A 72089-nucleotide genomic window follows, 5' to 3' on the forward strand; every position below is an offset into this window, starting at 1 on the left:
TTATGGAGGGATTTTCTCGAATCGCTCAACCTCTCACCAACCTCACTAAAAAGAATGTGAAATTTGTATGGGGTGATGATTGTGAGCAAAGTTTTCAAGAGTTAAAAAGAAGATTGACTAGTGCCCTTATTCTCACTATTCCAAGTGGTAGTGAGGGATTTGTTGTTTATACTGACGCTTCAAGAAAGGGCCTTGGATGTGTTTTGATGTAGGAAGGGAGAGTGATTGCTTATGCTTCTAGGTAACTAAAAGGTTATGAATTGAATTATCCAACTCATGATTTGGAATTGGCAGCAATTGTTTTGGCTCTAAAGATTTGGAGACATTATTTGTATGGTCGACAATTTGAAATCTTTACTGATCACAAGAGTTTAAAATATATTTTCACTCAGAAAGAGTTAAACATGAGGCAGCGAAGATGGATAGAACTTCTAAAGGATTATGATTGTGCCATCCGTTATCACCCGGGCAAAGCCAATGTTGTAGCTGATGCACTTAGTAGAAAATCTACAAGTTTTATGGTTAGTCTAGTCGTGAAGCAATGGAAGTTATTAGAAGAAAATTTTGATTTGAAAGCTTTGAGGAAAGAGCAAGACTCGATGATATTGATGGCCTCCATTCAAATGCAATCTGATCTTATTCAACAAATTAAGGAAGGATAATTACGAGATCCATGTTTAATCTGCTTGAGGAATGAAGTAGAAAAGGAATTGAAGCCAAAATTTCAAGTTTCAAAGGATGGCCTATTGAGATTTGGGGAGAGAGTATGTGTACCAAATGAACCAGATATCAAGAATCAAATCCTAAAGGAAAGTCATACTTCAAAAATACTATGCATCTTGGGAGCACTAAGATGTATAGAGATCTCCAAAGTCATTATTGGTGGGAAGGCATGAAGAAGGAAATTGCAATGTATGTTTCAAAATGTTTGACTTGTCAGCAAATCAAAGTAGAACACCAAAGACCTGGAGGGTTGTTGCAACCTTTAGATATTCCTAAATGGAAATGGGAATGTGTTACCATGAATTTTGTTTCAGGACTACCCAGAACCTCTAGAAAGCCTGATGCCATTTGGGTTATCATTGATAGGTTAACAAAATCTGCACATTTCCTACCGATTAATATGACTTATTCGCTTGATAGACTTGCATATTTATATGTCAATGAAATAGTAAGACTTCATGGTATTCCAAAGGAGATCATCTCTAATAGAGACTCCAGATTTCTCTCTAGATTCTGGAGAAGATTACAGGAATCTATGGGCACTAAAGTCAAGTTTAGTATTGCATATCATCCTCAGACTGATGGTCAGTCAGAAAGAACAATTCAAACACTTGAGGATTTGCTTAGAGCCTATGTTATGGATTTGAAAGATGAATGGGATAAAGATATTTCACTTATTGAGTTCACTTATAATAATAGTTATCATTCAAGTATTCAGATGGCTCCTTATGAAGCTTTATATGAGCGAAAGTGCATAACACCTATATGTTGGGAGGAAGTTGGTGACAGAAAGTTGTTAGCACCGGACAAAGTACAAGAAACTACTGAGAAAATTCAAGTTATAAGGAAAACGTTAAAAACTACTCAGAGTCATCAAAAGAGTTATGCTGACAATAGAAGATGAGATATTGAGTTTGAAATCGGAGATTTTGTATTCTTAAAGGTCTCCCCTTCCAAATGCATTATAAGTTTTGGGAATAAAGGAAAGTTAAGCCCAAGATTTATTGGACCTTTTGAGGTTCTTGAGAGGGTTGGTTCTGTCGCTTACAGGATTGTCTTGCCACCATCGTTGTGCCATATCCATAATATATTCCATGTTTCGATGATTAGAAAGTATATATCTGATCCTTCTCATATCATGAAGTATGAGCTGATGGAGATCGATAAAGATTTATCTTATGTGGAAGAGCCCATTCAGATTGTTGATAAGAAAGAAAAGATCCTAAGGAATCGGGTCATCCCTCTGGTTCAAGTAATTTGGAGACATCATTCTGGAGAGGAAACAACCTGGGAGCTAGAGGAGGAAATGAAAAAGGTTTATCCCCATCTTTTCATCGATAGAGGTATGATAAATTTAGAGGACTAAATTTTTCTTTTAAGAGGGGGAGAGTGTAACATCCCTCATTTCTGAATTTTCATATAAGTTTCTAGTTGTAATGTAAGTATCTATTTTAAATTTGATAAAAGAGCCAAAGTATGAATCTGAGAACTTATTCATAAGATTTTGGGGATTTGTTCAAAAAAAAAATCTAAGGACCTATATGTAAACTCTGAGGACCTAATCATAAATATAATAATACAAGGACTAAACTACAAAATACACAAAATTACAAATCCCACCATTTAATGGGGGGAAGAAAAGAAGAAAAAAATTTGGGGCTTTGAGGTTTCTTACTCAAATCTTCTCAATTGGGGTCATAATTCTTAAAGGCAAGTGTTCTAACTCCATTTTACAGAAATATTAGTCTTTGTTTTTATATTGATTCTAAATAATCTGGAAGATTTTTGCTTAGAACCTGATATTTCTCTCTTTGGACATAAAACCATGGATCTGAAATTTTTCGGTAAACTGACCCCTATATACTTTTTCAGCTATAATTTTTAGCACCAAATGTGGATTTGGGTAGGAACTAGTTCGTTTGAAATTAGACTCTTATATCTTTCTTTTGATACTAATTTTGAAGATTTTGGACACCAAATACTTACCTAAACGTCCGTTTCAAATAAGCCTATAGATGCTGCAAAATAGGGATCAAAATTTTTGACCTTTTGATACTAAAATGCCTATAAGTCCTTGTTGGAAATTCTGATTTATACCAAAATGACTTCATTCGAAACTAGACTTATAGACCTTTCTTTTAACATATAGATTGAAAATTTTGGAATTCAAACGCCTATCTTGTTATCTGTTGAATCCGACCCTATGTATTCTGCAAAACAGTGATTTTATTTTTGACCTTGGGTTACTAAATCAATGGTAACTCCTTGTTGGAAACCTTGATTCATACGAAATTTATTTCATCAGAAAATAGATTGATATATCTTTTGACAATAGCCTTCTTGAGGGTATTAGAGCATAATTGACAATCTGAAGTATTTATCTAATGTGCCTCTCGAATTCTGTAAGAAATTGATCTTTGATCGATTTCGCATCTTCTGTTTTTATTCGTTTGGAAATAGATTTTATTCAGTTCCCTTCACTCAATTGAGACTTATATTAATGCTTGAATTCTCATTTGCTCTTGTCTATAAATTATTTCCATTCTTGAACATATTGTGTAACATTTATGCTATATCACATTGACTCATATAGGCACATGTATATCCCATTATTCTGCATTTGCTTTCGATATGTGCCTATTCTAGTTTCATTCCTATGGATATCGAATTCATCTAACCTTCTTATTTGAATTGAGTTGTATGTGATTGCTTGGATTCCGTGTGTGCCCTTGCTTTCATTTCCTTTCAAGTCTGAATACAATGGTGAAAGATATTTGCTTACTTCGTATTGACTCGTAAAGGCACATGTACGTTTTGATGTTCCGCGTGTGCTTCTGATTTGTGCTATTTATTGTTCATACTATCCTTTTGTACTCTGGTGTTTGTGGGATATTATGAACCTTTGCCAAAAATGGTGAAGGGAGTTATGCATAGAGCCTGTGATGCTTTGTCGCCCCTTATGACTTCACTCAGATGTAGGTGGATGGAGCTCCCAGACGTGGGAGACTTATGTTTGGTGGTCATTCAGAAATAAATGTACCATATTATGTTATGGTCCCACTTCACCTTCTATATGTTTGATATGGTATCCAGAGCTTTGGTTATGTGTTTCTATACATGCATTGGATAAGAATGATATGAATGCAACGTCAAATTCGACGTTTGACCTTCTGTTTCGTATTCATCTTTGAAATGCTCTGAAATAGTCCATACGCCATTGATATATTCCGAAATGTTTCATTTATCATTGATATGCTCCGAAACATTTCGTACGCCTTTGATATGCTCCAAAACGTTTCATTTGCTATTGTTATGCTTCAAAATGTTCCATATGTTGTTGATATGCTCCGGAACATTTCATATACTATTGATATGCTCCAATTACTCTATACTCCATCTGTTATGAACCAAATATGTTTGATTGAAATGATATTTGTGATTCTACACCTAATGAGATTATGTTTATGGATTCTTATATTCTGCCTTGTATTATGAAACCTTATTTGTTTGGAAATTTCTCTCTTTTACCATGAATATGTTAGTCACTTGCTGAGCTTTATACGCTCACCCCATTGCTGTATAATTTTTTTAGGATAGCTTGTCGCTCGCTTAAATGTTAAGATTGGGCTGAGGTAGTGGAAAGCTAAAAGATTTTGGGCAGATCTTTATTAGTATATATATTTTTGTTGTATAAGCACACTCTGCATCTAATGAAATGTTGACGATGAATCGAAACTTGTGGATTTTGTATAAGTTTAAAGGATCTCTCATGTTTTGGATTATGGAATATTAAGTTTAATTTGTGTAATGATATGAACTTATGGTAAACATTGGTTTTGTGACTATATAGACTCCCACACTTGTGAATTTATGTTGTGGTTATTGTTTTGGTGAGTTGGGTTCAGATTTTATGAATCATCGAGCAATGTGTTGTATGTTTATAAACTGCACAGGGTTTATAAATTTGTAGATTATAGAGGTGAAATTTTTATCTGAATGTTTTCTTAGTGACCTCAAATGTATTGTTGGATCCTAGATGGATTTGTGTTGAAATTTTTTTTAATATTATCGATATTTTGAGGGGTGTGACAGTGAGAAGGAGGTTAATCTTCACCTATTAAAGGAAGATCAATAGTGGATGCCGGTGGCCTTGACGGAAGAGGAATCGGTGGAGTAGATGTAGGTCACGATGACCTAACCACTATAAAATTGGCGTGTTCTCTGGTTTGCATTTACTTCCTGAAATTTACAGTAACTGCAAACTGCCTTCAATACGCTCTCACTTCGCTTTTAAAGTTAAGCATTTCCAAGTTCGATTTTATGGTACAAAAGAATTTTTTGAAACCGATGTTTTTATCCGCTGCACTAATTCCCCACCCCCCCCCCCCCCCCCTTCTTAGTGCCGACCCCTTTCCTAACAATTGGTATCAGAACCTAGTTTTCTCATTTGGTTTAACACCCAACGAGAAATGACTCTTTTCGACTCTCAAGAGGGTCACTCTCTCATTCATCCTCTCTTGTTCAATGAGATGGACTACACTTATTGGAAAACTCGAATGAGAGTTTTCTTGCTTTCATTGAATCTTGATTTATGGCATATAGTCGAATCCGATTTTCAAATATCTTCTCTTCCAATGAACCATTGGAATGATTTGGAGAAGAAGGTTTTTTCTCTAAATACAAAGGCTATGAATGTCTTATTTTGTGCCTTAGACAAAAAGAAATTTAATCAGGTTTCTACATGCAAAACGACGTTCGATATATGGCACCCTCTTGAAATTACACACGAAGGCACAAGTAGTGTTAAGGATTCTAAAGTTAATTTTTAAATGCACGATTTTGAATTGTTTCATATGAAACCAAGCGAAACCATTAGAGTACACCCATCTTACGGATGTCGTCAATGGTTTAAAAGCTCTTGGTAAAAGTTTTATGAATCTTGAACTTGTGAATAAAATTTTGCACTCACTTTCTAAAACTTGGGATTCAAAAGTAACCGCTATTCAAGAATAAAAAAACTTGAACCATTTCCCACTCGAAGAACTAATAGGGTCTTTGATGACCTATGAAATGACATGCAATGCACGTGAAGAACTCAAAAACAACCTTCCAAAGAACATGAAGGATTTAGCACTTAGAGCACATGAAGACCACTCGAGCATAAGCTCAAGTGATGGTAAACTTGAACTACTCATGAAATTTAAAAAGTTAATGAAACAAAAATTAAAGAACAAAAAGAACACAACTAGTTGTTATGAACACAAGAAGAAGGAAGCAATTTTGGACAAATCAAGCTCATCCGAAGACGAGAAGAAAATCAACAAAGGCGAGGTGGCAAACTACGCCTCAACGACTTTCAACGATGAGATAATCAAAATACCATTAATTTATTTTGAAATTACATGATGTTTTTCATGAGTTATTTTTAATTTAGTTTAGAATAATTATTTTTCTTGAAAATTACATGTTTAAAAATGAAATGAAAATGCAAAAATTATAATCATGCTAGTTATTTTGAAAATGATAATAAAAATTACATATTTTATGTTAAAGGAATAAAATGTTAGATTTAAATCTAATGATGATCCTATGTATGTTTTTCAAAAAGAAATAATGTGTATCTTGATGATTTCCAATTTTGATTGAAATCATGCTTGATGTCTTAATGAAAATATTAAGAGGTTTGATATCATGCTTAATGATGATGCATGGCTTTTGTATGGAAAACTAAGCTTTGTTTGGAAAACTAAGCATGAAAAGTTAGATTCACCTAAAAAGAAAAATGCATGACTACAACAAACAAAATGATCTTGATGGAAAATGCTTTATGTTTGATGAAATCAATTTCGATGTTGCATAATGATGTAATTATATAATGAAAATATTAAATATTTTGAAACCATGTTTTGATGTCATGCATAATGATCATGCTTAATAAATTTCAAAATTATGCATGATGATTGTTGAGATTTATAGATTATCGATTTTTACGGTAATGAAAGTGGCTTTTTCGGTTTTTAAACATTGATGCATATTTTTATTTAGCATAAATGAAATAAATCACATGAATTAAAACATCTAAAAGGAGAAAAATATTTTTCTTGAAATTTTTTTTCTCTATCTTATCAATTTTTCACTAAGAGATTGATAAAGTTGTTTATGTCATTTTGAATCTGTTAAAAGTGATTTTGATGATTTGAATGAGTTTCATCTAACCATGATTTTTATCTTGATTTCTCGGAATTATAACTTGAAAATTCTTTTTATAAATCAAGATTATCTACTATGATTCTTTCTTTTCACTATTTGAGTTATTAAAAAAGGAATCATAATATGTCTCTTGATACTCACAATTTATCTTCATTATTTATGCATCTCATCACCAAAATTCTCTTAATATTTTTCATATGATGATATAAAATAATGCATGAAATACTCTTGATATTATTTTGATGCATATAAATGTGAAGTTATGATCATGCATGGTAGGATGTAATGTAATTTGATTTTTTGATACTATCATGATTTGAAATATTTATGATTTGTATATCATATGATATGATTGAATCATTATTGTAAAAGAAAAAGGTGATTGTTAGCTTACACAATGCAAAAGAGAACAAAAAAAAATATATGGTAGCTTGAATGATAAACTCGATATTATATTTATAATGCAAATTTATTATTCTCATAATGTAAAAATTGATGTAAAGGGAAAAGAACTATAAAATTGTATTCTTCCCCTCTTTTTGCCAATGACAAAGGAGGAGAAAGAGTTGCTAATGTGCACATCTCAAAGAGAAAGAGTAGCTTGCATAATTCAAGAATGAAGCAAAATTTGCTAACTTATGCATCACAAAGAAAAGCAACAGTTGCTAGTTTGCATATCATAAAGAGAAGCAAAAAGCTTGCTTATCTCAAAAGATGCAAAACTTTGCCAACTTTCATATGTGTAAAATTTGCTAGCTCACAAATTGTAAGGAGAAAAACTTGCAACTTGCATATTGCAAAAGAAAAGCAAACATGCTAAACTTGCACATCTCTAATTACTGCTAGCTTGCATGATGTAGAATTTCCTATCTTGAACACACAAAAACTGCTAGCTTGTATGTTCTAAAATGTTATAAAATTTGCTAGCTTGTACGTTGTAGAACTTGCTATCTTACTACCTTGCATATCTATGATGATAGCAAAATTGCATGATGATAAAACTAGAGATTATGTTAATTATGCAATGATTTGAACTTCTATATCCAAACACTTGATAGTTGGAACTTCTTCTTTTTGTTGATGATAAAGGGGGAGAAGTATGATCATGTAATATATGATGACGTGTTGCAAATATTTATGATGAAATTTGCAATGACTTGAATTCAGCTTGAATTCAAGGTTCTATCAATATGGCATATTGATAGGGGGAGTTTGTTTAAACTCCGGGAGTTAAGGTTAACTCCGTCATCAATTGGTTGTCATCATCAAAAAGGGAGAAATTATTGAATCTCGGATTTTGATGATGAAACCAATTGATAAGTATTTATGATTTGATCTGCATTTTGAGTGATTCAGGATGCTTCGATCAGGATGAGATAATTAAAGTAGGAAGAATCATGTTAGGACAAAGGAAAACATGTTAGAAGATTGGACATCGGGCCAGAAGATCGGTCGATGTATCGATAGAAGGCTTCGAGCCATGGATTCAGGCATCGGGCCAAGAAGAGCGGATATTACGCCAAGGATATCGGAGTTGCGAAGTCAACTGGCCGATTGGGCAATAGGCCGCAAGAGAGGATGATGCGCCAAAGAATCGGACGAAGCGTCGAGGGACCAATGACATGCCGGACAACATAATTAATGCTTAGTATTAATTGTCTAGATCGAAATGTGTTTTTATATGTGCAGGATTAACTATGATAGCAAGGCATAAAGCAAAATGAAGTCCCGGAGTCAATGATGCGATTCCGTTGGGAGTTCGAGAGTTCGTCGGAAGTCTGGACGTTCATCAGAAGTTCTATCGAAACTAGTTGAGAAGTCTCGGAGCTTGCTAGAGAAGCTCATCCGAACTCACCAAGAAGATCGTCGTGAAGTCCAGGAGCTTACTGGGAGTCCGCTGGAACATTGCCGAGAGATCGCCGGAAGTTCGTTAGAAGTTCGTCGGAAGCTCGCTAGAAGAAACTAGACTTATGGACTTGTTTAGCTTAGAATATGTCTTAGAAATCGTAGTTAGCACGTAATTGGGTTTGGATTTGGGCCAACCCAATTAGGGGCCAATTGGGCCCATGTAAGGACTGTGTTGGGCCTAATGAAAGGCCCAAACAGTGACCCAAGAGGTGGCACCATCGTGGTACAATCTCCAAGACTGTGTCAGGCGGTGGTACCGTCGGTCTAGGCGGTGGTACCGCCCAGTGCAGTGTTAGTGTCAGACTGACACTAGCGGTGGTACCGCCCAGCATAGGTAGTGGTACCGCCCAGACCAGGATGAGAGGTTTTTAGGCTCCAAGTTTGAATCAACTTGAAGCCTATAAATACCCCTCTCATCCCTGGTTAAAAGATATAAGCACAGAGAATTTAAAAAGGAAAAAACACTGTAGAAATATCTTGTGAGAATCCTCCTCTAGTATAAGTGTTAGAATAATTTGAGAGAGGAGTGAGTGCTTGTAAGGGTTGTCTCCTAAACCCTGTAAAAGGAGAAGAGGGGTGTAAGAAGGAGGTTGATCTTCGCCTATTAAAGGAAGATCAATAGTGGATGTCGGTGGCCTCGACGGAAGAGGAATCGACGGAGTGGATGTAGGTCACGATGACCGAACCACTATAAAATTAGTGTGTTCTCTGGTTTACATTTACTTCATGCAATTTACATTAACTGCAAACTGCCTTCAATATGCTCTTACTTCGCTTTTAAAGTTAAGCATTTCCAAGTTCGATTTTATCGTATGAAAGAATTTTTCGAAACCGACGTTTTTATCTGATGCACTAATTCACCCCCCTCTTAGTGCCAACCCCTTTCCTAACACATATCATCACAAAATTATACATAATCAAAATTTCAATACATCATTCCTTGTATGATCATTATTATAACTTTTCCCCCTTTGTAATCAACAAAAAAGAGAAGTGCAACTATTAAGTGTTTGAGATATGCAAGCTTTACAACATATATGCTAGTAGCTTTTGAATTGTACAAGATAGTATGTTTTTGCATCTTCTTGAAATGTGTAACTTGGTAAACATTGCTTCTCTTGATATTTGCAAGATAGCACTTCTTGCTTCTCTTTTGAGATAAGAAAGCTTGTAGGTTTGGAATTTTAGCAAGTTTTACATCATGCCAACTAGCAAATTTTACATCATGTAAGCTAGCAAAATTTGATTTTCTTTGTGATGTGCATGCTAGCAAATCTATCTTTTGAGATGTGCACACTAGCAATTCTTTCTCCCCATTTATCATTGGCAAAAAGAGGGGAATAACAATACAGTAATTCATTTCCCTTTACATCAATTTTCAAATTATGACAAAGATAAAGTGTCATTCTTATTTCAATATGCTATAATTGAAATAAACCTTGAATTCAAATTGAATTCAAGTCAAAGCAATTTTAATCATGATTCACATCACATGCAATACATCATATACATCATCATAATGAAATCATAAGTATTGCATGCATCATTCCAAATCATAAATATTTCACATCATGATGGTATCAATTTATCAAATTACATTACATCCTACCATGCATGATCATAACTTTTTTGTATGTATCAACATAATATCATGAGTATTGCATAATTTTATATCATCACATGAAGGATAACAAGAAAATTTGGTGATGAGATATACTTCATGAATACAAGGAATTATATAAATTGTATCATGAAATATAAGATCATGTGAATACCAAAAGACATGATTCATTTTGATAAATATTCTCTTTAGTGAATAGCAAAAAGAAACAAGGAAAAAATGATCTCAATTCAAAGAAAGATTTCAAGTATCAAATATCAAGAAATCAAGATCGTGATTTGGATTAATAACTCATTCAAATCTAAGTCATCAAAATCACTTTAATAGTTCAAGAGATTTATAAAATAACATAAATAGATTCATTAATCTTCTTTTTGAAAAATCGATAAAGTAAAAAAAAAGAAATTTTTCAAGGAGAAACCTTTCCTTTTTTTAGTGTTTCAATTCACATGATTGATTTCATATAAGCATGCCCAAATTTTTATACCAAATAAAAACATGCATCAACGTTTAAAACCGAAAAAGAACTTTCATTACAACAAAGATCAATAATCCATAAATCACAAGAATCATCATACATAATTTCGAAATATAAACTCATTAAACATGATCATTATGTATTATTAGATCATCAAGCATGGTTTCATTGAACATAAGACATTTTTAATCAAAATCGAAAAGTTATACCAAAATCATCAAAATATACATAATTGCTTCTTAAGAACATACATAAGATTAATTTTATTTGGTGCACAAGTATTAGATTTATATCTAACATTTTGTTGTATTTTTATAAAACATGAAATTGTCATTATTATTTTTAAAATTACTAGCATTATCCTTTTTTTTTATTTACTAACTAATTAAAAATAACTCATGAAAAACATTAAGTAATTTCAAAATAAAGTAAAGGGATTTTAATCAAAATCGAAAAGTTATACCAAAATCATCAAAATATACATAATTGGTTCTTAAGAACATACATAAGATTAATTTTATTTTGTGCACAAGTATTAGATTTATATCTAACATTTTGTTGTATTTTTATAAAACATGAAATTGTCATTATTATTTTTAAAATTACTAGCATGATCCTTTTTTTTTATTTACTAACTAATTAAAAATAACTCATGAAAAACATCAAGTAATTTCAAAATAAAGTAAAGGGGTTTTGGTTACCTCATCGTCGAAAGTTGTTAAGGCGTAGTTTACCCCCCTCGCCTTTATTGGTTTGTTCTTCAGCTTTGGATGAACTCGATTCATCCCAAGCCGCCTTGAATACTTTCTTCTTCTTTGGTAGCTCATTCTTTTTAAGTTCATTTATATTCTTAATTTCATATTTTATAAATTTTATAAATTTACTTGTAAGGAGTTCTATGTCATCATCACTTGAGCTTTCGCTTGAGTGGTCTTCTTTTATTCTAAGTGCAAAGTCCTTTTTGTTCTTTGGAAGGTTGTTCTCATGTTCATCAAGTTCATCATGTACCTTGTATGTCATTTCATAGGTCATTAATGACCCGATAAGTTCTTCAATAGAAAAATAGTTCAAATTCTTTGATTCTTGTATTGTCATTACTTTCGAATCCCAATTTTTAGAAAGAGATCGTAAAACTTTATTAATAAGTTCAAGATTCAAAAAACTTCTACCAAATGCTTTCAAACTATTGACGATATTCGTAAAATGAGTGTATATGTTAATAATAGTTTCGCTTGGTTTCATACGAAACAATTCAAAATCATGCATTAAATGATTAACTTTAGAATCTTTAACTCTACTAGTGCATTCGTGTGTGATTTCAAGAGTATACCAAATGTCATAAGCTATTTCGCAAATAGAAACCCGATTAAATTTATTTTTGTCTAAAGCACAAAATTGAGCATTTATAGCTCTAGCATTCAAAAAAAAAAAATTCTTATCTAAATCATTATATTCATTCATTGGATTATAAGACTTTTGAAAACCATTTTCAATGATATTTTATATATTGAAATCTAAATAAATCAATAAAACTCTCATTCGAGTTTTTCAATATGTGTAGTCCGTCCCATTGAACATGGGAAGACGAATGATAGAGTGACCCTATTGAAAGAGCCATTCTCTTAGTTTTTAAACCAAATAAGAAAAACTGTGACTGTGATGCCAACTGTTAGGATCGAGTCGGCACTAAGAGGGGGGGGGTGAATTAGTGCAACGGATAAAATTATTAGTTTTGAAAATATTTTCGTTCGATGAAAACCGATATCGGAAATGCTTAACTTGAAAGCATACGAAAGCGTAGTGAAAATAAGAATTCAATTTGCAATAAAGGTAAATAGCAAGAAGTAAATGCAAACCAGATTTTTATAGTGGTTCAGTCATCGTGACCTATATCTACTCTGTCGATTCCTCTTCCGTCGAGACCACCAGCATCCACTAACGCTCTTCTTTCAATGGACAAAGATCAACTACCTTTTTACACCTCTCTTCTCCTTTTTATAGGTTTAGGAGACAACCTTTTACAAGCGCTCACTCCTTTCTAAATAGAATTCTAAACTTAGAACTAGAGGAGGGGATCTCTCAAGTGATTGCTATAGCGTTTTCCCACTTTTAAGCTCTCTGTGCTTGTATATGCTAACCAGGGATGAGAGAGGTATTTATAAGTCTTAAGTGGATTCAAACTTAGAGCTTAAAAGTGGGAAAACGCTATAACAAGCACAGAGAGCTTAAAAGTGGGAAAACGCTATAGCAATCACTTGAGAGATCCCCTCCTCTAGTTATAAGTTTAGAATTCTATTTAGAAAGGAGTGAGCGCTTGTAAAAGGTATTTATAAGCCTTAAGTGGATTCAAACTTAGAGCCTAAAAGTGTCTCATCCCCGATTTTCGGGGTGCTAGCGGTACCAACGCTTGTGCTGGTGGTACCACTGCTTGCAACACTGACATTGGACAGTACCATAGCCCAACCTGGCGGTACCACCGCTTGGGAGACAATGTCTAGGCGGTACCATAGCTTGATAGTCTCTCGGAGATTGAGTTTGAGCGGTACCACTGCCTGACACAGTCTCGAAGACTATGCCACAGATGGTTCCACTAGTTTGAGTCATTGTTTGGGCCTTTCACTTAGCCCAACACAACCCAAACTTGTTGAATCTCGGATTTTAATGATGAAATCAATTGTCAATTGTATGTCTAATCTGTGTGTTGAGATAAGTGTGCAGGATTAACTACGATGAAAGTAAGACATGCAGCAGGAGTTGCGCCGGAGTCATGACAATGATCACGTTGAGAGTTCAAGAGCTCGACGGAAGTTCGGACAGTCGTCGGAGGTTCTACAGGAACAAATCCGAGAAGTCTAGAAGCTTGCCAAAGGAGCTCGTCGGAACTTGCCAAGTGGATCATCGCAAGTCCAGGAGTTTCCCGGAAGTCCGCAGGAGGATCACCGAGGGTTCGTCGGATGATCGACGGAAGTTCGCCGGAAACTTGACGGAAGTTCGCCGGAAACTTGCCGGAAGAAGCAATTGACGCACCGGAGCAAGCTGCAAAATATGTCTTAGGAAATAATCATAGTTAGCACATTGATTAAGTTAGAAATGGGAGGTAATCCCATTAGCTTAATCTTGCGGCAATTGGGCCCCTGAAAGAATCAAATTGGGCCGAATGGATTAACCCATTCGGACCCTGATTGCTGTGGGAGGTGCAACCGCCCCAGCCAAGAGGTGGCACCGCCCCAGGCTCAGTCTCCGAGCGAGACTGGGCGGTGCAACCTCTTCTGTCAAGAGGTAGCACCGCTAGAGCTCAAGTTTCGAGCTCTGCCAGGCGGTGCAACCTCCCCAATCAAGCGGTGCAACCGCCTGAGCTCGGTCTTCGAGCTCTGGCAAAGAGGTGCAACCGCCCATGACAGATGTGGCACCGCCCAGAGGCTCAGTCTTCGAGCTCTGCCAGGCGGTGCAACTGCCCCAGTCAGGAGGTGCAACCGCCTGATCCCGAAATTCCGGGAATTGACAGAATTGAGCTCCAAATTTGAACTGGGTTGGGGCCTATAAATACCCCACCCATTCAGCACTGAAAGCACAGAACACACACTCGAAATCTTGCTGTCTTTCTGTGTTTCTTAGAGCTCAAAACTGCTAGTTCTCCTCTTTTTATTCTTCAAGTTTGAGTTGTAAAGAGAGGAGAGAAAACTTCTGTAAGGGTTGTCTCCTAAGCCCGTCAAAAGGAGTGAATCTGTAAGAGGGTGGTTGGCCTTCGCCTATTGAAGGAAGGCCTCTAGTTGACGTCGGTGACCTCATCGGTGGAGAAAGCCAAAAGTGGAGTAGGTCAAGATTGACCGAACCACTCTAAATCTCGGTTTGCATTTCCTTTGAGTATTTTACCTTCACTGCAAACTTCTCAATAGCTTACTGCCCTCTGCAATTTTACGAACGAGTTTCAAGGTTCAGACGTAAATCTGCGTTTAGACGTAAATCGGCTTTCCTCGTACAATCATCATATTTCAGTTCACGTTTACGTTTTGATTTCAATCATAACTGTTTACTGCCTTCTGCGATCTTACGAATAAGTTTCTAAGTTCAGAATTTTCCGAATCTGCGTTTAGACGTAAATCGGCTTTTCTCGTACGATCATCATATTTCAGTTTACGTTTACGTTTTGATTTCAATCATAACTGCTTACTGCCTTCTGCGATCTTACGAACAAGTTTCTAAGTTCAGAACTTTCTAAATCTGCACTTAGACGTAAATCGTTTTTTATCGAACGAACGCAGCTTTCGTTTTAATCGCTGAAAAATTTTCGCTGCACTAATTCACCCTCCCCCCCCCCCTCTTAGTGCTCTCGATCCTAGCATTTGGTATCAGAGCGGGGTTAACTCTCAAACGGATTAAAACCCAAGAGAGATGGCTTACATCGGAAACCAAGAGGGCCATTCTATTACACGTCCACCCATGTTCAATGGGACGGACTACACCTATTGGAAGACCCGAATGAGGATCTTTCTTATTTCTATGGATTTTGAACTTTGGAATCTTGTCGAAAATGGTTTTTCGAAGTCTTCTCTTCCAATGATCGATTGGAATGATTTGGAGAAGAAGGCTTTTGCTCTCAATGCAAAGGCTATGAATGCCTTATTTTGCGCACTTGATAAAAACGAGTTTAATCGTGTTTCGATTTGTGAAACTGCATTTGATATTTGGCACACACTCGAAGTGACTCATGAAGGCACAAGTAGAGTGAAAGAGTCAAAAATTAATCTTTTGTTACACTCTTTCGAACTTTTCCGAATGAAACCGAGTGAGACTATTGGTGACATGTTTACCCGTTTCACGGATGTCGTCAACGGTTTAAAAGGACTCGGAAAAAGTTTTTCGGATTTTGAGCTCGTAAATAAGATTCTAAGATCCCTTCCTAAGAGTTGGGATCCTAAAGTCACTGCTATTCAAGAGGCAAAAGATCTAAACAACTTCCCTCTTGAAGAACTAATCGGGTCATTAATGACCTACGAGATGACTTGTAAAGCTCATGAAGAGCAAGAAGACATCCTTCCAAAGAATAGGAAGGATATGGCACTTAAAACTTCAGAAGACCACTTGAGAGAAAACTCAAGTGATGAGGACTGTGACGATGACTTGGCACTTCTAACAAGAAAACTTAAAAAGTTCATTAAAAGAAACAAGGTTAAGAATGATACTAAAAATAAACTTGAACCCAAGAAGGATCAAGTTATTTGCTATGAGTGCAAAAAGTCGGGACACTACAAGAGTGATTGTCCACAAGCCAAAAAGAGAACAACAAAGAAGAAGGCGCTCAAAGCAACATGGGATGATTCGAGCGCGTCCGAAGAAGAGGAATCCAACACCGAGCAAGTTGCTCATTATGCCTTAATGGCCATCGGAGAGGAGGTAACAAATTTATTAGATGCAGATTTATCTTTCGATGAATTATTAAATGCCTTCCATGACTTATTTGATGAATGCAAGATTATCAATAGAAAATACAAACTGCTAAAAAAGGAGCATGATAGTCTTACTTGTGATTTTGATAAGTTAAAAATTGAATATCATGATAGTTTAAATTCATGTATCAAATGCCATGATCTAGAAACTCTCCAAAAAGAAAACCTGCTACTTAAGGACACCTTGAAGAAATTCGAGGTTGGTAGCAAGTCATTGAACATGATCCTTGCAAACAAGGGTCACATTCCAAAAAGGAGTGGAATTGGATTTGTGAGAAGTTCTCACCTAAATCCAACCACCTTCATAAAAGGCCCCATCTTACATGTTCAACACCAAACCAAATGCAACTTTTGTTACAAATTTGGACACAAGACGCATTATTGTCCATTCAAGAAAATAAGTCCAAACAAACTGACTTGGGTTCCTAAAGGAACCATGATAAACTCTATGCAACATGATAAACAATGTAGATCTATCTTTGAGGCACCCAAAAGCAAATGGGTACCTAAAAATCATCCTTTCTTGTAGAAACCTACACCATCGCAAGCTAGGAGCAAGAGATGGTACCTTGATAGTGGATGCTCAAGGCATATAACCGGAGATCCATCTCAATTCTCTAAGCTCACTATCATAGACGAAGGCTATGTCACCTTCGGAGATAACAACAAAGGTAAAATCATTGGCAAAGGAACCATAGGTAACAAATCCAACTTCTTTATTGAAGATGTTTTGTTAGTTGATGGTTTAAAACATAACCTCTTGAGCATTAGTCAATTATGTGATAAAGGATACACCGTCAAATTCGAATCTAATGCTTGCATCATTGAAAAACCACATAAAAACATGTCCATGATTGCATTAAAATAAAATAACGTATACACTATTGACATAAATGATTTGTGTAATGAAATGTGTTTTTCGGTTTTAAATGAGGATGCTTGGCTATGGCATAGAAGATTAGGTCATGCTAGCATGAAACTAATCACTCAAATATCATCTAAAGAACTTGTAAGAGGAATTCCTCATATCAAGTTCATCAAAGATAATGTATGTGATGCTTGCCAATTAGGTAAACAAATTAAGGGTAGTTTCAAGACTAAGAATCAAATAAGCACCTCTAGGCCCTTACAATTGATCCATATGGACTTGTTCGGACCAATCTCTACATCGAGTCTAGGAGGTAGCAAATACGTCTTTGTCATTGTTGATGACTATAGCAGATATACATGGACCTACTTCTTAAAACAGAAAAATGAATGCTTTAGATATTTTACCAAGTTTTGTAAACTTGTTCAAAATGAGAAGGGTTCTATGATTTCGTCAATTAGAAGTGATCACGGTGGAGAATTTCAAAACCATGATTTCCAAGAATTCTGTGAACTCAATGGATACAATCATAATTTCGCTACTCCAAGAAATCCTCAACAAAATGGGGTAGTAGAAAGAAAAAATCGAAATTTACAAGAAATGGCAAGAACCATGTTGAATGAACATAGCCTACCCAAATATTTTTGGGCCGAAGCCGTAAACACTGCATGCTATATTTTGAATAGAGTTCTAGTAAGACCCCTACTCACTAAAACTCCTTATGAGTTATGGAATAACAAAAAACCCAATGTTTCATATTTTAAAGTCTTTGGGTGTAAGTGTTTTATCTTGAATAAAAATGATAACTTAGGAAAATTTGATGCTAATCCGATGAAAGAATCTTTCTTGGTTATTCTTCGGTTTCTAAAGCTTTTCGTATCTTCAATAAAAAGAACTTTAATTATTGAAGAATCCATTCATGTTGTTTTCAATGAGATTTCCGAAATTAGGAAAAATGATCTTGATGATGATGTTAATTTTGATTCCTTGAATTTAAATGAAACCCCGTCTCCAACTGGCAACTTGGATGCATCCACTTCCCAGATTTCCTTACCCAAGGATTGGAAGTATGTAGATGCTCATCCTAAGGAGCTAATCTTGGGGGACACATCAAAGGGGGTTCAAACACGATCTTCTTTTAAAAATTTTTGTGTCAACGCCGCCTTTCTCTCCCAAATTGAACCCAAATGTGTTGATGAAGCCATGAAAGATGATTCATGGATTATCGCAATGCAAGATGAATTGAATCAATTTGAGAGAAATGACGTGTGGACGCTTGTTCCTAGGCCAAATGACCATTTAGTTATTGGTACTAAATGGGTCTTTAGAAACAAGCAAGATGAAAATGGTATCGTGGTTAGAAACAAGGCTAGATTAGTGGCCAAAGGTTTTAACCAAGAAGAAGGTATCGATTATGAAGAAACCTTCGCTCTTGTGGCTCGATTAGAAGCCATAAGGATGCTCCTTGCCTACGCTAGTAGTAATAATTTTAAGTTGTTTCAAATGGATGTTAAAAGCGCTTTTCTTAATGGCTTTATTTCCGAAGAAGTCTATGTTGAACAACCTCCTGGATTTGAAAATAATAGTCTCCCTAATCATATGTTTAGATTAACTAAAGCTCTCTATGGTTTAAAACAAGCTCCAAGGGCTTGGTATGAGAAACTTAGTTCTTTTCTCATTGAAAATAATTTCATAAAAGGCAAGGTTGATACTACATTATTCATCAAGAATTTTGAAAATAATTTTCTCATTGTTCAAATTTATGTTGATGATATTATCTTTGGTTCTACGAATGAATCTATCTGTGAATCTTTTGCTAAAACTATGAGTCTTGAATTCGAAATGAGTTTAATGGGAGAGTTAACATTCTTCTTAGGTTTACAAATCAAACAACTAAGCAATGGCATCTTTATTAGTCAAACTAAATATGCTATGAATTTACTAAAGAAGTTTAATATGAAGAACTCAAAAGCCATTAACACTCCTATGAGCACCTCCACTAAGTTAGAAATTGATGAAAGTAGAGTAAGCTTTGATCAAAAAACTTATAGGGGTATGATAGGAAGTTTACTTTACCTCACTGCAACAAGACCAGACATCATGTTCAGTGTATGATAGGGGTATGATAGGACTTTATGCTAGATTTCAATCAAACCCTAAGATATCTCATCTCAAAGCAGTTAAAAGAATACTCAGATATCTTAATGGTACCATAAATCTAGGATTATGGTATCCAAAATCAGAGAATCTTGAGTTAATTGCTTATGCTGATGCGGACTTTGCTGGCTATAGATTAGATAGAAAAAGCACATCAGGAACATGTCAATTCTTAGGACATGCCCTTGTTTCCTGGTCATCTAAGAAACAAAACTCGGTTGCACTATCAACAACCGAAGCTGACTATATTGCAGTAAGTGCATGCTATGCACAAGTTGTATGGATGAAAAACACCTTAGAAGATTATAAAGTTCATCTTAAAAATATTCCAATTAAATGTGATAACACAAGTGCAATATGCTTAACAAAGAACCCTATACAACACTCAAGAACAAAACATATTGATATCAGACATCACTTTATACGAGATCATATTACGAATCATGATGTAATTATAGAGTTCATTGATACTAAACATCAACTAGCTGATATTTTTACAAAACCTCTAAGTGAAGAACAATTTGATTTTATAAGAAGAGAATTATGAATGTTGATGTGTCCGAATACTTAAACTAGTTAAAATTATTTTTCGGACTTTATTGAATGATCAATTCACCTGATTACTATTACATGCCTTGGTATCACTTGATCAAATAACATGTATGAAATTATGTTTTGTCCTTGAAAATCAGTAGCTTACTCATGTCCGAATGCATGGAAAAGTTTATCTCATTTTCGGATTTACTTAACAATTTGAATGCTAAAAATAGGGTTTTCCTGTACACTCTTATGTAATTTTTTTTAAAAAAAATGAGTTTCCTCTTTCATACACAAAGAATAATAACATACAAGGAGAAGAGGTATTCAAAGTATTATATGTGTCATGCCTTCCTTTATGTGCTTGATAACCTGCTTATATTGTTCTCCTGGAATCACATCTACCATGCTTTTTGTTGATGACAAAGGGGGAGAAATATATGAATTGATATGATGATATGGTTGCTATCACTTATGCTGATATGTTTGCTATCACTAATGTTGATATGGTTGCTATCACTACTGATGCTATGATTAGGCCATACTTGCATCACCAAGAAATATATGATTGCTATCACTACTATATGCCCTGTAACAAGATATCAAACAAAAATTTGCATCGTACGAACTGATATCTTACCATGTGATGCAATGCTACACCTGCTAAAATATTTGAAATGTGTACATCATGTAATGATATCAAAATCTTGCTTCACAGCTTTACATGTCGATATCTTACAAAATAATTGCTACAATTACCATCATTCAAACTTGTTATATTTGAAAATGAATGTCAAGCCTTGACATCATCTTCAAAGAGATACATCATGATAGGAATCATGATGGGAATATATCTCTTGAATTTATAAAGTTTTTAAATTCAAGAAGTATAGCATATAGACAGGGGGAGTTAAGATTAACTCCATTATCAATTGATTGTCATCATCAAAAAGGGGGAGATTGTTGAATCTCGGATTTGGATGATGAAATCAATTGTCAATTGTATGTCTAATATGTGTGTTGAGATAAGTGTGCAGGATTAACTACGATGAAAGTAAGACATGCAGCAGGAGTTGCGCCGGAGTCATGACAATGATCACGTTGGGAGTTCAAGAGCTCAACGGAAGTTCGGACAGTCGTCAGAGGTTCTGCAGGAACAAATCCGAGAAGTCCAGAAGCTTGCCAAAGGAGCTCGTCGGAACTTGCCAAGTGGATCGTCACAAGTCCAGGAGTTTGCCGGAAGTCCGCAGGAGGATCACCGAGGGTTCGTCGGATGATCGACGGAAGTTCGCCGGAAACTTACCGGAAGAAGCAATTGACGCACCGGAGCAAGCTGCAGAATATGTCTTAGGAAATAATCGTAGTTAGCACATTGATTAAGTTAGAAATGGGAGGTGATCCCATTAGCTTAATCTTGGGGCAATTGGGCCCCTGAAAGAATCAAATTGGGCCGAATGGATTAACCCATTCGGACCCTGATTGCTGTGGAAGGTGCAACCGCCCCAGCCAAGAGGTGGCACCGCCCCAGGCTCAGTCTCCGAGCGAGACTGGGCGGTGCAACCTCTTCTGTCAAGAGGTAGCACCGCCAGAGCTCAAGTTTCGAGCTCTACCAGGCGGTGCAACCTCCCCAGTCAGGCGGTGCAACCGCCTGAGCTCGGTCTTCGAGCTCTGGCAGAGAGGTGCAACCGCCCCTGATAGAGGTGGCACCGCCCAGAGGCTCAGTCTTCGAGCTCTGCTAGGTGGTGCAACCGCCCCAATCAGGAGGTGCAACCGCCCCAGTCAGGAGGTGCAACCGCCTGATCCCGGAATTCCGGGAATTGACAGAATTGAGCTCCAAATTTGAACTGGGTTGGGGCCTATAAATACCCCACCCATTCAGCACTGAAAGCACAGAACACACACTCAAAATCTTACTGTCTTTCTGTGTTTCTTAGAGCTCAAAACTGCTAGTTCTCCTCTTTCTATTCTTCAAGTTTGAGTTGTAAAGAGAGGAGAGAAAACTTCTGTAAGGGTTGTCTCCTAAGCCCGTCAAAAGGAGTGAATCTGTAAGAGGGTGGTTGGCCTTCGCCTATTGAAGGAAGGCCTCTAGTTGACGTCGGTGACCTCGTCGGTGGAGGAAGCCAAAAGTGGAGTAGGTCAAGATTGACCGAACCACTCTAAATCTCGGTTTGCATTTCCTTTGAGTATTTTACCTTCACTGCAAACTTCTCAATAGCTTACTGCCCTCTGCAATTTTACGAACGAGTTTCAAGTTTCAGATGTAAATCTGCGTTTAGACGTAAATCTGCATTTAGACGTAAATCTGCGTTTAGACGTAAATCGGCTTTCCTCGTACAATCATCATATTTCAGTTCACGTTTACTTTTTGATTTCAATCATAACTGTTTACTGCCTTCTGCGATCTTACGAATAAGTTTCTAAGTTCAGAATTTTCCGAATCTGCGTTTAGACGTAAATCGGCTTTTCTCGTACGATCATCATATTTCAGTTTACGTTTGCGTTTTGATTTCAATCATAACTGCTTACTGCCTTCTGCGATCTTACGAACAAGTTTCTAAGTTCAGAACTTTCTAAATCTGCACTTAGACGTAAATCGTTTTTTATCGAACGAACGCAGCTTTCGTTTTAATCGTTGAAAAATTTTCGCTGCACTAATTCATCCCCCCCCCCCTCTTAGTGCTCTCGATCCTAACAAAACTTGGGCCTAGTTAGCTCCTAATTAAGTTGGCCTAATTACATTCTAAACCAACTCAATTAGACTCTAAACTAATTCGATCTAGACATAATCGATTGCAAGTGAATCCTATGTTATTCGGCATGTCATTAGTTCTTTCGGTGCATCATCCTTTCCTTCGGTGTATTATCCAATTAGCATGTTGTCTTCTCGCAACATCCAATCTCCTTAGCGTAATGTCCGATCTTCTTGGCCCGATACCCGAATTTACGGACCGAAGCCTTCTACCGACACGTTGACCAATCCTCCGGCCCGAGGTCCAATCTTCTTACATGTTTGCTTCAGCCCAATGTCCAATTCCTCATACTTTAATCAATTTACCTTTTCTTATTTAAGCTAGTCTTGCGTCACTTAAATGCACATTAGATGACAAACACATCAATTAATTTAATCATCAAAATATGAGATTCAATACTAGTAAGCGTAGAAATATATATCATATATACATATATATATATATATATATATATATATATATATATATATATATATATATATATATATATATATATATATATACGCATCCACACTAGATGATCATGGACCAAAGCCTAAGTGATCAGGCCCGAGCCAAAGGTTTGATCATATACATAAAGATCTAAGTGTGTCTCGGTGCATCTCCATACTCGGTGATTATTCGTCTCATCCTTATCAGTTCTATTGATATCTTAGCGTATCTCCATACCCATTAGCATTAGCATCTTCATGATCATGTCTTCTCATATAATTATAATTTAATTACAAGTAAGTATGCTCACAAATATACATATCACATGATAAAAAGTTTTCATCTTAGTCAAGAAGAGGTACGATACTATGGAAATTACATGCCACGTATAAGAAGGTGAGAGGGAGACTCGTATGAGTTGACCCTCCATGCGTCATCTGCAAAAGGAAGACCTCCACGTTGAACGCACGTGACACGACGGGGAAGATGCGATCGGGGTGGAAGGTTTGCTCATACGTCTGGACCGTCGATCGGGAGCCGATCAGGTTGCTAAGTGCATCAAGAAGTGTGATGGACGCAGGTCATGCGCGGTAATGGATAGGCGCCAGCACGGGAGAGGATCCGAGTTCCACAACCGGCGGCATTTCTGTTGGTGTATCTCGCGGGGTTAAGACTAGGGTTTAGATCGATCTCGTCGCACGCCTTAGATACAATACCCCGTATTCCTCGTCGAGCTTTGCGGGATTCCCTCAGCCTACCCGCCAGAGGTACCTCTCGTCCTCTCACTTCCTCCTCTCTGATAGAGTCATCTCGCCGCTGGATAAGTTTCTAGTTCCATGGATTGAAACTATGCTGGATCGCGTACTTTAGTAAACTCACATCGATTTGGTTTCGCATCATGTCGAAGTCAATGGGATGTTTTATGGCCCCTTTATGTATGAGCTTTATTCTGCGTGAAATCTGAGCTCATTTCAGGAATTTGATCGCTGTTATGGCGAAGTCTTGGCGCAGACATCGCGCGCCTATTGCTGCTCGCTACTCGCCCCTTGCCAATTCTAATCTAAATGGCCAGATTGGTAGGTGTGGTGGATCCTGAAAGAAAAGAATGGCGTGTCTGTATGACATTACCAATTTTGTTATATACTTCAGTATTAGCGTCTGATACCTTGTTCACGTATTCTTAAGTTCACGAATTCAAGCATAGCATTATGATGAATATTGTTGTTTTGTGACACATTGTCTTATCTCTTGTATGACATAGATATTTCATAAAATACATATGTGAAGCTCATCATGATTATACTGCGTATTATTGAAGTTTTATTAATGAGAGAGCATCATAAAGTGAAAGAAGATGATTCTTGAGTTAAGCTGTGTCTCGATCATTACAAGTAGAACAGAAGTTCTGATTATCAACGCCAGTGAACTCCTTCTTCGGCCTATTTATTCTTATCTTCCTTTGTTTTTTGTATAATTATGGTTATATATAGAAAGGTGAACAGTCTGATGGATTATTGTTGTGGAACGTAAAAGGTCATTCTAAACCTTTGGAAGGAAATGTCCCTCTAGACAAGAAGTGGAATTATGTTTGCAAGGAATGCTGCACCATTTGCAATTGTACATTGCTGTCATCATATAAAAAGAATGATAACTTGAAAGTTGAACTATGACATGAAAAGATAGAAAGGTCCTAAGCAATAATAGGGTGGCTGGTCTTATTTTCATCTGAAAACAGTAGATATTCGGCTGTTGTAACAGGAAAAACAGGAATCCTGAAGCTTTTTGATTGAGAATCTGCTAGGAGTTACTAATATAAATGCAAGAGGATGGAAGAGAAAAAAGGAGGAGGTAGACAATAAGATGAAAAGTGTGCAGCTCAGTATTTTTAATAGGCACCCAGGTGCTCGGGCAAGGTGAGGCGAGGCCCGAGCACCTCGCACAATGTCCGGGCGACGCGCTTCACTGAAGTGTTGCCTAGTTGCTCACTTGAGCCTAGGCATCAGGAGTCTTAGGCGAGCACTTGATTGAATGCTAGAAAATTGAACTAGAATGTGAACATTGGTTCAATTGAACCAACAAAATCCAATAGTAAACCCCACCACCCCACCCCCCAAAGTGAAACCTAGACTCTCGTTGCAAGACCCATCTCTAATCCACTACTGTTACCTTCGTGCATAGCTCCCTCTGTCGTTGACAAATAGGTCCAAAGCTTCCTCCGCTGCCAATGGATAAGTCCAAAGCTCCCTCCACTATCACTGCTTTCATGCACAGCTCCCTCCATTGCTGAGGGATAGGTCCGAAGCTTCTTTCGTTACCAACAGACACATTTGAAGCTTCACTCACCCTCGATGTTGTCGTCCGCAGCTTCCTCGGCAGCCGCTGCCTTTGTGCGCAACTCTGTCGTTGAGGGATAATAGGACCCTAGCAAGGTTGGGTCCTACTCAACTAAGAAGCAGCTAATAAAACCTTGTGAGATTGTAATAAACCTCACATAGCTGCCTCTATCCTATAAATAAGAGTGGCTAAGGTTTATATTTGGGCCTTTAGGCTTCTTAGCCACCGCCCCCTTTTACTGGGCTGGTTGGTTAGGGTTGAGGGCAAAAGGGGTAACTCACTTAGGAAGCAGCCCCTAGGGCTAGAGTTTGGAGCCCTATATAAGTATGTAGCCTCCATCTCTTTGGGAATAAGATCTATCTACAATTGCAGTCATTTGGCCGACTTCTAGGAGGAAGGAACCCCTATAGCGTTCCAAGGGTTTATCCCCCCTCAAAGATCAATCTACATATAATTCCTCTGGGGTTCTATCATCTGGTATCAGAGCAGTGATCTTGCTGCTTTTGCTGCCATCCCTACCACCCACCACTAACCAAGCAATTCCCACAATTGCTCTTGACGTCGTCATCTCCACTGTTATCTTCTACCGTAAATCAAATCAATCTACTGTTGTTACCTCCAATTGCATCAGAGATATGTTATTCTCCTATTACCAATACATTTTGCTGCTGTAATTTTCCATTCAAAATACCAAGAAGAAGTCTTTTTATCTATCCCGTACTACGAATTCCTTTCGTCGCAAAAGTTATCATCTTTGCGAATAAAGGATTACTGCAAAAAATTTCAGCCGCATATTGTTGCCTTTAACCAATCTATTTCATATCTTTTTTGAACGACATTTCTTATACGCTTCACAAATCATCTTGGCTTCCATCTAAGATTGATCTATTGAGGAATTCATCTCTAAAAACGTTTTTGTGTTGCTGTAAATTTTTGTCGCAAACCGTTGGAATTTTTCAACGAGAATTCTGCTATCGCAACTTGCAACAATTTTCTTGCTATTATACTGCCGAAATTTTCTTGATTAAATTTGTCATTATTGCTGTTATCTAAATCGAGATTTTGCTGTCAAATTTTCTCTTCAAATCTCTCGGTTTTTGTTGGATATTTCATCGAGAAACCAGTGTTTCTTCGATGACAATTCTACTCTTATAAGACAACACCTATCTGCAGCAACTTCCACCGATTTCTATCAAACTTTTGCTGCCATCTACCACATATCTAAAACTTTTTTTCCCTAACCTTCATCCACTACCATCACAGCCCTTAAACTCCACCAAACCACACCCTCAAACCACACCCAAAACAGCCACAAAACAAACCTAAACCGTAGCCCACATCCACCAATCCACCAACCCTTTCGACCACCACTTCTCTCAATCGATACATGCCTTTAACCCGACAACAAAAGAGAGATCTTAACATTACAAATTTGGAGGCATATACTATAACATCTGGGGAGACAATCAATGCTAAATTCGAAGCTTTCGAGACGCGAATAGAAGATAAGATTTAGACTCTCTTTACTAAACTCAGTTTGGGCCGACCACCAAGCCCAAAGAAATCACATCAAGGAGAGAGCTTTGACCGAAAAGATGACTTCCAAGAGAGGGGAGGCTCTATGACTGATCCCTACTATCCACGCATGAGGGTGGACTTCCCTAGATGGGAAGAAGGAGACCCAATTGGTTAGATCTCGCGCGCGGAGCGATATTTTCGGTACCACAAAATCGGGGACGCATCTATGGTGGAAATTGCCGCTATACATCTTGAAAGGGATGCTATACAGTGGTTTGACTAGTTTGAATACACTCATGGAGTCCTCTCATATCAACAATTCAAAGAAGGACTGCTGATCCGCTTCGGACTAACCGATTACGAGAACATTGATGGACAACTAATAAAGATCTGACAAACCTCCACCATTCAGGAGTACCAAACCAGGTTTGAAAGGTTATCTAATCAAACTCGTGATTGGTTTGAAAAACAACTATTGGGAACCTTTATTGAGAGCTTAAAGCCGGAGATTCGGGGAGAAGTTAAAGCGCGACAATTGTACACGCTTATGGCAGTCATCTCTTTCGCACGACTTCAAGAGGAGCGATTGAACCATGAAGCTCGGAGAACTAGGGTCGCTCCACGACCAGCAATACCGAAGCCCTTAGCCCCCCCTACTGTTAGCCGAGCCCCTGCACCAAAAAGGTTGACAAGAGAAGAGCTTCGGAAGCGATCTGCGAAGGGGTTATGTTGGCATTGCGACGAACTGTGGAGCCGCGAGCATCGTTGTAAAAAAGGGAGACTTCTTGTGATTGAACTAGTAGAAGAAGAGGTCATTGAACATCCAGAAGAGAGCCTTGAACATGAAGAATAAGATGCGGAAGAAGAGCCACAACCGACAGACTTTATGGTACACGCACTAGCCGACTACTCAAACCCGCAAACGATGAAAGTTGGAGGTCTTCTCAAACAACAACCGATCACTGTTCTCATCGACACGGGCAACACTAATAACTTCCTAAACAGTAAGGTTGCTGCTCGGATGGCGCTCCACATCGAAGGTTGCAGCAAATTCGACGTAAAGGTCGCCGACGACAGAATCCTAAAGTGCAACCAAAGATGTCCGCAAGTGAAACTATTGCTGCAAGACCAAGAAATTATCACCGACTTCTTCCTCCTACCAATTGATGACTATGAGGTCATGCTTGGCATAGAATGACTGACGACGCTAGGTGATGTCTCTTTGAACTTTTCCAAATTAATTATGAAATTCTACTGCAAAGACAAATAGATTATCCTACGCAGGAAGCGCGGAAGCAATGTAACCACCGTTTCGACCCAACGAATGGAGAAAGTTTTACACAAGGTAAATGGTGGCTTTTTTATGCATCTCCAGCAGCAACTAAAGGGGAAGAAAATAGAAATTGAAGATCAAAATCTCGCCCAATTGCTTGCTGAATTTGCCGACATTTTTGCTGAGTCACGTGGTCTTCCTCCTACTCGACAACATGATCATCGGATTCCAATTCTTCCAGGCAAGCCACCAGCGAACACTCGACCGTACCATTATCCTCACCTCCAAAAGGATGAAATTGAAAAGATTGTAAGAGAGATGCTTGAAACAGGGGTGATTCGGTCAAGTTACAGTCCCTATTCCTCACCGGTGCTACTTGTATGCAAGAAGGATGGAACTTGGCGGATGTGCATCGACTACCGAGCTTTAAATGACATCACCATCAAAGACAAGTACCCAATACCAGTGGTGGATGAACTTCTTGATGAGTTAAAAGGAGCTTGAGTCTTCACGAAGTTGGACCTCTAATCCGGTTACCATCAAATTCGGGTATGTGAAGACGACATTCCAAAAACTACATTTTGCACACATAACGACCATTATGAATTCTTGGTAATGCCTCTTGGACTCACTAATGCTCCTTCAGCCTTCCAAAGTCTCATGAACGATATTTTTCGGAGCTTTCTTCGCAAATTTGTGATAGCATTTTTCGATGATATTCTTATTTACAGCCCTTCTCTTGAGACTCACTTTCAGCATTTACGGGTTGTTTTAACGATCCTTCGGGAGAATACTCTTTTTGTTAAGCAGCCAAAGTGTAGCTTTCTTCAGAAAAAAGTAGAGTACCTTGGGCACATAATATCAGAAGAAGAAGTGGCGGTAGACGCAACAAAAATTGAAGTAATGCAAGGCTGATCGAAACCTATAAACATGAAATTACTATACGGGTTCCTTGGACTAACGGGCTACTATCGAAAATTTGTGAAGGACTATGGGAAGATCAGTGCACCCCTCACTTCTCTACTGAAAAGGGATGCTGTTAGGACTCTAGCTAGGAGAGTCCTAATTGAGAGGGACATTCTGTTAGGACTCTAGCTAGGAGAGTCCTAATTGAGAGGGACACTCTGTTAGGACTCTAACTAGGAGAGTCTTAATTGAAAGGGACATTCTGTTAGGAGGTTTTTTCTTAGAGAAGAATTAGGAGTTGTAAGGGAATAGGAGTCTTGAGTATGAGTCATATTAGGAGTTGGTTAGAAGTAAGAGTCTTAAATAGGAGTCCTATTAGGAGTTAGGGTTTAGAAGCCCTATAAATAGTCATGTATTCCTTCTCTTTTCTTAAGCAATAGATGAAACTTTTCTGCAGCCTTTGAGCAGCACTTGGAGGGAGGAACCCCTATAGAGTTCCAAGGAGGCCGATCCCCTAAAGAGATCAACCCCAAGTTTAGAATCTGCAAGGGTTCTAACACCTGGTATCAGAGCAGCGTTCTTGGCGTCTCGCTGCCCTTCCACAGCCATCCATCAACCCTCCACAACCATCCAAAGCAATTCCCACAATTGCTTAAAAGATCGTCGCCCAATTCCACCATCACCTCCACCACCGCAGATCAACCTTTGATCTCCCCGTGAATTGCAACAGGTTCTGGTTTCCTACCTTACTGCTGCTGCAATTTATTTATTCCTATCCGAAAATCCAAAAAAAAAAAAAAAAAATTTGTTCCTTTATTGCTGCAAATTTTCATCGTAAATTGCTGAAATTTTTCGACGAGAATTCTGCTATCGCAACTTACACCAATTTTCTTGCTATTACTGTCGAAATTTTCTTGATGGACATCCTTGCTATCATATAAACTGAGATATTGCTGTCAACTCTCTCCTCAAATCTCTCAAATTTTTTGTGGAGATTTCGTCGAGAAACCGTTGTTTCTTCGACGATAATTCTGCTCTTACAAGACAACACAATTCTGTAGCAAACTTTCACTGATTTCTATCAAACCTATACATGCCTTTAACTCGTCAACAAAAGAGAGATCTTAACATCACAGATTTGGAGTCATATACTATGGCATCTGAGGAGGCAATCAATGCTAAATTTGAAGCCTTTGAGGCACGAATGGAGGATAAGATTCGGACTCTCCTTACCGAATTCAGTTTGGGCCGACCACCAAGCCCGAAGAAATCACAACAAGGAGAGTGCTCTAACCAATCACATCATGCCCAAAGAGATGACTTCCAAGAGAGGGGAGGCTCTATGACCGACCCCAACTATTCGCGCATGAGAGTGGACTTCCCTAGATGGGAAGAAGGAGACCCAATTGGTTGGATCTCGCGCGCTGAGCGATATTTTCGGTACCATAAAACTACGGATGCATCCATGGTGGAAATTGCAGCTATACATCTTGAAGGGGATGCCATACAATGGTTTGACTGGTTTGAACACACTTATGGAGCCCTTTCATGGCGACAATTCAAAGAAGGACTACTGATCCGCTTCGGACCAACTTATTACGAGAACATTGACGGACAACTAGCAAAGATCCGACAAACCTCTACCATTCAGGAGTACCAAACCAGGTTTGAAAGGTTATCTAATCAAACTCGTGATTGGTCTGAAAAACAGTTATTGGGGACTTTTATTGAGGGCTTAAAGCCGGAGATCCGGGGAGAAGTTAAGGCGCGACAACCATACACGCTTATGGCAGCCATCTCTTTCGCACGACTTCAAGAGGAGCGATTGAACCATGAAGCCCGGAGGACAAGGATCACTCCACGACCTACAATACTAAAGCCCTCAGCCCCCCCTACTATCAACCGAGTCCCTGCACCAAAAAGGTTAACAAGAGAAGAATTTCGGGAGCGATCTGTGAAGGGGTTATGTTGGCATTGCGACGAGCCGTGGAGCCGCGAGCATCGCTGTAAAAAAGGTAGACTTCTTATGATTGAACCAGTAGAAGAAGAGGTCATTGAACATCTAGAAGAGAGCCTTGAACATGAAGAAGAAGATATGGAAGAAGAGCCACAGCCGACCGACATTACGGTACACGCACTAGCCGGCTATTCAAATCCGCAAACGATGAAAGTTGGAGGCCTTCTCAAACAACAGCCGATCACTGTTCTCATCGACACGGGTAGCACTAATAACTTCCTGAATAGTAAGGTTGCTGCTCGGATGGCACTGCATATTGAAGGTTGCAGCAAGTTCGATGTAAAGGTTGCCGACGGTAGAATCCTAAAGTGCGACCAAAGATGCCCGCAGGTGAAACTATTACTGCAAGACCAAGAAATTATCACCGATTTCTTCCTCCTACCAATCGATGACTATGAGGCAGTGCTTGGTATAGAATGGCTGACTACACTAGGTGATGTCTCTTGGAACTTTTCTAAATTAATTATAAAATTCTACTGTAAGGGCAAGCAGATCATCCTACGCGGGAAGCGCGGAAGCAACGTTACCACTGTTTCGACCCAATGAATGGAGAAAGTTTTACACAAGGTAAATGGTGCCTTTTTGATGCACCTCCAGCAGCAACCAGAGGGGAAGAAAATAGAATTTGAAGATCAAAATCTTGCCCAATTACTTACTGAATTTGCCGACATATTTGCTGAACCGCGCGGTCTTCCTCCTTCTCGGCAACATGACCATCGAATTCCAATCCTTCCGGGCAAGCCACCAGCGAACACTCGACTATACCGATATCCTCACCTTCAGAAAGATGAAATTGAAAAGATCGTAAAGGAGATGCTTGAAACAGGGGTGATTCGACCAAGTTGCAGCCCCTATTCCTCACCGGTGCTACTTGTACGCAAGAAGGACGGAACTTGGCGGATGTGCATCGACTACCGAGCTTTAAATGGCATCACCGTCAAGGACAAATACCCAATACCAGTGGTGGATGAACTTCTTGATGAATTGAAAGGAGCTCGAGTCTTCACGAAGTTGCACCTCCGATCCGGTTACCACCAAATTCGGGTATGTAACGATGACATTCCAAAAACTGCATTTCGCACACATGATGACCATTATGAATTCTTGGTAATGCCTTTTGGACTCACTAATGCTCCTTCAACCTTTCAAAGTCTCATGAATGATATATTTCGGAGCTTTCTTCGTAAATTTGTGCTGGTATTTTTCGATGATATTCTCGTTTACAGCCCTTCTCTTGAGACTCACTTTCAGCATTTACGGATTGTTTTGACGATCCTTCGGGAGAATACTCTTTTTGTTAAGCAACCAAAGTACAGCTTTCTCCAGCAAAAAGTAGAGTACCTTGGGCATATAATATCAGAAGGAGTGGCGGTAGACCCAACAAAAATTGAGACAATGCAAGGCTGGCCGAAACCTACAAACGTGAAATTACTGCGGGGGTTCCTTGGACTAACGGGCTACTACCGAAAATTTGTTAAGGACTATGGGAAGATCAGTGCACCACTCACTTCTTTACTGAAAAAAGATGCTTTCCAATGGTCGAACAAAGCCTCTGCTGCCTTCGACAAACTTAAAGCAGCCATGACAACGACGCCGGTGCTTGCGCTACCAGATTTCAATAGACCCTTCATCATTGAGGCCGACGCATCTGGAGTCGGAATTGGAGTCGTTCTCATGCAAAATGGTCGACCACTCGCATACACTAGCAAGGCATTATATCCCTCCCATCAAAATATGTCAGTATATGATAAGGAGATGCTTGCCATTGTATACGCAGTAACGAGGTGGAGACCCTACCTGATCGGCCGGCGATTTCAAATTAAAACTGACCATAAAAGCCTCAAGTACTTTTTTGGAGCAAAAGATATCATCCCCTGAGCAGCAAAAATGGGTAACCAAACTTCTTGGATTTGATTATGAAATTATTTACAAAAAGGGGAAAGAAAACGTTGTTGCAGATGCACTCTCACGGCTACCTGAACAAGCTAAGGTCTCAGCCATCTCCCTTCTTACCACCGGTCTCCTCGAGGACATTAGGGAAGAATGGAAGAAGGATCCAGAGATTAGCAAGATCATAAAAAAATTGGAGGAGGATCCAAGTGCAAATAGCCCACTACACTTGGGATTCGAGGGATTTACGCTACAAAGGTCGCATTGTGCTTATACCTGACTCCCCTTGCATCGCAATCATCTTGCATGAAATGCACTCTATACCTTCAGCAGGGCACTCTGGATTCCTAAGAACCTACAAAAGAGTAAAGCAAAATTTTTATTGGAGAGGGATGAAAAAAATTATTGCTGAATATGTGGCACAATGTGATGTATGTCAACAGCACAAGGGTGAAACTGTGGCAAATCCAGGGAAGCTACAACCACTACCTATACCAGACTCAGTGTGGACTGACATCTCCATGGACTTCATTGAAGGGCTGCCATCTTCCAAAGGTAAAAGCACGATTCTCGTGGTGGTTGATCGACTTACGAAATATGCTCATTTTTGTGCTGTGAGAAATCCCTACACTGCTGCTAGTATTGCTCAGATTTTCATAGAAAATATTGTTAAACTGCATGGGATGCCAAGGTCCATCGTAAGTGATCGTGACAGGATCTTCACTAGTAAATTTTGGACCGAGTTATTTCAGTTGCAAGGCACCAAACTCAAGATGAGCACAGCATATCATCCACAAACTGACGGCCAAACAGAGGTGGTAAATAGGTGCTTAGAGACGTACCTCCGGTGTTTCGCTAGCGACCGACCAAAAGAGTGGGCAAAATGGCTTCCTTGGGCCGAATGGTGGTATAATACTACATATCATTCATCTACAAAATGTGCCCCTTATGAAGCATTGTATGGTCGACCAGCACCTGTGATTCCAAAGTATGTAATTGGCTCGGCCAAGGTAGATCAGGTTGACCAAGAATTGATTGATAGGGACAAACTCTTACAATTGTTAAAAGATAATCTCTCTACCGCTCAAGCCAGAATGAAGCAGCAAGCCGACACACGACGAAGTGAAAGAGAATTTTCAGTGGGAGATTGGGTTTATCTTCGCCTACAACCATACAAGCAACTCTCTATCAACACTCGAGCATCCATGAAGCTATCCCCACGTTTTTATGGGCCCTATCAGATCACAGAGCGTATTGGAGCCGTGGCATACAGACTTAAATTACCTGAAGATGCCAAAATTCACCCTGTCTTCCACGTATCATGCCTAAAGCCCAAGTTGGGAGAACACGAGTCACCCGAGATCCAACTACCCAACACAACTGAGGATGGAGTTATTCAAGCCCAACCACAGGCCATCCTCGATCGTAGGATCGTGATGCGTCGCCGACATCCCTCTACTGAAGTACTAGTGCATTGGAATAATCTACCACTTGACGATGCCACATGGGAACCATATGAGGAGCTGAAGACCCGGTTCCCTGAGTTCATGTAATCTCAGCCTTGAGGACAAGGCTGATTTGAAGAGGGCGGGTCTGTTAGGACTCTAGCTAGGAGAGTCCTAATTGAGAGGGACATTCTGTTAGGACTCTAGCTAGGAGAGTCCTAATTGAGAGGGACACTCTGTTAGGACTCTAACTAGGAGAGTCCTAATTGAAAGGGACATTCTGTTAGGAGGTTTTTTCTTAGAGAAGAATTAGGAGTTGTAAGGGAATAGGAGTCTTGAGTATGAGTCATATTAGGAGTTGGTTAGAAGTAAGAGTCTTAAGTAGGAGTCCTATTAGGAGTTAGGGTTTAGAAGCCCTATAAATAGTCATGTATTCCTTCTCTTTTCTTAAGCAATAGATGAAACTTTTCTGCAGCCTTTGAGCAGCACTTGGAGGGAGGAACCCCTATAGAGTTCCAAGGAGGCCGATCCCCTAAAGAGATCAACCCCAAGTTTAGAATCTGCAAGGGTTCTAACAGATGCCTTCCAATGGTCGGACAAAGCCTCCGCTGCCTTCAACAAACTTAAGGCAGCCATGACGACGACGCTGGTGCTAGCGCTACCAGATTTCAGCCGACCCTTCATTATTGAGGCTGATGCATCTGGAGTCGGAATTGGAGCTGTTCTCGTGCAAGATGGTCGACCGCTCGCTTACACCAGCAAGGCATTATCTCCCTCCCATAAAAAAAATATCAACATATGATAAGGAGATGCTCGCCATTGTGCACATAGTAATGAGGTGGAGACCCTACTTGATCAGCCGGTGATTTCAAATTAAAACCGACTATAGAAGCCTGAAGTACTTTTTTGAGCAAAAGATATTATCCCTTGAGCAGCAAAAATGAGTAACTAAACTTCTAGGATTTGATTATGAAATTATTTACAAAAAGGGAAAAGAAAACATTGTTGCAGATGCACTCTCACGGTTACTTGAGCAAGCTAAATTTTCAGCCTTCTCTCTTCCTATCACCGGCTTTTTCGAGGACATTAGAGAGGAATGGCAGAAGGATCCAGAGATCAGCAACATCATTAAAAAATTGGAGGAAGATCCAAGCGCAATAGCCCACTACACTTGAGACTCGAGGGATCTACGCTACAAAGGTCGCAGTGCACTTATACCTGACTCCCTTTACATTAAAATCATCCTGCACGAAATGCACTCCACACCTTCAATAGGGCACTCTGAATTTCTAAGAACCTACAAAAGAGTGAAGCAAAATTTTTATTGGAGAGGGATGAAAAAAATTATTTCTGAATATGTGGCACAATGTGAAGTATGTCAACAACACAAGGGTGAAACAGTGGCAAGTCCAGGGAAGCTACAACCACTACTCGTACCGAACTTGGTGTGGACTAACATCTCTATGGACTTCATCGAACGTCTGCCACCTTCCAAAGGTAAAAGCACAATTCTCGTGGTGGTTGATCGACTTACGAAATATGCTCATTTTTGTGTTGTGCGAAATCCCTACACTACTGCTAGTATTGCCTAGATTTTCATAGAAAATATTGTTAAACTGCATAGGATGCCAAGATCCATCGTAAGTGATCGTGATAGGATCTTCATCAGTAAATTTTGGACCGAGTTATTTCAGTTACATGGCACCAAACTCAAGATGAGCACAACATATTATCTATAAACTGACGGCCAAACAAAGGTGGTGAATAGGTGTTTAGAGACGTACCTTCGGTGTTTCGCTAGTGACCGGCCAAAGGAGTGGGCGAAATGGCTTCCCCGGTGTCACAGACAAACTTCGAAACAGGATGTTTGATAAAATGCTTATGTATGTCCGTGTCTTTTGGTATGTTCATGCTTTGCACAGCATGTAGAGGGACGACCGAAGGCTTAATAGTCCTATTTTAGTTGGGTTTGGTGGCCGCTTTAGGCTTGTAAATAAAGGTTGTGTCATGTGGACACTTGTGAGAGATTTTCGGTTTGTAATGGACCATTTTGACCCTTTGTTGTGCAATTGTTCAGAGCTTGTAAAGTCTGTTTGTAATTTGCATTGTCTATAAAGTGTTTTCGGAAATGTTTGCTTGTGGATCCCGAATGAGGCGTTTTCTATAACCCGTTCTCTCTTTTGTGGGTCCTAAGGGACATGGGAGGCTTCGGGGAGGCTGACCTTTGCAGACGGATACGCAAAGGTGCCGCACGACTTAGGCAAAACCAGCTAAGTCCGTGATAGATGATATCAAAGCGGGACAAGCACTCATAGAAACACTTGGCATGCAAACGTGGGGGACCTAACGGGGCTGCGTTGAGGGCAGTCAGCACACGCGCGACCGTTTGTAGGAAAACGGGCATGGAGATGTAGGGAAAAGGAGTCGCTCGGAGGAGCGGGCATCTAAGATTGGCATTCAGAGGAATGGCCAACCCTTCGCGCAAGAGGCACCACGAGAACAAGTAAGCTTGGAAGAATGCGGAGCGCACAAAGGTTGGGATGGCTGAGTTTGAGCTACGGCTCAACGTTGACAACTATACTTGATGGTGCTCAAGACAAGCGAGGTGCTTGGTAAAGGATGAGACCATGCAAGGTGGAATGAGTTGCTCGGCGACCGAAAGAGTTGTGCAAAGCTCACAGAGGTGAGAGGAATTGCTAACTCGAAGAATTCAGTACTCATGCATGGGCTTGTATGCGGACGATAGAATGTTCGCGACCATCCCAAGACGATCGAAACTCGGCGCCATGGAGCATCGAAACTTTTTCTTCGGTATGTGAAGGATACGTTCGTAGGAGGCTGAAGTGTGCAGTGAGTTCAACATGTTGCTAGGCCTTGAGTGGTGCAGCGGGGGTTGTATTGACGTGGAGTCGCAATCTAGCAAGTGCGTTTACAAGAGGCAGAATAATGCACAATTTGTTCAGCAAATCGGTGTAGTCCAAGGGGATGGTGGTCTCCGAAACGAAGAGAGATGTTGCTCAAACGGGATAGATATCTAGGAGGGATAAGTCCTGGCTCTCCAGAGGGAGAATCATGTGTAACAGACCGTACATGTTAAGGAGTACCTCAACAAACAACAACTCCACGAAGCTCTATGGACCGAGCCAACGGCAAGGAGTCGTTGCATGATGTCGCTTGAGAGAATACATTAGTGGATGCATTGCGAGATCAAGTGGGGGAGCGACCCAAAGCAACACAAATGAAGGCACACTTGGAGTCGATATGGAGATCGAACTCAAGGGAGGGTTGACCCGTAGAATGGTGGGCACGAGGGCCACCATCAACTCAATGTAAAAACGAGGAGTGGAGCAACTTGGGTGTACCCAAGCCACATGAAGGGAGCCAGCATAGAAGATGGAACATGGAGCGGAGGCACAGTGCTTTCCTTGGACAAAGGTTAAGGACATGAACTCTTGCAGAGGCAAGAGCAGGATTATATTGTTTCATGGGTCCTTCATTCTGACGGAGCAGACTCATCTTGTATGGTGCCAAAGACGAAGGGAGCTTCTGGGCAGATGCACCTTATCTCGGAGAAGCATATGATGGAGGAACTAAGGCAACTCAACTTGCGGAGGCGAAGTTGGGTTCAGAAGGCCTTGGCACGGGGCAAGAGGACGCGGAAGCGAGTACTCTTGAAGAATATGCCATAGTGTTACCATTCAAGTTGTCATGAAGGAAGCGGTGTATAGCGGAGATTGTGCTGGTAGGGGCAGAGGCCTAGAATCCAGACAATGGTGCACTAATTGCAGCGAAGTCGGGGGACTTCGGGAGCTACTAGGCGACGGACTGTCCTAGAGCGGTGCTTCATCTAGGTGTGACCCAAGAGTGGGTGGATGAAGGTCGATTGCCAAAAGAGCGAACAAAATCGAAGGTGGAAGAGACCCTGCGATGTATTGGCAGAGGCCACACATGGAGGGATCACAATTCGAGTTTATCCCACAATGATCAGAATGCAATGGAGATGTCACCAGGAGGCGACATGGTGCAGCGGATCGTGGTTGAGCAGTTTGTGGCAATGCGATACACATGAATAAGTCCCGTGAGGGACTAGATCATACGAAGGTATGATCGGGAGCTACTGGAAGCTCCACTTCGGTGAACAACACGACGACAAGAAGGGTTATAGATTCAAGGAGTGAAGGCCATGGTACCGCAGAGGCGGGTCTTCCGTGCGTTCATCGAATTTTGCATGGGATGAAAGCCTTAGTCATAAGCATATGGGGGCTGTGTTCCACCAAGGAAAAAGTTTGAATGTATGTACAAATGAGTCCCATGGGAGAGACTTGATCATGCAGAGGTATGATCGAAGCAGTTGGAGAGTTGGACTGCTCCAGAGCTCATATTCGCTTAAGGGAGCCCGACAAGTCAGAGGACAAGGTCGAGTAAGCGAACGTTGCTACCAAGGAAGCTAAGGAGAACAGAATCGGTACAAATTCTACAACGTGATGGCAGAGGCCATGCATGGGAGTTGCAGTCTGTCTTTCCATCGACCAAAGGGAGCTGCTTGGAGAACACAGAGGTGTTGAAGCAGGGGGTCGAAAGGGGCGAGGAAGCGGTGACGAGTCCAGAGGGACTTAGCTACCCAAAATCAAGCATCAATTAGAATGGAGGTGGACTCGGAGGAGTGCCACAGAGACATATCTACTGATCGTGAAGTAAAGGGATGCAGATGCGAGGTGACGGATAGTAGGGCCATGGTACCGCAGAGGTGAGACTTCTGTGAAAGTCATTGATCCCTTGCTCTTATGGAGGGAGAGTGCTTGGTCGTAAAAGGGGCCGAGGAGGTGGAGCATGCATAGGCAAACTCTAAATACCGAGACAAGGCTGAAGGGCAGAGGCCAAGGAACTTCGTAAGACCGGTGTCAATGAGCTTCTCATCAAGATAGCCAAAAGTGAAGGACTTCGGGTTATGCAAAAGCGCACGACCAAGGAACGAAGTAGGCAGTATGCGGTGCTGTACATTTGCTACTCAGTGGAGTAGGCGGCAGGGTTGATGGAGAAGACGGTACAATCCTAGAGGCGACCAAATCTATTAGAGAATTACTCCAAGTTGGGGTGAAAACTTCCTGCATTTCAGAAGTTCGATGGTATTGAGAAGGTGAATAACAATAACTAACTCAACGCAAGGAGTGCAAACACTTCAAGTGCTTCAGAAGTGTGAGCAAAGAGTAGGCGAAGGCTAGTAACCAGCTCGATGTATGGAGTACAACCTCGAGGAGGCGGGCGAAGTTGAGTAATCTTTGCCTTCTCAACTCTTAAGAGAATGGGCGAAACCAAGTACCCCAATTCTCTTATCTACCCAGTAGAGAAGCTCTGCACAGGTTCAAAGACCCTTCGAAGATATTAGAAGACAATAGTTGTCAAATCCTCACCATTGGTGATCAGTGCTACTGAGAGTAGAGTATCTGCCTCATTTCCCAATAGAATGCCAATCGAAAGCGGAAGTGATGCGAATCTACTTGAAAGTGACAACTAAGTGAAAGAAGAGTCGATGAGCAAATTTTGTGGAGGAAGGACAAAAAACTTTGAAAGTTTGCGAGGCGATGCTCGTTAAAGCTCCAACAAGCATCCACCTAGTTCAAGAAGCGTGAGGCATTTGAGAGACTGGCACACAATAAGGATGGTCTTTTCCTTCATTTGGAGAATCCGCAGGAATCAACAAGGATCAACACAACTCAGCCAACCCCACACCAGAGTCAGAGTCATTGGTGAGTTGAAGCAGCATGGCGGATCAAAGGTTCGACTATTCAAAAATAGCAGCGGAGAGCAGCTGGGAGCCAAGAGGCACATTGCAGTTGGAGCAGAAGATTGAAGACTCAGCAAAGGCGAGGAGTTGCAGTGTTCACAAAGGCTTCGACGAGGACGTCGAAGGAATAAGAGGGGGAGAATGTCACGGACAAACTTCGAAACAGGATGTTTGATGTAATGCTTATGTATGTCCGTGTCTTTTGATATGTTCATGCTTTGCACAGCATGTAGAGGGACGACCGAAGGCTTATTAGTCCCATTTTAGTTGGGTTTGGTGGCCGCTTTAGGCTTGTAAATAAAGGTTGTGTCATGTGGACACTTGTGAGAGATTTTCGGTCTGTAATGGACCATTTTGACCCTTTGTTGTGCAACTGTTCAGAGCTTGTAAAGTCTGTTTGTAATTTGCATTGTTTATGAAGTGTTTTCGGAAATGTTTGCTTGTGGATCCCGAATAAGGCGTTTTCTCTAACTCGTTCTCTCTTTTGTGGGTTCTAAGGGACATGGGAGGCTTCGGGGAGGTTGGCCTTTGCGGACGGACACGCAAGGGTGCCGCACGACTTAGGCAAAACCAGCTAAGTCCATGACACTGGGCTGAATGGTGGTATAATACTATATATCATTCATCTACAAAATGTGCCCCATATGAAGCACTATATGGTCGACTGGCCCTTGTGATTCCAAAGTATGTAATTGGCTCAGCCAAGGTAGATCAGGTCGACCAAGATTTAATTGACAGGGACAAACTCCTACAACTGCTAAAGGATAATCTTTTTCCGCTCAAGCCAGAATGAAGCAGCAAGCCAACACACGACGAAGCGAAAGAGAATTTTTAGTAGGAGATTGGGTTTATCTTCACCTACAGCCATACAAGCAACTCTCCATCAACACACGAGCCTCCAAGAAGCTATCCCCACATTTTTATGGGCCCTATCAGATCACAGAGCATATTGGAGCCGTGGCGTACAGACTTAAATTGTTTGAGGATGCCAAAATTTACCCTGTCTTCCACGTGTTATGCCTGAAGCCCAAGTTGAGAGAACACGAGTCACCCCAGATCCAATTACCCAACACTACTGAGGATGGAGTTATTCAAGCCCAACCACAAGCCATCCTTGACTGCAGGATCGTGATGCGTCGTCGACGTCCCTCTACTGAAGTACTAGTGCATTGGAATAATTTACCACTTGAAGACGCCATATGGGAATCATATTAGGAGCTAAAGACCCGGTTCCCTAAGTTCATGGAACCTCAGCCTTGAGGACAAGGCTGATTTGGAGAGGGCAGGCTTGATAGGACCCTAGTAGGGTTGAGTCCTACTCAACCAAGAAGCAGCTAATAAAACCCTGTGAGATTGTAATAAACCCTACCTAGCCGCCTCTATCATATAAAGAAGAGTGGCTATGGTTTATATTTGGGCCTTTGGGCTTCCTAACCGTCGCCCCCTTTTACTGGACTGGTTGGTTAGGGTTGAGGGCAAAAGGGGTAACTGACTTAGGAAGCAACCCCTAGGGCTAGGGTTTGGAGCTCTATATAAGCATGTAGCCTCAATCTCTTTGGGAATAAGATCTATCTACAATTGTAGCCATTTGGTCAACTTCTAGGAGGAAGGAACCCCTATAGCGTTCCAAGGGTTGATCCCCCTCAAAGATCAATTTACATAGAATTCCTCTGGGGTTCTATCAAGGGACAGGTCCGAGGCTTCCTCCATCGTCGACGGGCACATCCGAAGCTTCCTTCGTCCTCGATGCCACTGCTTGCAGATGCTACAACTTACCCTCGATGGGCAAGTTGATTTTATCTTATATTATGATTTTTATAATTTCACTAGTTAAAACAATATCAGCAAAGTACCAATTTGATAAAATTTAAATTAGTTGATCTTGCACCAATAGGTCCCTCTAATATATGATAGAATTCAAATTAGCTTCCATAAGAAATATTGGATGAGATTTTATTTTATAATCATATTATCAATCGTAATATATATTTTTTATATTGTAATATTCTAGAGCGTCTCTCTTCGTTTGGGCGGGTGCCTAGATGAGTGCCTCGAGTGTTTTGAAACCTTGGCATCTTTTGGCGCCTAAATCTTTTAAAAACACTGGTGCAGCTAAAATTGTCTTTATGTTACTCAAAAGATTTACATACTTTTACTAGTTAGACACCTCTTACATATATCAATGCTATGACTTTTTCCTTCCTCCATTCACATTCTTTACTGGTCACATTCTAAAGTCAAATAGAAATCTTCAACAGCATTGAAATTATATCATCCTAGGCACTTAATCCTTTCGATTTTGTCAGTTAAGAACTTTTGGACCAATTTAAGGTGCAGCCAAACAGGAAATTGCAGACAACTTTTCGTCATGTAATAGTGCTCCAGTCCTACCTAAACCCACTAATGTTGGACCAAAGGTTACTGTTGCATCAATTTAACCCGTACTAAAAAAGGAGCATGAAAGAGACTAGAATTATGTATCAAGATAACTATGTCCATTAGCCATATTTGACTAAATGAAAATTTCAAATTTGTGTCACTTAGATTTAGTTGTATAAGATGCTGTGGAACTCAGTCATTCTTATGTATCTTTTCTTTATTGATTCATCATAACAAATATGTTCTATTACAATAGTATGAGACATTCTTGGTAATTGGATTTTGATTTCAGAATGTTTTAGTTAATTTTCTTCTTATTTGTGTCAGTATTTTATTATGATTCAGGACTGAAATTCTGAAGTTATGCAATTTAAGTATTTATCATTTCTGCTGTCAGATCTATGGCAATCTCTTGTCATCATTTGACTGTCTCAAAAATGAACGTTGTATAGTATTCTTTTCAAGTAAATCTAGTTGAGGCAAACATAGAAGATTAATAGGTTCAGAAAAGGAGACCTGTTTCTGTCATAAGCGCACTGACATCTTTCAGAGAGTGGCAATAAGCCATTTGATTAGATTCAAAAATTTTGATATTGTACTCAGACAACTTTTGGGAAGATATATGGCCACCGAACTCCTTTGTTTGGAGGAAACTGGTTGATAGGCTTATAATATTCTGTACTGCATAAAGTTGGAGGGACTATTGAATGCTTTTATTTCTGTTTCTTTGATTTAGTTACTTATATTGGTATAAAAAGAATCATTATATTTCTACTTTTGGTAATTATAGGTTATTTCTGAATTTGTTGTTCTTATTATTTCTTAAGAATAAACTTTTCGTTGATATGATATTTTATAGTTTTATAGTTTCAATTTTACATGTAAACAAAATTTTTAAAAATGTTTCATGTGCAAAAATCAGTTTCCTGTTGACAGACTATTCTGCTGGATCAAAGAATTCTAAGATAAGTGCATGTTTAATAATTATCTCACAAACCATGCAAAATTAATGTTGCATTATACAGAGTCAACCTTGGTGTAGTAAAAAGGTTGCTTGAATTGGTCCTATGCTCATGTGTCTGAACCCAGACAAATCTTTCTGCTTGTGGCTGTTAAGAAATTTGTGCATGTTACTCTCTCCTTCACCAGACCTCTTGCACTGCATTGGTCTTGTTTATTTTGTATTTACTATGTTGTTCCCTCCAGAACAATATTCTGACTTCCCCTGGGATAAAGAAATTTGAAAAAATGTATGTAAACAAATACTTAAGATGGATTATATATATATGTCATCATAGTTTTTGTATCAGTTGGAAACAATGCTAGACGCTTACACTCATACTGGCATATATATATATATATATATATATATATATATAGTTGCTTACACAAACATAGTCAATGAGAATTCTTAGTGTTCAGTACTTGTTCTTGTGATAGTTGTGCATTTGTTACCCATAACTTACCGCTGCTGCCATCTTTATTTATTGTAAGCAAGTTATCTAGTTCACATAAATTAAAATACAGAGCATCAAGGCATCTAATGATGATTCAGATGTAAGTGCTGAGGGCCTGTGGTTATCTTTTAATTGCTAAAGTCAATGTTAACTATCTCACTTTGTGGAATGCTTATTTCCTGGATCATGTCTCAATCTTATCATTTTCTATCTTGCAGATGATTGATGATCAAGATTTAGGATTCTTCGCCAATTTTCTAGGCATCTTCATATTTATTTTGGTGATTGCTTATCATTATGTGATGGCAGATCCAAAGTATGAAGGAAACCAATGTTAAGATTGTGGTGTTTTAGAAGGATTCAGAACTTCTATCTATGGGTCTTATATCTAAACGACAGTTTTTCCGGTTTTACATAAAACTTGAGCCAGAAACTTGTAAGAATTTTGCGTCTGCTTCATAATGAGGTAACTCTTGGCCTTCGGTGCCCATTTTTATAAGTACTACATGAATATATTGCCTCTTTAGCAACAGCAACTAGAATTGATCATTTGCTTGCAAAAGTTTTGAAGAAGTAAAATCCTTGGCATTTGCTACTGCTGTCGGTCTTGTTTCTTTTTTTGAAAATGAAAATCTAGGTTAATTAAAAAAGGCATCCATACAGACATTGAGGAGGTGAATTACCCATCCTTTGAGATGTCAGAGTTACAGACTTCAACAAAATAAGCTAATTGGTGAGTGTCAGAGTTCATAGTTCTAGGTGCATGAGTCCATTTAGTGACTTTCACAGAATTAGCTAGAGACATAAAATCAGTGCAAAGGTTCCTCAAATGCCATGGGAAGTCCTTACCTTCAGATAACATGTTGATCATTTGGAAGGGGTCAGATTTCATCAAAGGTTGGTCCTATTCTCCTGGTGGCTTTTCAATAATCCTTGCCACAATTCCCAACACTCAGCATGTATGAGGATCATTGGACATTTGAGTTGAACAGCCCCTAAAAAATAATGTTTCCTTGATTGTCGAGTAAAATGTCGCCAACTCCTACATCGACAGCATTGTTAATAAAGGATCCATCACAGAAAAGAGTATATGAGGATGTATCAGGGTAATTAGTTGGCAGAGATGGGAAACAGGTCTCCCTTCTAGCACTATCAGGGTGACTGGGCTAGACATTACTCTTATTGATCATAGCGTTATCAGGGTAAGATAGTAATGAATAGTGCCTTAGCAATCAATCTTCATAACTATCTTGGTTAGATCGATTTCAGGTCTGTCCAACTCATGTTGAATGAGTTTCTTAATGTCTTTGGGTACCAAATGGCACAAATACCGTATAATAGATTTGATGGTTATCGACATTTGGATTCGAAATCCGTATTGTTGTAATCAGAGGTCACGGTATCTTCTGACCAGGTGTCTGGAGTGTAGACTTTCTATCCAGGTTTTTTGTCACTTCAAAAGTTTATAATTTGCTGCTGTTCATATTTTTTTTGTTCACCTGCAATTGTACAAAGGTTTACCATTATCTACTATAAGAATGCAGGCTTAAATAGGGAATTAAGATTGCTGGTCTGTAGTCTTTGTTAAAATGCCCCTTCTAAAGTGGTTTGAAACATTTGCATTCGAGGAAAATTTTAGTTCATTCTTTCAAGCATACCTGCAAACCACATCACATCCAGTCACTGTTGTAACATGCCACTTCCAAGCCAACACAAAGAGCACCTTCACGTCCAGCCACAATCAATATGACAGTGTGACATTGCTTTGTGCTAGACTCGCAACAAGCTAACCTTCCATAGCTTGCCACATTGCGATGTCGCACCTAAGAACACATAAGTTACTATTGTGATAGAAATAAGCATGAAGGAGATGTAGATGAGCCACTACATGCCTCACACGTGTGCAATACAGTGTGACGATGGAGGGCCTTAAGTTGACCGCAAGCTCTCATCCTCGAGCCCCTTACCTAATCCACTACGTAGCATCTAATGTCAAACGACAGGCAAAGCATGCGACAGTGAGAGAGAGAGAGAGAGATCGGCAGTTGACATTGATGGTGTAGTAGGTTGATGCCATAGAATAATTGTGGTGGTGATAGAGGGGGGGAGAGAAGGGGAATGGTTAAAGGTCATTGGAGTCCGTGGGGTTGCACTCCAGGCACTGCGCATGAGAGAGCATGCATTCCCTCTTTTACTTTTCAAAGCTCTTTTTGGAGTTTATTACAGAAGAAGGGGGGGGGAGGGGGGGCAGTGCATGCACCACTTCCTTTAGCTTTCTCTGTGCTCTCTGTGCTGGAGAATCCACACATTAAATGGCTCCATGCTTTCTCAAAGGCCCCTGTGGCCCCCCCTCCCTCCTCCCCTCCCTTCCCATCAAGTGTAGCTGTCCTTTGTTTGCGTGCTAATTGTAGGCCCCCTCCCGTCTCACTCCATTATGAGTCTTCCACAACAGAGAGAAAAAGGATGGCCACAAAGGTCTCAGCATGCCTGGTTTTCTGCCTTGTGTTGCTGCAAACTTTACTTCAGTAACCTAACTGAGTCAACTACGACACTTTTGCATTCTATTTATAGTTCTGCTTTTTTGTTCAATTTTACTAGGTTTATGTGCACAAAGATCAACAAGCAAGCAGATAAATAAATCACACTAGTGTACACTAGTAGTGATTCATACCATGGGACACAGTTTGACAATTCTTGAAAATGCTAGCTAAAGTTATGGATGACTATTTCATAACAAGCAAACCATGGTTGAGTCCTCGATTACTTAGCTTCAAGTATGATGATAATAAATGAATGAATCCTCCAGCTGAAGTGCTCCAGGGGAGTGTCAAAGCAGTGAAGGCCTCAGTTCATTCCTTAGAAGCAGTATGAAGTGGGGAACTATTAAGTCAGACTTGAGTATCAAGTTTTTTTGTGGACAAGAATGAAGTCTAAAAGGCAACATGTTGCGACCAATACTGGGGGGATGAGAGTTTTGTGAGTGGAGTTGACTATGTAGGAGGAGTGTTTGGGCACCCAAATTGCAAATCTTTGATGAAAACAATACAAATCCCTGGGCATTTCAAAAGAGTTCAAAAATGAGACAGATGATGAGCAGCCCTTCGCAATTGGCCTATGAATCTCTGAAGCAGGAACAAATCGAAGGCACAGCTAGCTTGATGATGGTAATCATCCACAAATGGTAGTTCAGTGTATCAACCCGCACAATGATCATCGATCTCCTGCATGACACGTCTCCATAAGTAAATCGACCTTTTGCACACTCCCTGCCTCGATGTGCATAGTCGCAAGCTGCGTGTGCTACTTCAAAAAATGTAGACCTCAAGGGAGGGGGCCATCTTGATTCGCCATTTCCTTTGTTCCCTCCACTCTAAACAAAGGAAAGGTTGTAGCATGACACTAAAAAAAAAAACACTTGAAAATTCATAGTACTAATCCTGGGGAAGCTTAAACAAACCCAAAGCAAATCTCTCTCTCAGAGGCCACAAGATTCGGCAGGTCTTGGCATCATAGCATGCGCTCTTTAACTAATTTCTCGTATATCCTGCGTTGTATTCATCTGTTTGTATATTCCAAAGTTTGCAAATCCCCAGAAATCTTCATTGCAGCAGCAAAGCTTTATAGATTAGTGGAAGAGTAGATGCAACTGGGAAAGAAGTGCCTCTTCTTTACGATTAGTGCCTCACCTTAAAAGAGGTTTCATGACTACTATTGTGGTCTGTCTCACAGAAACAAGCTAATGTGGTTTATTTCTGCGACTGTTGCAAATTATGCTTGATAAAGGTAACTCAGCTCCGTGTTTTTGTAGCTCTTACACTGCAGCACTACCTTACAAACTTTACATGGAATTCAATTTTTCCTTAAGAGAGAAAAAGAAAACAGAGTCTCTTGAAGGGATCTTCCTTTTTATTGAATCTGCATATACCAGCCAAAGGTTCAAAGCACTTAGAACAGAAGGTTCAAAAAAAAAATTCAAGCTTGTGGTCTACCCATCTTTTCTTGCCCAAAAAATTGCTTACCGGAGAAGGAATCTGAGATAACCATTTAAGTGCAGGAAGAATCTGATACCTTACTATAAAGTCCACTAAGATCACTGTACTCCTCCACTTTAACCTAAAAGAGACTACTTTACCTTACCAACTGATTCCAGCTTCTGTCAAATTGCATATCACCTCGTCGATCAGTGAAGCAGATGAAATTGATGTCACTTATCAAGAGAAAGGCTTGGTTGTTGATCTGTGATCTGCATATTGATTTCTCGCAGTGAATTCCGACTTCACGACTTGAGCTCCATCCATCTTTGCGCGTGAACGTGTTTTAATGCCCCGTTGCCATTCTCGGATGCACCACTATTCCTGTATTCCTTCCTTCTTCTCCCCCTTAAGCACCGTCGAAACCATCAACCACTAGTGAGAGATTTCGAGGGTAAAAGATACGAAATCGGATTTTACCGCACCGCACACGTGCAGCCATTTTCGTTCTGAAGGGCAACGCTTTGCTGCAATTTTACGAAACTTCATCGAAGAAAGATTATGAAATGAAATAAAAGTGTAGGGGTATTTTAGTCCTGTTTGCCCAATAAAGCGCCACGCTCTCCCCCCTACCGCCTTAGGGAAAAGACGAGTTCTGTCCCTCTCGTGATCGTTTCTCTCGCTCGAGCTGAGCTCCCTATCCGCGAGCGGGATTCCGTCTTTCTGGTGACTTGGGTCGACTCGGAGAGAAGCGAACAAAGGGTTTCCCCGAGAAATTGCCTTTTTTGTTGAGTGCTTCCGGTGTAAGCGATGGATGTAGTCTGGAGCTTTTCTGCTTTCTTGTTCTCGAACCAATTGTTATCTGATCGATGGTTTTAGAGTCTACAGGTTTGTTAAGATCTGATTGATTTCGTGCTTAAAATCCAGTCTTTGTCCTCTTTTTTTTTTCTCTCGTTATTATCTGTTTTGTTGCTTTTTTATTGGTCGATTTCGAAGCTCATTGATTTCTCCCTGGGCTGTCGCCCCTTTGTTCACATCGATTTGTACTTGCTTTTTGTACAGACTTGTGCTTTGATTCCTACTGCTAAGAGTAAGGATTTGTTAGGATCCTCATGAATTCGTTCCCAAAACCAGTCTTTCGTTTGACGCGCTTTTCTCGTTAATATCCAGAAGAATACATTTCCCAACGTCTGATCTCTCTCGTGCAACTGTTCTTTTTCTTTCAACACAGGTTTTGATGTCCTTTAACGCGAATTCAAAACCAAAATCTTTCTTTTTTGGGTGCTCTACTTGGGATTTTGTAAGACGTTGAACTGCAAACTGTTGTCCTCCAGTAATTCTGGCATATGATTAGGCTTTTGAGGTGGATTTAATGTTGCAGGGATCTCAAACCGTCAGAGGAAGCGGGAGTTTCTTTTTGTGGTTAAAGATTTCGAACAGTATGCGGTGGCTGAGTTTCTCGGTTGATGTTTATCGGAAAGTTATTTCCTTGAACTTGTATTGTAGGGTTATTCTGTAACGCATTACCTTTCCCTCTGGTTCTCTTCATCGACTGCCCTCCTCTCTTTTCTCCAATCTTGTCCTCGAAACCCCTCTTTCCCTCAGAGCCAGCGAAACCGTGAAGATTGCAATTTGGCTGGCATTTCTCCTACGTCTGGCCTCCTAGAATAATCTTATTGGAAATTGGATTTCATTTGGGTTCTGGGTGGACTGGTCCTGTTCCCGACGAAGAACAGTAGTAATGGTGTGCCAAGCAGCAACACGAACAACATTCCGAGCTTTGAAACACGAGAATGGGATTGCCGGTAGTACCACCATAATCGTTAGGGTCCTTGCTTGCTTCCAACCATTGCAAGATTGCCAGGTGAAAACTAGAAACAAAATTTTCAATACGTTGCTTTAAGACAAAACTCGTATATATAACCTAATGTATTGATTTTGTACAGGCTGAATACTTCCGCCACCTCCTGAAACCGGTCACGTAAATTAGCTTCCTGTTAACAGTTCTCTTCAATAAAGCTGGGATTTCTTATTTTTCTTCCTTTTTCTGGTAAACCCTGTTGTGGAGATATTAATTGGCATCTACTACTTGCCTAAGGTAAAGCGTATATGTTAATTAGAATCTGAACTGTTATGCACGTCTGATTGACTTGTGTATCTATTTATACCACTTAAAACTTGCTTTCAGGTGATTAATTTAAACTTTGTTTTGATGGGGAAGGATATTACTCCTCATTTTGATTCACAGCATCCATCTTGGCGATTTAGTCATATGAACTCTGCTAGTAATATCCAACGGTTTGATATCGGGCCTCAGAACGACAATTCAATGTTGCTTCCTGCCTGTGTTAATCCCTATGGTTGTGTATTCTCAGTGAATGCTGCAAAACAATTCCCTGGTGTCTGCACAAACAAATCCCTTCAAAAGATATCATCTTTGATTCCTCCTTTGACCCCATCTCAAAGGCCTCCTGAATTTGATGTGTTGGAGAAGAGGTACTTGGCCTTTGATCAGTTAAGGGATGGAAGGAGCTACATCTTTAGCTCATCAAGCATCCCTTATCCATTCTTTAATTCCGTGGACCTAGGTTTCGGTCTGCAAGGCAGCACAGACACCAATGTTTCCAATGGGCATGGGGCGGAAGAGATGCATGAAGACACAGAGGAAATCAATGCACTGTTGTACTCGGATTCTGATGAGGATCATGATGATGAAGAGGCCAGCACTGGACACTCTCCTGTTGGGGTGACAGGGAGGAGTTTATCTGAGGTAGCTAGCTCTATGCTTCCGGCAAAGAGGAGGAGAGTTAACGCGGATGAATTCGATGCATCACTTGTAGATACTGCAAGCTCGCAAGTTCTCCACTGCCCTGATGTTCCTACAGATCACAGGAACAAAGGGGATGGTATACACTCTGAGTCAAGCTGTGTGAAAGGAGGGGATCACAATCAGAACGGAGATGATGTGCGCATCAAAAGAGCAAGAATTCAGGAAACAGTTAGCATATTGAGAAGGATTATTCCTGGTGGAAATGGGAAGGATACAGCCACTGTCCTTGACGTGGCTATCAGCTATCTCAAGTCGCTTAAGCTGAAGGCCAAAACTTTGAATGCTTCTCCTTAGCAGCTACTCCAGCAACATCTATATATAAATATAAATATAAATATATATATATATATATATATATATATATATATATATATATATATATATATATATATATATATATATAAACCCCCTTCTTCTAAGTGTCATGGTCACAAAACAAAGGAAGAGGCCAGTGGGTTCTCTCCACACAGCTCCAATGATTGAAGGTGTGAATCGGTACTCTAAAGTCACAGCTTTGGTAGAGTTTTGGCCTTTAATGGTGGGGGAAGGAGGATATGATGGTCCAATAAAGCATGGCTATTCCTTTGGTATTTATGAGTTTGTATGACGATTCCAAATTGATGCAAAGAGGGTCCAAGAGTAGCTTCTTTTGACTGAAAGGGAATGATGGGAATTCTTAGGAGTGCGCGTGTGTGATGAATCTATAAAGGAAGGCTTGCACACGCCTGTTATGTTGAGTGGTGATTGCCACTTTATCTGTCGTTGTTGGTTTCTTTAGACAATGGCAGTGCAAAGAAGAAAGGAAATGTAACCTGGCTATTATGTATATAACTTTAATGATTTCCTGGAGTATTGTGGAGGTTAAATTGCTTTTGTTGACATGGGTGAGCAGGTTACTTCATTATTCGGCTTGTATGGGGCCATGCTGAAATATTTTGGAAGGAAGGGCATTTGGTTGCATGATGAATGGATGAGGTTGTGGTCCATTGATTGGTTTCTTTCTTCACAAGTGGGAGTCACTGTCGTCAGGAAGCTCTCCGTTCAGCTTTGTGTCGATTGCTATGCGGCAAGTTTCTGGGTGCTTGTTCACATCGACTTTGCGAAACTGTAATCTGTTCTACAACTCTCGTTGCTGCTGCTGCTGCTTTGCCTTTGCTTTCAGTCTTTTCCCTTGTTGATATCGATGCCATTGTTTGTGGTCATCATATTTGGCTTCAAGGATGTTAGTGTAGGCATCAGTTTGTGCTGTTAGGTTGGCCTGCCATGGATGTAATAAATGCTGTGGCCTTTAATTGTATCGAACATGTTATTATGATATATTGGAATTTTGCCTTGTGATTTTTATCTTGTGATTGGACATTACATATGTTGTTACTGCCAGCTGCTATTTTAGAGTTGAGCATGTCATGAAAAATATTTCATGCTGTCAAGGTTTGCACTCTTCTTGATTAGGAAATTGTATGATTGCTAAGGAGCAGTCCATTTTCTTGTCCATGTTTTTGTGATGATAATATCACAACTCTCGGAAACAGAAGAATAAAGGAAAGAAATAAAGAAAGATGAAACAAAAGTAGAATAAGAGCTGCCAAATCCACCAGTCTCCGGGAAACCTCGAGGCACAAGTTGATCAAAGAACGAACAGTATCATCAAAACGACTTCAGCTAGTGGGAAACACAAGAAGGGCTGATTCACACTTTTGTGTGATCTCTTCTCCTACAGAGAAATCAATGTTTCCTCAACCTAAATCGTGAGAATTCCTGGCACAGTGAGAAAACTACCTCGCTAAAAGATGGAAATGGGTAGATAAGATGGATTAGATGGGGGCTGCACTTAGAAATTTGGGGAGGAGGTCAGCGATATGACTAGACTTTGACATCCAATCGGAACTCTCTCTCTCTCTCTCTCTCTCTCTGAAAGATTGTAAATTATCTCTCTGAAATGAGTAGATATGATGGATGGCTCAGATGTGCGATGCACTCCGAAATTTGAGAAGATGGTCAATCAGTGGTAAGACGAGAATTGAAATCCTTGCAGAAGTCGATACACGAAAATTTCAATCAATCGAGATCCAACACAGTGTAAATCCAATTGCCACAATTAGCGTGAGGATGATGCAACTCCACCAAGTCACTCAAATAAGGAGGAGGAGGCCTCTTTCAAACATGCATTCACTTCTGAACCCTCTTGGGATGTTTAGTGTGAGTGCAATAGTGATCTGAATAATTTTGTTAAAAGGACAACCTTTTGGTCTTCATAAATGAACTGTGTGTATAGTATCTGCTCATGTAATTCGATCATCAGTTATGAATTCTTTCTTGTTTCTGGCTTTAGAATTAGTGAAATCTTAAACAAGTACACATTAAAGGATGACTAGTGTGCAGCCAAATGTATATGATGTAAAGTGGTATATCTTTGCAGTTTTTGATGTGAGGCATGACATGAGGGCTTTATAATTTTTGATGTAAAGTGGTATATCTTTGCAGCCAAAGGATGACTAGCCAGTTTTATAGTTTTCTTGACTCAAAGCCCCTTCGCCATACAAGATTATTGCATTTCGATGACACTATCTACAAAGAAAATTTAGACTTCAACTATACTGATTTTGAATAAAGTTAATATTGCGTTTGGCATCCAATTCTAGAATGGTTAATCATGTTCAAAACCTAGAGTTATTTAGGTAACTTCCTGTTGGGCTGACAGTCTATATTCAGCTTAAGGTGGGTTTTATCAGCCCACAGGTAGAGAAGGAAAAGGAAGAAAACAAGGACAACATAAAGAGACTGTTCTTAATCATCTAACAATGATTTCATCTCAGGTTAGATCAGATCTATAGTAAATTCCTACTGTGATTACTTGGAGAGAATTAGGGAGAATTTAGATATTGTGCACAGTGATATTATCCTTGTATCTCAATTATTCTCTTGTGATTGTTGTTAGGATTTTGGGCAAGAGATTTAGATTTGTATATTCATTATTATTATAGTTGATTATCTCTAGTTTGTCCCGTAGTTTTTACCCTTCACATTGAAGGATTTTTCATGTATATTTTAGTGTTCTATTTGATTGTGGTTCCATTTAATTCCACTGTGTGTTATGACCCGCTAGTATTTATTCATATAAAAAAGTTTATTTCTCTTTATATCCCATCACTTTCAACTTAAACTATCGAGAAAAAAAAAATATAAAAGAAATATTAGAAAATTTTTCAATTTTTATAACCTTAAAATGAGGATTTTACTCCATTTCAAAGCTGAAATTTGTGTGAAAATTATTTTTTATTTTTGGCAAATCGAGGCTCCATTTGTGGTTGTTTTAATTAAAGACCCATTCAATACACCGATATAATTTTTTCCAATGACATGCGATAAATAAAAAAAAATTTACAACTTCATCTACACTTGTTTGGAAAGAAAAATGAGGTTATACTGTGTTTGGCTTCCAATTCAAAATGGATACTTGTGTGACTCCACTTTAAATAAAGGAATCACCCTAAATCAATTAAAACCCTCGGGAATCAATTAAGAAGGAAATATTGGCCACTTTTACTATTTTTACACCTGTAAAATGACATTTTACATTGATTTTTGGCTATGAAAGGCTGAAATTATGCCAAAATTCAATTTTTTTTAATCTATTTTTTCACTGTGATGAATTAATGTTTTCAATCGACGCTTGGATGTAAGAAAATTTTTTTGATTACAATTACACTAATTTTGAATAAGATTATACTATTCTTAATTTTAAATTTAAAAAATAGTTTGACCCTTTTCAAAATTTAAATGAAAACCTTATAAATCAATTATTAAAGAATATTGGCTTCTTTTTTTTTTGCATTTTTAACACATCTAAAATGATAATTAATTCTGGCTTCAACACATTAATGACCAAAATTGATTTCAACAAATATTTGGTCAGGTTAAGGCTCCATTTTATGGTTTCTTGGCCCGAAGAACCTTTCTTACACCAATATTTTTCAATGACTTCAAATGAATGAAATATTTTTTGGACTTTAGTTACACGAACTTGGAACTACTTTTGATTTCCCATTCAAAACTAGTATAACCTGTTAGAATTTTAAAAGTCACACATGTATAATTAAATGTGTTAAGCCATTATTTTGATTAGCCAAAATTAAAGTGATCCAATTAAAGTAAAGTTATTTGGCTAAGGGACATAATTGTTATGAAAATTAATTGTGTGGATACCATCATGTTCCTAACTTAATGACGAGATAAGTTAGGAATATGAAACTCTTGAGGCATAATTGCAGATTCATCAATTATGAATACAATCATAATTGTAGATTCATCAGTTATGACTATAAATAAGGTTATGGTCCCCGGTTGCAGTATCGAATGAAGTTTCTCTTCACCCGTCAAGGAGAAATCTAAAGTTCAAAAGGTACTCTGCAATTGGAAGACCAAATCACCGATCAATTCAGAAAATACTCTAATGGATTCATCAGGTACGCTTTCGTGTTAATATGTTTATCAATTATTGTAGGATTTCATGCATATTATAGTGGATTAAATAAGTTTTATGGAAACATTCTTAATCCATTATTTTGGATCTATTCGGTTTTGATTCTATAAAACAATTGTTTGATCCATATTTGATATGTTAAAAAGAACCCCAACAAGTGGTATCAGAGCCATCCTACAATGATTGATGAACATTTAAGTTTTTTTTTTTCTCATGAATTTAATTAATTAGATATTATTGCAATATTATGTTGGTTTAATAATATTGTTTTTGGATTTTATCTAATTAATATGAATTTAATTAATTAGATATTATTGCAATATTATGTTGGTTTAATAATATTGTTGCAATATTATGTTGGATTAAACATAGTATTGGTTCTATAAAGTTGTTTGTTGACATAAATTGAATGATTTACATGCTTTAACTATTTTAGTCAACAAATTAAGATAAAGCCAATTTGACTAATATGGTCTAAATTCAATTAGTGATTGTTTAATATTAGATTGAGTAATTTAATATATGAAGTCGCCAAAGTGACCTCTCATATATAACATTTCTCATGAAAATATTAAATGTAGTGTGTATTTACATCCATGCGGTAATTATCCGGCCCAAAGGAAGGTTAATGACTGGCAGGATTTTATACACACCTGTAATGGTAAATACATGATAATTATAAAGTTATACATGTAAATGATAAATCAATCCAAAGATGGGTTTTTCATTTGACATGTCTTATTATCAGTATTTGATCATTACAACAAGACTACCACTAGCAATTAATATTGAAGTCCAAAGACAAGATATTAATGTTGCACTTGGTATCTTGAGATGGGTTATATCATTATTTGAATTTATTTAAGTTTATGGTAATAAATATGAGCATAATTTCTGGTTATCTATTGTTCTCTTATTTAGGTTCTCTTATAAAAATATCTGCTAACCTCAATTCAGTACTGGTTTTAAACGAAACCAACTTTAAGGGCAAGAAAAGAAAATACAAATATGGAAAGAATGAGGCTGATAAGGACCCAGTACAGAAGAAACAAAATAAGGATGATACTTGTTTCTTCTGCAAGAAATCTGGGCATTTAAAGAAGCCCTGTGCTAAATATCATGCTTGGCATGCTAAAAAGAGAACATTCCTTACTTTGGTTTGTTCAGAAATCAATTTAACTTCAGTACCTAGAAACACTTGGTGGTTAGACTCCGGTGCAACAACTAACATCAGTGTATCAATGCAAGGTTGTCTAAGCTATCGAAGGCCTAATAATGCTGAGAGAAGCATTTATGTGGGGGACGAAAAATCGGTAGATGTGGAAGCTATAGGCACATTTAGATTGTTATTGTGTACTGGATATTATTTGAATTTGAAAGACACTTTTGTTATACCGTTGGTTAGACGGAACTTAATTTCTGTTTCTTATTTGGACAAATATGGTTATTCTTGTTCATTTGGAAACAATCAGTTTACTTTGTCTTTAAATTCAAATATGATTGGAACTGGTTCACTTATGACTTATGACAATCTATATTTACTTGATACTATAGCATCCTATCATGAAACCTTGAATGCGGAATTGCGAGGTACTAAATGTAAAAATTAAAAATTCTGGTATATTATGGTATAAACATTTGGGTCATATCTCTAGAAATAGAGTTGAAAGACTTGTGTCAGATGGGATTCTTGATCCCATTGACTTATCAGGTCTAGATGTTTGTGTTGAATGCATTAAAGGTAAATAAACCAAACCTAGGAGATCAGGTGTATATAGAGCTACAGACGTCTTAGAATTGATACATACAGATATTTGTGGACCATTTCCTATACCTTCATGGAATGGTCAACAATACTTCATATCATTCATAGACGATTACTCTAGATATGGATACATGTATCTAATACATGAAAAATCTCAATCAGTATCCTAAAAGAAAATTGGAAACTTAAGAAATGCATAAGATTCCCTATGCATCAACTGTAGGAAGTCTAATATATGCACAGATTTGTACGCATCCGGATATAGCGTACATTGTTGGAGTGTTAAGCAGATACTTAAGCAATCCTGGAATGGATCACTGGAAGGCAGCTAAAAGAGTCATGAGATATTTAAAGAGGACAAAAGATCATATGCTCACATATAGGAGATCAGACCATTTGGAGATCATTGGGTATTCTGACTCTGATTTTGCTGGATGCCAAGACATTAGGAAATCCACTTCGGGCTACATTTATATGTTGGCTGGTGGGGCGATTTCTTGGCGTAGTGCCAAGCAATCTCTTATTGCTTCTTCCACTATGGCAGCGGAATTTGTAGCATGTTTTGAGGCATCCAATCATGGAATTTGGCTGAGAAATTTTGTCACAGAGCTGCAAATAGTATAAGGGATTGAAAGATCACTAAAGATATACTGTGACAATAAATCAACTGTTTTATACTCTAAAAACAATAGGAGCTCGACTAAGTCAAAGCACATTGACATCAAGTTCCTAGTTGTGAAAGAAAAGGTACAAAGTAAATAAATTTCTATAGAACACTTAGGAACAAACTTTATGTTGGCAGATCCTCTCACAAAAGATGTACCACTCAAAATTTTTTTTTTATGAGCATACTGCTCATATGGGTATATCAGAATTTGAGGAAACTTCAGTTTAGTGGGAGCCTGTCATATGTTTGTTGTATGTTCTATGCCAGATTCTGTATTTGTACAGACATTTTCTGATCAGAAATAAAGCTTCAGTTTATTATACTTTGTACATTATGGCTATTAAAGTTATTAATGATCTCATAAAGATAAAGTTGGACCAGTTGAAAATTGACATGTACAGATCACATTCATGTAATTTTCATGCTACACATTTCATAATTAATCTATGTCATTTGGTTATGTTAATATTAGTGATCATTGATGGGTTTAGCTATGATTGATATAGCGAAAATCGCTTTGGTCCTATATTAATATGGTCAATGGACGAGATTGTTTTGTATGTCCTGTTTAATAATGGCAATAGTTTTAAGCTCATAAAGAATATCACATTTATAAGGATACATATGTGACTCAGTAGGAGATTGTTAGAATTTTAAGAGTCACACATGTATAATTAAATGTGTTAAGCCATTATTTTGATTAGCCAAAATTAAAGTGATCCAATTAAAGTAAAGTTATTTGGCTAAGGGACATAATTGTTATGAAAATTAATTGTGTGGATACCATCATGTTCCTAACTTAATGACGAGATAAGTTAGGAATATGAAACTCTTGAGGCATAATTGCAGATTCATCAATTATGAATACAATCATAATTGTAGATTCATCAGTTATGACTATAAATAAGGTTATGGTCCCCGGTTGCAGTATCGAATGAAGTTTCTCTTCACCCGTCAAGGAGAAATCTAAAGTTCAAAAGGTACTCTGCAATTGGAAGACCAAATCACCGATCAATTCAGAAAATACTCTAATGGATTCATCAGGTACGCTTTCGTGTTAATATGTTTATCAATTATTGTAGGATTTCATGCATATTATAGTGGATTAAATAAGTTTTATGGAAACATTCTTAATCCATTATTTTGGATCTATTCGGTTTTGATTCTATAAAACAATTGTTTGATCCATATTTGATATGTTAAAAAGAACCCCAACATAACCCTCATCAAAGTCAATTTAATTAGGGCACTCTAAGGTTAAATCAATCAAAGTTACTTGAAAATCTGACTGTGAAGAAAATATTAGCCACTTCTGTAAGTTTTTATACATTTTAAAGGGTAACTTGGAGTGGCTTGAACACATTAAATGTTGAAATTGTATCAACCTTGATTTTTTGAGCCAAATAATGCTCGATTTAATGGTTTTCGTGAGTCAAACCCTTTTAATATATTGATATATTATTTTTTAATGACTTTATATGAATATATATATATATATATATATATATATATATATATATATATATATATATATATATATATATATATATATATATATACTTCAGTTATTTTTATTTTGAATAGTGTTACGCTGTTTTTGGCTTTCCATTTGTAACGTTAATTCAAAATCGAAGTACTATATAGGGGCACTTCAAATTAACACAAAATGAGTGCTATAGAAGTGTTCATGCATGAAAAATATACATGTTTTTTCCTTTTAACATACTGTTGTGTATGTGACACATGAAAAACGCCATAAGAATCCTTCGCTACATCAAAGGACGTTTTGTTATATGAAAGATATCGTAATGCATGGTGTTGAATCTCGTATTTTGATGATGAAACTACTTGATATATATTTATGATTTAATCTGCGTTTTGAGTGACGTAGGATGCTTCGATCAGGATGAGACAATTAAAGCTGGAAAATCATGTTGTGCCGGAGGAACATGTTAGAAGATTGGACGTCGGGCCGGTGGATCGGTCGACGTATCGACAGAAGGCTTCGGGCCGTGGACTCGGGCATCGGGCCAAGAAGAGCGGGTATTGTGCCAAGGATATCGGAGTTGCGGAGTCAACTGGCCGATTGGGCAATAGGCTGCAGGAGAGGATGATGCGCCGAAGAATCGGACGAAGCGTCGAGGGACCAATGACATGCCGGACAACTTGGTTAATTGCTTAGGATTAATTGTCTCGATCGAAGTTTTGTTTTAAGTGTGCAGGATTAACGACGATGAAAGTTAGACATGCAGCAGGAGTTGCGCCGGAGTCAAGACAATGATCACGTTGGGAGTTCGAGAGTTCGACGGAAGTTCGGACAGTCGTTGGAGGTTCTGCGAGAACAAATCCGAGAAGTCCATAAGCTTGCCAAAAGAAGCTCGTCGGAACTCGCCAAGTGGATCGTCACAAGTCCAGGAGTTTGCCGGAAGTCCGTAGGAGCATCACCGAGGGTTCATCGGATGATCGATGAAAGTTCACCGGAAACTCGCCGGAAGAAGCGATTGACGCACCGGAGCAAGTTGCAGTAAATGTCTTAGGAAAAATCGTAGTTAGCACAATGATTAAGTTGGAAATGGGAGGTGATCCCATTAACTTAATCTTGGGGCAATTGGGCCCCTGAAAAACCCAAATTGGGCCGAATTGATCAACCCATTCGGACCCTGATTTCTGCTGGGAGGTGCAACCGCCCCAGCCAGGAGGTAGCACCGCCTAGGCTAAGTCTCCCAGCGAGACTAGGCGGTGCAACTGCCCCAGCCAGGAGGTGGCACCGCCTGGGCTCAGTCTCCGAGCGAGACTGGGCGGTGCAACCTCCCCTGACAGGAGGTGGCACCGCCTGAGCTCGGTCTTCGAGCTCTGCCAGGCTGTGCAACCGCCTTAGTCAGGAGGTGCAACCACCTGAGCTCGGTCTTCGAGCTCTGGCAAGAGGTGCAACCGCCCCTAACAAGAGGTAGCACCGCCCAGAGGCTCAGTCTTCGAGCTCTGCTAGGCGGTGCAACCGCCCTACCCATTCAGCACTGAAAGAGCATGGGCCTATAAATACCCCACCCATTCAGCACTGAAAGAACATGAACTTACACCGAAATCTTGATCTTTTTCTATGATTCTTAGAGCTCAAAATTATTGTAAAGGCCAAAAGTTCTCCCTATGTTCTTCCAAGTTCTGAGTTGTAAAGAGAGGAGAGAAAATTCTGTAAGGGTTGTCTCCTAAGCCCGTCAAAAGGAGTGAAACTGTAAAATGGTGGTTGGCCTTCGCCTATTGAAGGAAGGCCTCTAGTTGACGTCGGTGGAGGAAGCCAAAAGTGGAGTGGGTCAAGATTGACCGAACCACTCTAAATCTCGGTTTGCATTTACTTTGAGCATATTATCTTTACTGCACACCTCCTCTATAGCTTACTGCTTTCTGCGCATATACGATCCGGTTTCAAGCGTTGCACTTTCCAAATCAGCGTTTAGACGTAAAACTATTTTTTCGTACGATCATCATATTTCAGTTTGCGTTTACGTCTTGATTTCAATCATAACTGCAAATTACCTTTATGTCCTTGCTTAAACTGCATCTAGCCTAATCAAGTGATTTACGAATCAGCATTTAAACGTAAATCAGCTTCTTCGTACGAACGTCGTATTTCAGTTTGCGCTTATATTCTGATTTTCATCATAATTGCAAACTGCCTTCATAAGATTGATTTTAACGTCATCTCGCTTGATCTTAAGTTAAAGTAATCTTAGAATCGGCTTTCACAACGAAATTATTTTTATCGTTCGAACGTGTTTTATCGTTGAAAGATTTCCGCTGCACTAATTCACCCCCCCCCTCTTAGTGCTCTTGATCCTAATACATAGTTATTATAGATCTTTGTTTCATGATTAAGTAGGATGGACTCGAGAAAAAAGTTTATAAATCGTCACAAAGAAGAAATAAAGTTATTGTTTGTTTCTTGCATCAAATTCGACGAGTCTTTATTTGATTATTTTTCTTTTATATAAAAATAATAATGTGAACTAGACATCTGTTAGTTATATTATGTGTTCATCAAATTAACATAAGTGTTCCTTATAGCACAATCTTTAGCATGCCATGTAACTGTTATTATTAAATATTTTATTTAATAATAATATAATCGTTCTTATTAAATTCATCATTCATTATAATAAATTTTGGTTTAAATATTTTAATTTTTCATTCTAAATGAAATATTATTATTAAATAGTTAATATCATTAAAATTCTTCATTATGATTCAAACGTTACAAATTTGAATTAATTCTTGAACGTTATGAGTTGGTGATAATAAATATTCTTGATGGGAAAACATCTAGAGGATTTTGGTCTCCGGGCTCAACATCTTTTGAAGTCAAAAGAATTTCCTATACCATCTAAAGAGAGAGTTCTGAGCCGATAAATACCAAAGTTCAAAAAGAAATCGTTATTGATATTCTTAACAATAATAACCGAAGGTACGCTATTTCGATTCCGTATTAGTTTATTTGTATTCCTATTATAATAATTTAAAGCTCGTAAAAGAATATCACACTTTTTATTTACGTAAAGATTCAATTATATATGCTTCCACTTGGAGTCCTTTTTTAGCATTGCTTGTGCTTGCTTGAGAAAACTAATTATTTCTCCATCATTATTGAGCATTAATTTGTGCCTACTCACGTCCCTGCAACATCCAATTATGACCTCAAAAAATCGGAGATGATTATTTTTTTTGACATCTAAAGAGAGAGTTCTGAGCTGATAAGTGTCAAAGTTTAAAAAGAAATTATTATTGAAATTCTTAACAATAATAACTGGAGGTACGTTATTTCGATTCCGTATTAATTTAATTATATTTTTATTATAATAATTTAAAAATATATATTTGGTATCAATAGATTTCTAACCTGTCACGCTTGTAAAAGAATAGCACACTTTTTATTTACGTAAAGATTCAATCGTATATGCTTCCACTTGGAGTCCTTTTTGCGGCATTGCTTGTGCTTGCTTGAGAAAACTAAACTATTTCTCCATCACTATTGAGCATTAATTTGTAGGCACCCACGTCCTGCAACATCCAATTATGACTTCAAACAATCGGAGATGATTACGTTTTTGACATCTCAATTTTGAGGAATCCAATTATGGAACACAACTATTCATGACAGGATGAACTGCTGTAGATCATTAAATGGTTTCTGAATCACCCAGCTCGGCAGGAGAACACATCATTGAATCTGCAACTGAACAAAATACCAGTTTAAGACTATTTATTGTCCCAGGAACAATCTTGTAGAAATTCCTGCATAATTCCCTCCTTACCACGGCATCACTCTTGTTGGAACCTCCACATGATTATTGCACACCCACTGTAATTAATAATCAGTGGTCTGTGTATTTTTTAAAGTAAAATGAAAAACCATATTGATTCAAAGATAAGGTGAAAAGAAGAAACCAAGTTCGAAACAAGAAAAGTTTTATTGAGCTTATCAAAATATTTAAAAGATGTTGAACTCCAACCCTATACTTTGGTATGGGGTCGGAGTTCAACATCTTTTAAATATTTTGATAAGCTCAATACTTTGGTATGGGGTCGGAGTTCAACATCTTTTCATCTCAATCATTCTAACTACGAGATCTGAAAGATATATTTAGAGTTTTATCTCATAGAAAAAGATCTATGGGAGTAGTCAGGTGGCAATGCAACAATAGTGCCAAATGCTATAGATGGAGATGTTATGAAAATATGTAAGACTTTAAATGCAAAAGCTAAATTTATATTATTGAGATGTATTTTTTATGATCTCTGTAAATCAAATTTAGAGATTTAGATTACTCTTGATGTATTACTCAACAAAGAGAATATGGCTCAGCGTCAATATTTAGAGAATGATTTGATAAATACTAAGGTGATATCTCAATTTCTCAGTATTTTTTAAAGATTAAAAATTTATATTCAGATATATCTCTCTTAGATCCAAATGAACATATTTTTATGCACAAATGAAATGTATATTATTCATAGTCTTTAAAAAGAATATATTCCTTATGTTATATTTATTCAAGGATAGATTTAACAACCATTTTTAGTAGAGTTGGAAAATCTTCTTGCTTTTCAAGAATCCCTAGCTCATCTAATGGGAGTTTCTATTTCAAGGAGAGATGGAGATGCCTTTTTATAAATAAGAAAAAGAATAATAATACTAATAAAGAGAAGAATGATGATGCTAACAGTAAGTAAGAGACTTCTTCAAATAATAGTACAAATCTAAAGAAGATTAAGTATTATAGGTGTGACAAGTTAGGCCATACGAAGAAAAAATATCATGTGAAGATTAAAGGAGGAAATATTATAAATAAAGAATATTATTCTAATGTTACTAATGAAGATTGAGACAATTGTTTTATGGCTAAAACTACTAATGTCATGACATCTATCGATTTCGAACATGACCGAATTATTGATTCAGATGTGGTCATCATCTCATTAGTGATGATACCAAATTCACCAATCTTCATCGATGTGAAAAGTATTGAATCTCGAATTTTGATGATGAAGTCAATTATCATTTGTTTATCTAATCTATATATTAATAAAATTATACAGGATTAACTACGATGGTAGTAAGACATGTAGCAGGTGTTATGTCGGAGTCAAGATCAAGATCATGATGGGAGTTCGAGAGTTCGTCGGAAGTTCTGCGAGAACCAACCGAGAAGTCCAGGGGCTTGCCATAGAAGCTCGTCGGAACTCGCTAAGAAGATCGTCGCGAAGTCTAGGAACTTGCTAGGAGTCTGTCGGAGCATCGCCGAGAGTTCATCGGAAGTTCGCCGAAAGTTCGCCGGAAGAAGCAATTGACGCATCGAAACATGAATTACAGTAATGATATCTTAATTGCCGTAGTTAGAGTATAGACTAAGTTACAATTGGGAGGTGATCCCACTAACTTAATCAAGGGCCAATTGGGCCCTTAACAGATCCAAATTGGGCCGAAGGGAATAGCCCATTCGGACCCTAAATTCCTGGCCGGCGGTGGCATCGCCCAGGAGACTTGGTCTCCCAGGAGTTCTGGGCGGTGGTATTGCCCTTGTCAGGCAGTAGTACCATGAGCAGTTATTATTGCCAACGGTGGTACCGCCCGTGTTAGGTGGTGGTACCGCCTGAGCTCAGTCTTCGAGCGCTATCAAGCGGTAGTACCGCCTAGACTGAGCGGTAGTATCGCCCAGTGCCCAATGACAAGCGATAGTACCGCCCAGTAATGGCGGTGGTACCACTAGGACCCCAGAAATATGAGATTGGACACTTTTAGGCTCCATTTTTAAATGCTATTGGGGTCTATAAAAACCCCACCCTTTCCTACATGAAAGGGCAACAAAAATTGGACATTATCTTGAGTCTTTGAGGCCTTAAAGTATTGTAAAAACTAGATTTCTCTTTCTTCTTTCTAAGTGTTGAGATCATTCAATAAAGGAGTGAAACTTGTAAGGGTTGTCTCCTAAGCCCGACAAAAGAAGAAAAGCTGTAAAAGGGTGGTTGGCCTTTGCGTATTAAAGGAAGGCCTCTAGTGGACACCAGTGACCTCGTTGGAAGAGGAAGCCGATAGTGGATGTAGGTCAGGTTGACCAAACCACTCTAAAATCTCGATTTGTATTTACTTTAAGCATCTTTCCTTTATAGCAAACTGCCTCTCCTCCTTACTGAGCTTTAAATATGTCTACATTCTCTTTGACGTAAAACATCTTCCGAGATCGGCTTTCTACGAAGACTTAGTCCTTTGTGTGAGATCGGCTTTCTACGAAAACAATTGGTATCAAAGAGAGGTTCACTCTTAGTTGGCTTAAAACCCAAGAGAGATGGCATTTGTCAGAAATCAAGAGGGTCACTCAATTACATGTCCACCCATGTTCAATGAGACGGATTATACCTACTGGAAGACTCGAATGAGGATCTTCCTAATTTCTATGGATTTTGAGCTTTGGAATATTGTAGAAAATGGATTTCAAAAGTCTTCTCTTCCAATGATCGATTGGAATGAATTGGAGAAGAAGACTTTCGCTTTAAACGCGAAGGCTATGAATGCCTTATTTTGTGCATTAGATAAAAATGAGTTCAATCGTGTTTCAATTTGTGAAACAACTTTTGATATTTGGCACACACTCGAAGTGACTCACGAAGGTACGAGTAGAGTGAAAGAGTCAAAAATCAACCTTTAGTACATTCTTATGAATTATTTCGAATGAAACCGAGTAAGACCATTAGAGACATGTACACTCGTTTTACGAATGTCGTCAATGGTCTAAAAGGACTTGGTAAAAGTTTTTCGGATTTTGAGCTCGTTAATAAAGTTTTAAGATCCCTTCCAAAGAGTTGGGTCCCTAAAGTCATGGCCATTCAAGAGGCCAAAGATTTAAATAATTTTCCTCTTGAAGAATTAATTGGGTCATTAATGACCTATGAAATGACATGCAAAGCTCATGAAGAGCTTGAGGACACCCTTCCAAAGAACAGGAAGGATATGACACTAAAAACATAAGAAGACCACTTAAGAGAAAACTCAAGTGATGATGACTTTGATGATGACTTAGCACTTTTAACAAGGAAATTTTAAAAATATATTACAAAAACAAATTTAAAAATAATACTAAAAATAAATTTGAACCCAAGAAAGATAAAATAATTTGCTATAAATGCAAAAAGTCAGGACACTACAAGAGTGAATGTCCCCAAGCCCAAAAGAGGATACCGAAGAATAAGGCAATCAAAGCAACATGAGATGCTCACTATGAACTAATGACCCTTGGAGAGGAGGTATCAAGTTCAATTGATGCAAATTTATCATTTAATGAATTATAAAATATTTTTTATAATTTATTTGATGAATGTAAAATAATTAGTAAAAAATATAAATTGTTAAAAAAGGAGCATGATTCTCTTGTTAGTAATTTCGATAAATTAAAAATTGAGCATAATGATAATTTAGCTCCATATACGAAATGTTATGACTTAGAAATACTCCAAAAGGATAACTTGCTACTCAAGGATACCTTGAAGAAATTTGAGATTAGAAGCAAGTCATTGAACATGATCCTTACAAATAAGGGTCACGTTCATAAAAGAAATGGAAACGGATTTGTGAATAGCTCTCGACAAAATCCAACCACCTTCGTTAAAGGCCCTATCTTACATATTTCACCCCAAAACAAATGCAACTTTTGTTGCAAACATAGACATAAAGCTTATCATTGTCCGTTTAAAAAGTGTAGTCCAAACAAATTGATTTGGGTTCCTAAAAGAACTGTAAAGAATTCCATGCAACATGATAAGTAATTTAGATCGATTTTTGAGACACCCAAGGTCAAATGGGTACCTAAAAATTATCCTCTTTTGTAGAAACGTATACCATCACATGCTAGGAGCAAGAGATGGTACCTTGATAGTGGATGCTCAAGGCATATGACCGGAGATCCATCTCAATTCTCTAAGCTCACTAGCATAGACGAAGGATATGTCATATTTGGAGACAACAACAAGGGTAAAGTCATTGGCAAAGGAACCATAGGTAACAAATCCAACTTCTTTATTGAAGATGTTTTGTTAGTAGATGGTTTAAAACATAACCTCTTAAGCATTAGTCAATTATGTAATAAAGGATATATTATTAAATTTGAATCTAATGCTTGCATTATTGAAAAAACAACACAAAAACACATTTATGATTGCATTAAAATAAAATAACGTATACACCATTGACATTAATTATCTTTGCAATGAAATGTGTTTTTCGATTTTGAATGAGGATGCTTGGTTTTGGCATAGGAGATTAGGTCATGCTAGTATGAAACTAATCACCCAAATTTCATCTAAAGAACCTGTAAGAGGAATTCCTTATATCAAGTTCATCAAAGATAATATGTATGATGCTTGTCAATTAGGAAAACAAATAAAAAGTAGCTTCAAACCTAAGAATCAATTAAGCATATCTAGACCTTTGCAATTAATCCATATGGACTTGTTCGGACCAATTTCTACATCAAGCCTAGGAGGTAGCAAATACGCTTTTGTCATTGTAGATGATTATAGTAGATACACATGGACTTATTTTTTAGCATACAAAAGTGAATGCTTTAGGTATTTCTCTAAGTTTTGCAAACGTATTCAAAATGAAAAGGGTTTTATGATTTCGTCAATTTGAAGTGATCACGATGGTGAATTTCAAAACTGTAATTTTTAAGAATTTTATGAATCTAATGGATACAACCATAACTTCTCTACTCCAAGAAATCCTCAATAAAATGGAGTAGTAGAAAGAAAGAATAGAAATTTACAAGAAATGGCTAGAACCATGTTGAATGAACATAGCCTACCCAAATATTTTTGGGCCGAAGCCGTAAACACGACATGCTATGTCATGAATAGAGCTCTAGTAAGACCCTTACTCACCAAAACTCCTTATGAGTTGTAGAACAACAAAAAACCCAATGATTCATATTTTAAAGTTTTTGGGTGTAAGTGTTTTATCTTGAATGAAAAAGATGCCTTAGGAAAATTTGATAATAAGTCCGATGAAAGAATTTTTCTTGGCTATTCTTTGATTTCCAAAGCATTTCGTATCTTTAATAAAAGAACCTTGATTATAGAAGAATCCATTCATGTTGTTTTTAATGAGATTTCTGAAATTAAGAAAACTAATTTTGATGATGATGTTAACTTTGATACTTTGAATTTAAATGAAATCCCTTCTCCAACTAGCAACTTGGATGCATCCACTTCCGAAACATCCTTACCCAAGGATTGGAAGTATGTAGATCTGCTCATCCTAAGGAGCTAATCATAGGAGACACATCTAAAGGGGTTCAAACACGTTCTTCTCTTAAAAATTTTTGTGCCAACACCGCTTTTCTCTCCCAAATTGAACCTAAATGTATTGACAAAGCCATGAAAGATGATTCATGGATTATCGTAATGTAAGTTGAGTTAAATCAATTTGAGAGAAATGAGGTGTGGAAGCTTGTTCCTAGGCCAAATGACCATTTAGTTATTAGTACTAAATGAGTCTTTAGAAACAAATAAGATGTATCTGGTATCGTGGTTAGAAACAAGGCTAGATTAGTGGCCAAAGGTTTCAACTAAGAAGAAAGTATCGATCACGAAGAAACCTTCGCTCTTGTGGCTCGATTAGAAGCCATAAGGATGCTCCTTGCCTATACTAGTAGTAATAATTTTAAGTTGTTTCAAATGGATGTTAAAAGTGCTTCTCTTAATGGCTTTATTTTCGAAGAAGTTTATGTTGAACAACCTCTCGGATTTGAGAATGATAGTTTCCTGTTTAAACTAACTAAAACTCTCTATGGTTTGAAATAAGCCCCAAGGGCTTGGTATGAGAGACTTAGTTCATTTCTTATTGAAAATAATTTCTCTAAAGGCAAGGTCGATACTACATTGTTTATCAAAAATTTTGAAAATAATTTTCTTATTATTCAAATTTATGTTGATGATCTTATTTTCAGTTCAACGAATGAATATCTTTGTGAATCATTTGCTAAAAGTATGAGTCTTGAATTTAAAATGAGTTTGATGGGGGAATTAACTTTCTTTTTGGGCTTACAAATCAAACAACTAAGTAATGGTACATTTCTTAGTCAAACAAAATATACTTTAGATTTGCTAAAAAGGTTCAATATGGATAACTCAAAAGCTATTAACACTCCCATGAGTACCTCCACTAAGTTAGAAATTGATGAAAGTGGAGAAAGCTTTGATAAAAAAACTTATAGGGGTATGATAAGAAGTCTACTATACCTCACCGCAACTAGACCGGATATCATGTTTAGTGTAGGTCTTTGTGCTAGGTTTCAATCTAATCCTAAGATATCTCATCTCAAAACAGCTAAAAGAATACTTAGATATCTTAAAGGTACCACTAATCTAGGATTATGATATCCAAAATCTGAGAACTGTGAACTAATTGCATATGCTGATGCGGATTTTACTAGATGTAGACTAGATAGAAAAAACACATAAGGAACATGTCAATTTTTGGGACATGCTCTTATTTCCTGGTCATCCAAGAAACAAAACTCGATTGCACTATCAACAACCGAAGCTGAGTATATTGTAGCTAGTGCATGTTGTACACAAGTTGTATAGATGAAAAACACTTTAGAGGATTATAATATTCATCTTAAAAATATCCCCATAAAATATAATAACATAAGTGTAATATATTTAACAACACTCTAGAACAAAACATATTGACATTAGGCATCACTTTATACGAGATCATGCCACTAATCATGATGTAATCCTAGAGTTTATTGATACAAAATATCAATTGGCCGATATTTTTATAAAATCTTTAAGTGAAGAACAATTTGATTTTATTAGAAGAGAATTAGGAATACTAATCTGTCCGAATGCATGAATTTATTAAATTTTATCTTCGGACTTTCTTGATTCTTTGATCACTTAAATTCAGTGCTAAAAATTTTATGATATAAATTTTACATGATGATAATATTGTGTGCTTCAATAACATGTTTACTTTTATGTTGGAAATTTTATGCTTTGATGCTAAAAGTTTCCATAATGATGAGCATGTTATACTTTCATGATTGTGATTTGAGAAGTTTTAATAATACATCGGATTCTTAATCTTTGAGCACTACAAAGCACTGATGATTTTACCTTCATAATTATGATTAAAAAGCTATGACAAAACATGTCCGAATGCATGATTTTATTGTATTTCTCTTCTAGACTTAATGTAGTTCTTGAATGGAGCTTTCATGAGCCTATGTCATATCAAATTTATTTCATATCCATGCTCCATCACTAAATGATTTTTGATACATGGAGTTAATTGACAAATGCATCTCTCATGGACTTATCTTTTATGAAATTTTATTGAGAAATGAATTTGATGTAATGATTCTCTTATATGAATTCCTTCTTAATGAAGGAAGATTTTTTGGGATAAACACTTGCAATGATTTAATTTTACATGTATATCTTGATCCTTGTGAAAAATGAAGCATAATGAAACTCTCTTATCGATCTTAACTTCATTTAAAGTTGGTTCTTAATGGTTTTTACCTTCTTTTCTTCTTCATGCAAAGTTTTGACGATAAGTAAAAGGAAAGAAGTTAATGAATGATATCATGTCATGAATGCATGAAAAATAATTAGTATGAATTTCTTTACAAGTTGAAAAATGACATAATTTTTTACCATAATTACATATATTGTTGAATCGTTCTCCTTTTTGTTGATGACAAAGAGGGAGAAATATGTGGTAAATTGATGATAAATGTATGCAATTTTACACTTGAAATGTTTGCATTATGATAAGATATCTAGAGCTTAATTTGAAATATTACAAATTGATATATTGTCATAGAATGAATTGCTATGATTGTTATCCTTGATATTTGAAATATAAGACTTGAAAATGGATGTTATGCCTTGACAACATTTTCAAAAGTTACATCATGATAAGAATCATGATGGGTGTATTGATAAGTTTAAATGAACTTAACGTATCAATATGACTCTTGAATTCAAAGGTTTTGAATTCAAGAATGACTTTTCTCAAGTATAGCATATAGAAAGGGGGAGTTAAGGTTAACTCCATCATCAATTGATTGTCATCATCAAAAAGGGGGAGATTGTTGAATCTCAAATTTTGATGATGAAGTTAATTATCATTTGTTTATCTAATCTATATGTTGAGAAAAGTGTACAGGATTAACTACGATGGCAGTAAGACATGCTACAGATGTTATGCCGGAGTCAAGATCAAGATCATGATGAGAGTTCGATAGTTCGTCGGAAGTACGGACGTTCGTCGGAAGTTCTATGGGAACTGGCCGAGAAGTCCAAGGGCTTGCCATAGAAGCTCGTCGGAACTCGCTAAAAAGATCATTGTGAAGTCTAGGAGCTTGCCAGGAGTCCGTTGGAGCATCGCCTAGAGTTCATCGGATGTTCGTCAGAAGTTCACCGAAAGCTCATTAGAAGAAGCGATTGATGCACCGGAACATGAATTGTAGTAATGATATCGTAATTATCATAGTTAGAGTATAGACTGCTAGTCATAGGTGCCCAGCAAGCCAATCACATGAGTGATGGCACGTGTGACTTGATACAGAATCTTTTTGCTTATTATATTTTGGCGTATATCACTTTATAACTATTGCATAAATGCATACATATATTGTGATGTCCTTGGATTTGTGCAATGGGAATCGGATCGTGATGAGA

At 38.1% G+C, this 72089-nt stretch overlaps 2 protein-coding genes across 6 annotated transcripts; both read left to right on the top strand.

Annotated features, from left to right (window-relative positions):
• The first annotated feature begins 23625 nt into the window (after window positions 1–23625).
• On the top strand, window positions 23626–44634 carry LOC135645147 (dolichyl-diphosphooligosaccharide--protein glycosyltransferase subunit 4A-like). Of its 3 annotated transcripts, XM_065163246.1 has the most exons (3): window positions 23656–23898; window positions 24107–24207; window positions 44354–44634. In XM_065163246.1, the coding sequence occupies exons 2-3, from the start codon at window positions 24196–24198 to the stop codon at window positions 44471–44473; spliced, it is 132 nt and encodes a 43-aa protein (XP_065019318.1). In that variant the 5' UTR covers window positions 23656–23898; window positions 24107–24195; the 3' UTR covers window positions 44474–44634. The 3 variants fall into 3 exon arrangements, 2 of the variants coding, with proteins under 2 accessions (XP_065019318.1, XP_065019317.1); XR_010498681.1 differs by lacking the exon at window positions 24107–24207 and having other exon boundaries at window positions 23626–23898; window positions 44354–44493; XM_065163245.1 differs by having other exon boundaries at window positions 23656–24207.
• A 4120-nt stretch (window positions 44635–48754) lies between these two features.
• LOC103994861 (transcription factor bHLH143) lies at window positions 48755–52280 on the top strand. 3 transcript variants are annotated; one of them, XM_065164932.1, is made up of 4 exons: window positions 48755–48994; window positions 49488–49970; window positions 50053–50204; window positions 50295–52280. In XM_065164932.1, exon 4 carries the CDS (start codon window positions 50319–50321, stop codon window positions 51228–51230), a length of 912 nt encoding a protein of 303 aa, XP_065021004.1. In that variant the 5' UTR covers window positions 48755–48994; window positions 49488–49970; window positions 50053–50204; window positions 50295–50318; the 3' UTR covers window positions 51231–52280. The 3 variants fall into 3 exon arrangements, with proteins under 3 accessions (XP_065021004.1, XP_065021006.1, XP_065021005.1); XM_065164934.1 differs by having other exon boundaries at window positions 50328–52280; XM_065164933.1 differs by having other exon boundaries at window positions 48755–48909.
• The last annotated feature ends 19809 nt before the right edge of the window (window positions 52281–72089 follow it).

This window comes from Musa acuminata, chromosome BXJ3-8 (assembly GCF_036884655.1).
Source record: "Musa acuminata AAA Group cultivar baxijiao chromosome BXJ3-8, Cavendish_Baxijiao_AAA, whole genome shotgun sequence".
NCBI classification, from domain to species: domain Eukaryota; kingdom Viridiplantae; phylum Streptophyta; class Magnoliopsida; order Zingiberales; family Musaceae; genus Musa; species Musa acuminata.

What these genes read in the sequence shown, in the direction of transcription:
- LOC103994861 (XM_065164932.1), top strand. Translation starts at nt 50,319, where the DNA reads ATGGGGAAGGATATTACTCCTCATTTTGATTCACAGCATCCATCTTGG.